The sequence below is a fragment of the Eumetopias jubatus genome, unplaced genomic scaffold (genome assembly GCF_037043125.1).
Source record: "Eumetopias jubatus isolate StellerSeaLion01/CBP00866 unplaced genomic scaffold, mEumJub1_p1.0 scaffold_5, whole genome shotgun sequence".
In the NCBI taxonomy this organism is placed as follows: domain Eukaryota; kingdom Metazoa; phylum Chordata; class Mammalia; order Carnivora; family Otariidae; genus Eumetopias; species Eumetopias jubatus.
Window position 1 is genome coordinate 4801531 of NW_028274811.1, and position 72089 is coordinate 4873619.

The 72089-nt window shown below is 46.6% G+C and overlaps 1 pseudogene; it reads right to left on the reverse strand.

Moving 5' to 3' along the window:
- Positions 1-42549: 42549 nt before the first annotated feature.
- On the reverse strand, positions 42550-53180 carry LOC148164246 (epididymal-specific lipocalin-6-like; annotated as a pseudogene).
- Positions 53181-72089: the final 18909 nt, after the last annotated feature.

Sequence of the window (72089 nt, forward strand, 5' to 3'; positions counted from 1 at the left end):
TACAAATGTTCTCACAAATAAAACTGTAGGCCAAGAAGACTTCACTGTCAATTCTATCAAATATTTAAGGACGAAGCAATACCAGTTCTACACAGACTCTTTTAGAAAATTAGAAATGAAGGAACACTTCCTAATTCATGGTGCCTAGCATTACCCTGATTCCAGAACCAGACAGATATTACATGAAAAGAAAATTACAGACTAATATCCCTCATGAACATATATGCATAAATTCTAAACAAAATTTAGCAAATCAAATACAGCAATATATAAAAAGGATAATACAGTATGACTTTTGAAAAATCAATGAATGTAATTACTATATTCAAACCCTAAAAAGGAAAAGTCACCACAATACATGCAGAAAAAGCAGAAAAAAAATTCAACATTCATTCTTTTTTTTTTTTTTAAAGATTTTATTTATTTATTTGACAGAGACATAGCAAGAGCAGGAACACAAGCAGGGCGAGTGGGAGAGGGAGAAGCAGGTCTCCTGCAGAGCAGGGAGCCCGATGCAGGACTCTATCCCAAGATCCCGGGATCATGACCTAAGCCGAAGGCAGACGCTTAACGACTGAGCCACCCAGGCACCCTCAACATCCATTCTTGATAAAATCAGCAAACTAGGCATGAAAAGGAATTTCTTCATCCTAATAAAGAGCATCTGTAAAAACCCTACAGATAACATCATGCTTAATAAAGACTGAATGCTCTTTTCCCTGCGAATAGAAATAAGGCAAGGATGTCCCCTCTCACCACTTCTATTCAACATTGTTCTGGTGATTTTTAGAAAATAAAGGACATTGAGGTTGGAAAGGAAAAAGTGAAACTGTTTCTATTAACAGATGATAGGGTTGTCTATATAGAAATTGTGATGGAATCTGTTATTAAAAAGTTATTAGAACCAATAAATGAATTTGCAGGGTTGCAGGATACACGGTAAATATACAAAACTCAATTGCATTTCTGTATTCTCGCAATGAATAATTGGATATTGATTAAAAAAAACAAGCCCACTTGTGTACAGTAGCATCAGAAACCTGATATACTTAGGGATGTGTGGGACCTGTATACCATAAACTATAAAACACTGCTGACAAAAATTAAAGAATGCCACAATAAATGGAGAGATATTCCATGTTCATGGATTAGAAGACAATGTTAAGATGTCAGTTTTCCCCAGATGGGTCTCCCAATTAAATGCAACCTCATTCAAAATCCCAGCAGGCTTTTTTTTTTTTTTTTGTAGAAATTTAAAAGCTGATCTGAAATTCAGATAGGACTTCAAAGGACTTAGAATAGTCAAAACAACTTTGAGAGAGAACAAAATTGGAGGACTTACTACCCAACTCGAAGACTATATTAAGGCCATAGTAATCATTGATGGTGTGGTATTGGCATAAAGATAAATAGATCGACTCGATGGAATAGAGGATCCAGGAATATATCTACACATATATTGTCAATTTACTTTCAAAGAAGGTGCAAAGGCAATTTGGTGGAAAAAGGGTATTCTTTTCTACAAATGGTGTTGGAGCAATTGGATAATCATAGGGAAAAAAATGAACTTCAGTCCATACCTGGCACCATATACAAAAGTGACTCAGAGGGATCATAGATCTAAATGTAAATCTTAAAACTGTAACCCTTGTAGAAGGAACCATAGGAGAAAGTCTCAGTGTTACTGGGCTAGACCATATAATTTCTTGGGTAAGATGGTCTGTAAAAGAAAAAATTGGTAAATTGGACTTTGTCAAAATGAAGAAATTTTGTTCTTTGAAAGATACTTGTTAAAAAAATGAAAAGACAATCTACAGATGGGGAGAAAATATCTGCAAATTATATACCTGATAAAGGACTTGTATTCAGCATATATAAAGAACTTGACAGACTCAACAATAAGTAAACAATCTAATGAAACAATGGGCAACAGACTTGAAGAGACTCTTCACCAAAGAAGATATACATGGGTGGCAGATAAGTTAATGAAGATGTTCATGTTATTCTTTATTGATTAGGGAAATGTAAATTAAAACAGTAAGGAGATACCACTTTATACTTGTTAGAATGGCTAAAACTGAAAAGATTCCTCATACCATATTTTGGTGAAAACAAAGGTTTTGTGTTTTGTTTGTTCCTGTGTCTCCTGTGCTTGGAACGGTGCCTTCTAAATAAGGGTGTTGAAAGAACGTTGGTTTCCCATTTTCCAAAGCACTGAATGATAAGTGCATGTGATAGATTGAATTTATGCTTAGCATAATTTTATCTTTAACTTTTGATTTTATAAGTATTATAGGCATTATTTTGGCACGCCTGGGTGGCTCAGTTGGTTAAGCGACTGCCTTCAGCTCAGGTCATGGTCCTGGAGTCCTGGGATTGAGTCCCACGTTGGGCTCCCTGCTCAGTGGGAAGTGTACTTCTCCCTCTGATCCTCCCCCCTCTCATGTTCTCTCTCTCTCTCTCTCTCTCTCTCATTCTCTCTCAAATAAATAAAAATCTAAAAAAAAAGTAGGCATTATTTTGAAAATTGTTTTAAATTTGAGTGTCATACCTATAAAAGGTATAAGATGTTTGGCCAAACATAATCCCAAAGACAGACTTAGTCTTCTTTTTCTAAATCTATTTTTATTGTCATCTTAGTACCTTTTTATTGTGGTTTGACAAGAGTACAGAATGTGTCAAAAAGGGAAAAGGTAATATGAATTTGCCTGCCTCTCTTACATTTTCCTTCCCACTTAGAATTGCTTACTTAAACTTCTATGATATAGTGGTTTTTAAAAATCCCAGGAGTTAGTTCTGCCACTGGCTCTGCAACCTTGGCTAAGTTATATAACCAGCCTGTTCCTCTGTCTTGTTGGGGGATTCCTATGAAGAGTATGTGAGTTTGTATAATATTGGTAAATCACTCAGGATAGTGCTTGGCACAGAAGGGCTCAATAGATGCTAATTATTACCCTTAGTGTTTTTACTAGGCTTAAGTTAAATGATACTATGCATGTACAATGTCTAGTAGAGTATCTGGCATTTATTAAGTGCTCAGTAAATGCTAGTGGATCTAATTTAAATATTCAGTTGCCAGCATGTCTAAAGAGACTGTGTCTTTGGATCTCTGCATTTGTCATATCTTTAGTGAATTTGTTTTAGGACATGAGGAAAAATATTTCTAGTTTCTATATTGGCTTTTCCTAATAGGTTACAAGTTACAAAGTTACAGAAATTTGGATGTGTAATTGTTTTCTCATTTCTAAGTTTAGGTGATTCGTTAGTCCACTGTCCTCAAGTTTATGTTTATTTTTATTAGTAAAAAGTATAGATCTTCGACTAATACCATAATTTAGCATAGTAATTTTTTTTACAAGGCCTGTCTCTAATCTTTATTGTTTTTTTTGCTATCTCCTTATAGGCTTGTGGAATCTTGCTTCTCTCTTTTCCAACCTTTGTTTATTTGTGTTGATGCCCTTTGCCTTTTTCTTTCTGGAATCAGAAGGTTTTGCTGGCCTGAAAAAGGTAAGGGAATCATATTTTGGAATTAAACTTGTCAAATTAAGAAGTATACGTCATTCATGTTGAACTAGTAAAAGCAGGCTTGAGCCACCATTTGAAATACAAAAGTTTAATTAGTAATAATAACATCTTATTAATATTAATCATGTTGACAATACTATTAATAATAGTGCATATTGAATGATTTTGTGTGCCCACAGGGAGGAAGTCATCTTTTGGCCTTTGAATGTTTACTTGGTGGAATGTTTGTAGAGAATAAAGCTGATAAAATAGCCATTCTTCCTTTCCTAGGCTCTCTCGCATTTAGTTTAAAGCATGACATGAAATTCTCAAAATAGTAAAACATATCTTGATGTAAAAGTTATTTTATATCTAGTATTTTCAGAAGAATAGCATTTTATAAAATCAAACATGCCCTGGAGATAGTCAAATTCTCAAGATACTGTGAGTTACTGATCTTAGTGAATGTGGGAGGTTAGAAGTAAGCAAAACAGGAGACTTTGCAAGGGCATCTTAAACAATCAGTCCAGACTGTATCCAGTGGTAATAACTTCATCTGTCTTTGAATATAACATTTTAAAGTGAAATGAGCAATGTTTCTGTTTATAGCTTGTGGAGGTCTTTGCTATAAACATTTGGAATATAATACAAAGATTTAAGTAGTTAATACTTTTTGGCAAAAATGAGTTCTAGGTTACAGTTTATTTATAGACACATTACACCTTTTTAGTTGTTAGTTCTATTCATATTGTGATACATGAAGTGAAAGTATGCCTATGTATCTTATTGTTGAATAATACTATAATGGCAGTTCCATAAATTTGGCAAGGGAAGCCATAAACTGTGAATTTATATGACTTTTTATTTCATATAACTTTTTGTAGGTACTTAGGAATGAAATTGTTTAGTTTCACATTTTGATAAGTCTTCTGATTTTAAACCTTAAGTGCAGCACTTTTTAGGTCTGTGTGTTGAAGGATGCTGGGAAAGAGTCACAGAGGTGATAAAGTATTGTTTTAGTGGATGCACCTTTTTGCTTTCTAGATATTATTCCATACTTGAATAGTTTGAAGCTGAAAAACTCAGCGTTGATTTCATATATAGTAAATGTACTGAGATCAGAATGGATGGTTGTATTTGGTAGTCAACCCTGACATTGAGAAAACTGGCTTTGGTGTATTGGAATTGTTTTTTATCATGATGTATTTGAATTATTTAAGTCATCTGTATAATGTGAAAGAATTGTGTAGTTTCAGTTTAAAAAGCTCTTTGAGTGTTTATGACTTCTTGAAGAAATTATAGGAGTTTTGCTGAATGGGATTTAATACAAACCTTCCTTTTGTAAGGAGAAAACTGAGGTCCAAATATATTAAATATTATTAAATTGTCTAAGGGCCATATATGTACAATTCCAGAACTGGTACTAAAACCTAGGGTCACTTTTAACCACCCCAAAGTGGTTGTGATCTTCACACGTCAACACTGTGGAGTGTACTGAGGCCGCACAAGGGGATGAGGTGGCCGAGGACAAGTGAGGCTGGAGCAGAGAAGAGGGCTACACGGCCTGCTGCGGGGGGAGGAAGCGGAGGGGACTGCTGAGCAGGTCCTGCCAGAAGGCAGGGGAGCAAGAGAAGTGTGGTTTTCTGGGAGCCAGAAGACAGAGTTTCTAGAAGAATGGAATGTAAAATACTGTGTTAAAGAGGGCTGGAAAGAACATCAAGAAGAAGTGAGAGCATAGGAGACACTTGAGAAAGCGATTTCTGTATAATTTTAGAGCCAAAGCTTTTGATGGATATTCATTCATTCAACAGAGTTTTACTAAGCACCTACTAGAAAGTAATTATTATGCTACTGTAGGACCTTGCTGGGGACAGAAATGAAGTCAGGGCTTCTGCCTCCCAGGGGTAGGCGGAAGGAGAAAGAAGAGGTGCAGTCTGCCAGGACGCAGTGTGATGGACTTTCACACCGCTGCGGTGGGGGGCACTGCGGAGTGAAGAGCTTGATTTGCCTAGGCAATTGGGGAAGGCACGGGTTCTGACTGGATTGCGGGAATGGCTGACCCTTAGCTACAGAACGGAGAATTGGTGAGAGATCAGGGTGCGTGGAATCTTGCTGAGGTCACATCCTGGAGGCCTTGAATCCTCTGCCAGTTAGTTTGGATTTTGTGCTCCATTATCTATGGATAATGGAGTTGGCAACAGAATTTTGAAAAAGATTTTTGCATCTACTGTTTTATTTGAGTATGGAGATAAATGCACATGTCAGAGTTTAAACATATGTCACTAAGGGAAGGAGTACATGTGGAGACACCACCATACTGAATCGGTCACGCACCTTGTCCTGCTAAACAGCATTGCAGCATAGGTCCCCAACATTGTTGTGTTGATGTTTGCGTTAAATATGCAGATTGTTCTTTTGTCCTATCTCTGCCTTGTGTGTAATCTTGCCAAGTACAAAAACAATTGGTAAAGCTCAGTGTTAAGTGTAATTTCATATTTGGTAGTATACGCTTCTCTACCTAATTTATACTCTTTATAAAATTCTAGTTTTTAGTTAAATAGGTTATTTTAAAAAACAGTGTGTAATGTGGACAGACCTCTTGTCTCCAAATTGTCTTCCTCCCTTGTTGTGAACTAACCAACTAGAAGAGGGACTTGGCTACATTTATTGGAGTAGAATTACCATCTCTAGAATAAAAAAAAAACTGACAAAAACCCCAGTGACACGTCACTGTTCTCTTGTTCCCCCTTGTAGACTAAGGTCCAAGGGGAGAAGCAGCTTGAGGAAGGACACAAGAAGGTACTTGAAGATATTTCATACCTACCACTGTAGAGCATTCTTTCCTCTAAGTTTTTTACATCTAGTCTCTCTATACGCACTTAAAAGACTATTCTTTTCTAAGCACATCTTTGTTAGTCTCCTCAGAATCCCTCAACATCACCAGCCCCATTTCGTGATCTCAGAGGGGACTGATGTGCTGGATGACTGTAGGGTACAGTCGACATGACCAGTCCAGGTGATTCCCCAGCTCAGCGAAGGATCTAAAGGAGGGCAAGGAGACAGAGCTCAGGATGGTTGGTTACCATTTGTCCAACTTGCATCTCTGGACAATGATTGGGCGTTGTAGGAACCAAATGAAAGAACTTGGTCTTTAAAACTCTTAGAGGAGGGAAGGGAAAATGGGGCTGTAGCCTGGAGGCAGAAGAGGCAGAATGATTCTGCTCTTTTTGCACTGAGGGGCCTGTGGCAGAGAGATGGAGGGTGAGGGTGCTCAGGTGAGGAAATCTGCCCTTTGAGTCTCACAGCCTGGGCCAGTTTTTCATCTGGACCTCACGTTCTCTTTCTGTAAAATGAGTATAGTAATGATTGTTACCTTACTGTATTATTTAAGGATTAAACGAGAGGAGATTATTCATGTAGAACACACAGCCCAGGGTATGGTAGCTATTAGTGCTGTCATTCTAGAGCTTAATGCATTTCACCAGTAAGTGTTCTATGGGGCCATCAGAAAGCAACGGAGTACAGTACAGTCAGTTCTTAATTATTCACATATTATCTTGGGCAATTTTAAGGTTACAAATTATTTTTCCCATTTTGAAATGACATGGACTGAAGCAAAATCAAACCTGCTTGAAGATAAGGTGCATTCTAGACCCTATTAGAATTGTTTGGAAAGCTTTAAAATTGAGGTAATTGTGACATATTATTTTAAATATTCATATTTTTCAGTTTTAAAATCAATTACGTGAAAGTTGCAGGGGTTATTAGCATTGCATGGTTAAGTCTTAAATGTGTAAACTATGTTTGAGCCTTTCATTGTTAGGCCTTTCTCTAATACACGATCCTAGGAGTTGACTTGTGCAGGTTTTACATCGTGTTTGTTAAGATCTGTAGTTCTTTACACAGTGTTGTAGACTGTATCCCAGACTTGTACTGCTGCCTCACTGAAGCGAATGTATCACAGACATTGACTTTTAACACAGCTGGCTAGCAAGGATATTCCTTTGTGTATATCCTTTAAAGCTTTTTGCTCATTGGCATTAGACACATCTAGTCTGAAGGGATATTGAAGAGGGCTTAGAAAACACTTCTAATTGGTAGATTCCGCACAATGATTTGAGTAATGACAAACTTGAAATATGGTTAAGTTAAATTTCTTTTTTATTCCTTTGGCCACCCTCCTGGTGCTGTTTTCCTATGTCTAAGTCTGGTGGAGTCCCTAAATGGCATATGGCTCCACCATACTCCCATTGATTCCCCTGGGCAATCGATTTTAAAACAGCCCCTTGCATATTGTGCCGAGACGCGGAAATTGGCCACTAGCCACGGGCGGATGCAGAGCTTGAATTGAAAATCAAATTAAGCAGAATTCTCTACTTAGTTTTTAATTAAACCACTATGTTAATTCAAACAGGACATTTTAGGCCTGGGGGGTTGACCATGCCCTTTTAAGGGCCTTAAATGAGCCTTTCTTCTCTCTCCTTACCATGGAGCATGTTTCTATTTTATTAGGACCATCTCCTCACTATTCCCATTCTTTATATTCTCAAGGGTAGGAGAATGTAAATGGTTTGGATAAAGCAAACCATTTTTTTAGTAAGAAGGTAACTTTTATCTTAGAACTCTAACTTATTATTAGCACCTAAATGTTTATCAAATTTATATTATTAGTCACCTTTATGTATTGTGTCAAGCATTATATTTGTTCATGTGTGTTTGAACCTGATCCCATGCTTGCATCTTAATGTTTGTTTCAGTTCTGATAAAAACGGTTGCATCTGCTGAGTGTTGTGTGTTGTGGTGGAGATCCTTTCTCTGCAGTTTTTGTCTTGGTCACTCAGTCATATACCAGAGTACAAGGGTATTGGGGCCGACAGCACTGCTGTTCCTGTCACACCTCAGATCAGCTGTGTGGTTTTCTCTTCCCATTCTGCCTCGGGGAGGCCTCTGGATTATGTGGGATGATGTCAGAAGATGTTTGCTGATTGCATCGTGAACTCTGAGGGTCTAACCTCCGGCCAGGGTTGAAATAAGGGTTAGGAATATATTTATTTCATATTATATTTTAACATCTTACTTTGAGTTCAGATGTTACGAAGTAAAAATTCAACAATTTAATGAAAGTGAAAAAAATATAATCAGTGACAGATTAATTCGCAAACCAAAGATGTTTCTGGGAGTAACTTTATATTGTGCCTCACCTTAGTGCCTATCTTTGATTTGAAGCCTTGGCATAAAATTTAACATAAGCGACAGCAACATCCTGACCAATTATCCAGCTATATCCAGACATCCCCAAATGTCCAGAACATAGCACACGGTCTGTAGGATTAAGAGGTTAACTCCTATAACTTCAAACGAAGTGCTTGATAATAAAAGCAAAAAGTACAGAATTTGAGGTAACTTCCTTTCTTAATTAATTAGACTGACCAGGTGGAAGCGAAGAGCCCGGTGCCGGTGCCGGGAAGGCCTATAAAGCTGAGCACTGTGACAGCACAATGGAGGAGGAACAGAGATTGTTTGAATATGTTTCTATCCTGTGTCACAGTGTGAAATTGTCCTGGTTTATGTCCCTTTTGGCAAACTTACATAAGAGTGACCTTGTACTGTATTTTATGACCAGATGACTTTTCCCCCCAGTGGCTAATTTGTATCAGGCCTCCATCTGAAAGAGACACAGAAATGAGTAGGAAGTCCAGCTTGGTCTCAGGGAGCTTTCATGGCATTCTTTCATTATTTTTGCTCGTTTTTGCCACTGATGATCCATAAATTGTTGGACATGAGTGAATAAGGAAGTGCTGCTTAGTGTTAGCGGCACATGCGCGTATTTGGCCTGGTTTTTGTGGGTGAGAGGAAATCGCATACAAAAAGGAAAACTCCTGCTGGGGAACTTGCAAGGAAATTTACCTTGGGTGCGTTTTGATCTTGGTGTTTATTACAGAAAATGGAGTCATATCTCACTAACTATTGTTATGTGTTAATTTGATTTTCCCAACACCTTCAAGAAAAAAAAAATCATTCAGTAATTTATTAATAGAATTCCTCTGCCCTCCCCCACTTGGGAGCACTCCCTGTTTTCCATAGAAACAACATGGATAAAGATGATTATTTTTAAAACGTTTGATTCTGGTAGTGTTGTTATGCTCAGGGTTCTTTTTGGAATTGTTAATCTACTGTAAAAGGCGTGGTTATAATGATTTATTGAAGCTTGGCATATGGGATCTCAGAGAAAGATGTATAAAAGTACTACTTTGAGGAAAAGAATACATTTGTTTCATTTAAAATTATTTGAGTTTATAAAGATTTTGAACTAAAAATCATTTACTTCATGAAATGATCTTAATTTTGTCACTGTTCTTAGTATAATGGCATATTGGAGGGAACTAAATTATAATTTCAGTAACAGTAACTGTTACTGTTAAATAGCAGCTGTGTTTCTAAAAGTTATCACTGGTATACCCATATACTTTGAGATGGTAAGAGTGTTGAATTCGACCAATATATAGCACTTTCATCTTTCTGTCCTATCCGAAAATTAGAGATTTCTACTCTAAGGCTAAATTTTCTCTTTATTTGTATAATAGTATAGTGGACAAATTGTGAGCTTTGGCATTTAGACTGACTTAAATCCTGACTCTTCTCCTTACTGACGTGGGACTTCAGGCATGTTTCTTAGTGTCTGCATCTGTAAAATGGGCTGGCAGTACTTATCTCGGTGTGGAGTTGCTGAGGGTCTTGTTTGTCTCACCTACCATATGAGATGCAGTAGGAGCAGCCACTCTTAGTAAGTGCTTAAATGTATTGGCTATGTGGAAGTTGATATGAAACATCAGGAAGATTTGTGTAGGATTATTTTTTACATATGATAGCAAAGCTACATATAAGATATTATTGTGGTGTCAACATAGCTTTATTTATTTACTTTTTGAAATAGGAACTGCCTTATCTTGTAACAGTATAAGTTGTAAAAAAATAGGTATTATGTTTAATAGGTAACTAGACTTCAAACTTTATTTTATATGATGATTAAATTATTAACTAAAAGTCTCACAATTTGGGGCTCTTTGTTAAATGAAGAGTTTTAGTATGGAGGAAATAAAAAATAGGTTCAGATTTTAAAGTAATTATACTCGTAATTAAATTGGCCCTGCTACTTCCAACATTCATGAAACAATTTTATGGAAATAATCATTGTCGATTAGAGTCTCTTTTCCAAAACTTTTCTTGGGAGGGGACTTGAAAACTATCTACCCTTGGCTGGAATAAACTTTATTTGAAAGTAAAATAATGTCTAATTTCATGCTGACTAGAGAGCTGCTTACCTGGTTATGGCACGTTACGGCACATGCCCACAGGTCCACAGGACGGCTGGAGTTTGGGCTGTTAAAATCTGTTTGGCATTTAAACATATTTATTTGTCTATAAAATAATTTATTCAGCATGGTACAGTGTTAATCTTCTGATCTCTATGAAATGTTTGCCAGTGTATAGTTGAAACTTGGTATATTACTTTACCAACCCATTTATTTGGCCCATTTGTATGGGAAATAAATGTTGCATAAGCAGATAAATCAAAGGCGATTGGATTGTTTGATAGTTTTTTTTTTTTAAAGATTTTATTTATTTGACAGAGAGAGAGAGACAGCGAGAGCAGGAACACAAGCAGGGGGAGTGGGAGAGGGAGAGGAAGAAGCAGGCTTCCCAGTGAGCAGGGAGCCCGATGCGGGGCTCGATCCCAGGACCCTGGGATCGTGATCTGAGCCGAAGGCAGACGCTTAACGACTGAGCCACCTAGGCGCCCCTGATAGTTTTGACATTAGGGAATATTTTAGGTTGTGATATACCTACTTTTTTTAAAAACTGAAGTTATTAGCAGTTTCATTACTTACAAATTTACTGGTTTGCACATCTGGTAAGCAAAGGAAGTTCTTATCTAAAAAAGACAAGTTCTTACTGTTCTAGAATGATTGAATTTTAAAGCACTGAATTGTCAGAAGTATATATATGAATGTATGTTCTTTTAGTTATTAAAAATAAGATTAGCAGGCAAAAACTGAAAAAATAAGGCTATATCAACAGAAGAAAAAGTTAGAATTAAGTACTGAAATGACCAGTTCTTAGAAAACATTTCCTGTTATCTTTTTTTAGAACACAAAGAAATTTGAAGTTGTTCAGAATGCTAGATTTAAATACTTGTATACTTTCATATTTTAGTTGGGATTACTTGATATTTAATGTTTCTCTTTACACATTAATTAATGAGTATTTATTTTTATTATAAGCGTGGGATTTTTTTTTTTAACAGGCGTGGGAAGGGCTTAAAATTTTTTAAAGCTTTTTTGAGTTATCATAAAGATTTGTCTGATCTCATGATGACTTTTGTTTCCTTCTTAAATGCCCAGAATTAAATTATACTTCTGATTTATTTTTTTTAGAAGAGATGTAATAAAGTACCTTACCTTGTAATAAGAACTTAGTGCATTAGATAGCTTAAAAGTACTGGATTCACTGCTATGAATAACTTCTGAATAAGTGTTCTGAATGTTCCTCTTTTCTTTTTGCCGTTACCTTAGTTCAGGCTTCATCATTTTTTGCTTGGATTTATTTAAACCACTGTCCTACTGTTTTTTCTGCTTCCAGTTTCCTTCCTATACAATGTAATCTCCACACTGCCTTCCAGCATTGTTTTCTTAATGATATTGTGTAACTAACCTCCATAAAATCTTTTGATAGTTTTTAACTGCCAACAAAATGAAGTCTAAAATCTGTAACGTTATATCTACAACTCTGGAAATTTGGCTTCCATCTGCCATTTCGGCCACATTTTTCAGGAGGCTCCCCTGTTCCCCAAGCTGTATCCCCCTGAGCTCCTCACCTTGCCCAGGACTTTCCAGGTGCCTTCATGGCCTCCCGTCTTCATGTGCTGTTCTGCCAGGAAGCCCTCTACTCACTTCCCAGTGGAATCTGTCTTTTAGTGCTACCTCCTGGTGCTCCTTAAGTCTTTCCCGTGGGCCTCCTTTTTGGTGACCTGCTTCCTCCCCCTGCAGTTAGGGATTGTAATTCTATTGTGATTGTTTGTAGGTGTGTCTTTTTCTCTTATTTACCATGGTATTCCCAAATATATATACTTAGCCTACTGCAGACAAAGCTTTTGTACAGGAAAAATAAAGCATAAAAGCTGAGTAGGTCTTAGGTTCCATTGGTTTGTCAGAGGAAGGATCTAAAAATGCATCAATGCTCCCCTTTCTGGAGGGGGCTGGTTATGGGTTCCTCCTGCATGGTTATCTTTCAGGGTGTGTTATTTTTAGAATCATTTTAGAACCTCAACACAAATGAAGACATGAGAGTTTGCATTGTTTTAGTACAGCTTAGGCTTTTAGTCCAGAACCTCCAGGTTAAATTATAATGAGGCTCTTCACTAATGAAGTGAGTCTTTACAGGATCTTTACCATCCTTGGCTTGGTTTACAAAACCGTATCTCCCCCACCCCATCCTGGTTCTTTAGCTGGCTGTTAGGAATGAGCCCCACAGTCACCACCGTGTTTGCCTGTTGGGTGAGACTGGTAGTTCTAGCTCTCTTGTTGTGCTAGAGCTCAGCCTGACTGTAGCCTGCCTGGCAGGATGTTGACCACCTGCCAGGGTGTGAGGTCTTCCTTCTCCTGGCCATGCCTTTCAAGGGCCACGTGTTCAGCAGTGGAGCTTTCCTCTGTCCACAGTGCTCCATTCCCAGTTTCCTTCTCTGCCTGGCCTGTCAGTGGAGGACTAGCATGCCTCCTGGGTTGGAGTGCCTGAGAGGCAGGAAGACAGGTGCTAGTGTTTACTTGTGATAGAAATTGATGAAAAGTTAAACTTTGAAAATAGTGTTAATATTGTTAACCTAATGTCTTCTATGCCAAATCTGATTCTCACATAGAATAGGCACTAGCCTCTTTTTTCCCTGCAGCCAGGTATTATTGAAGGTTCATGCCTGCTTTGTATTTTATTGTTTTTAAACTGCTTTCATATATTTCATTTGATTTGTTAAATATCTGAGAAGTAACCAAGGCAAGTTATATTGCACATTTCTTATAGATAATGTCTTGAAGCCCAGGTTTCTTGGGAAACTTCCAGGACATGGTCCATGGCAAAGCTCGTAATAGACTCCGAAGAGTGTGTTTTCCCTGTGTTAGTATTTACTAATCAAATAATTCTCAAACCTTCTAAAGATTAGAGAAGGGTTACTGCAGTGCAATTCTAAAAAGAGATCTCATACTATTTCTATTTTTAAAAAATCAATAAATGTATATTTTTTCCTTAAAAGAAAATATCTTGAGAGCTTGTGAATGTGTATTTGGTGAGATTGCCAGGTTTTAGTGGAGATTCAGGGAGCATGCTCATGGTTGCAGTACTCCACTGATTGATCACTCAGGTGAACCCCACAAGCCACAGTAGCGGTTTTGAGCATTGTGTGTTTTCTTTTTTAAAAATTCTTAGTCATTTAGTGCTACAATGAATGATTGTTTAAATACCATGAATCTAAGGGGCACTGAGGTTTAAGTGCAATGTGGATAGAGAACATGCAACTAATAATGAGACAAATCATGATTCTGCAGACCCACCCAGTAAATCCTCACCGGGTTGTGGTGAAGGTATTTGCCTCATTCAAAATTCTGTACTGCACATTAAGATGGCCCTGGAGCTTCAAAATTAATGCTAACCAGAGAAAATTGAATAATAATTTTATCTAATTTGGCTTTTTATGTATTAAAAATAGACAACTTGGGCCTGGAGTGTTATTTATTGAGGAACATTTGCAAATAACTGCTTGAAATCTTCTCTTACTTCAATATGTAGAAATAAAATATGAAGGTTATAAGAAATAGTTTTTTAAAAGTTTGAGACGTTAGAGTTTAGAAAAATACTGTAAGATGTAATACATAGAGAAAATTTAGTCTATATATTTTATACATAAGGCTTTGTTTAGGTCTGCTTATATGATGTTTGATGCCAACTCATGAATTCTTTTTTAAAGATTTTACTTATTTGTTTGACAGAGAGACACAGTGAGAGAGGGAACACAAACAGGGGGAGTGGGAGAGGGAGAAGCAGGCTTTCCGCTGAGCAGGGAGCCCGATGCGGGGCTCGATCCCAGAACCCTGCGATCATGACCTGAGCCGAAGGCAGATGCTTAACGACTGAGCCACCCAGGCGCCCCCAACTCATGAGTTTTCTTACATAGTTAGTTTAAAGGAAGTTAAATAGCATCTATCATTGTTAAATAGAACCAAGTCAAAAATTTAATTGTATAACCAAATCCCTGTATGATTAAATGCATAGATAAGTTCCAGGAAAGCAAGAAGATCTCCAAAGACAAAACTGAAAAGGCACCAAAAACATGAATAGTGAGTAGGTGATGCCCTGGCTGCGTTGGTCAGGACAGCGAGGTGGTTATATGGTGACAGAGGATCATAGGCGCATAGAGGCAAGGAGATGGAACTGAGGCCCCTCTGAAAACCTTCAGCAAAAGGGCCTCCTTGTTTAACACAGACACACAGACACATACACACACACTCACACCCTTTGCCCACTGATAGGGGAAGACTGTACTGTCAGCCTTAGTTCTGGGTAGAGAGTTACTGCACAGGCCTTTACCTCCTAGGAGTTGGGGTTCAGTATTTAACAACTGCTGGGAAATCCCAAGACAAGAAATTAGCATAAAACTTGTTTCAAAGCATTATGCATCATTTTGTCATTTTAACCTAGTGTGTAATACTTTTAAGTAAATTTTAGTTAAAAATGGTTTATATAAATATGTAATTAAAGTTGGTTTTAGAAAGTTCATTTACTATAATTCAAGATTCATAATCCATATATGTTTTTGACCTGGTCCTATTTAACTATGACATGTGTTGTTTAATTGCCTTTAAATTAATTGTGTGAGAAAACTCAGGCCTGACAATAAATGTTACATAAGCAGGCCTAAATAAAACCTGGTTTCATTTTATCCTAGCTTTTGTACACTTTAAACTTTTACTCTTTCTTAGTAATTTGATATTGGTTTAGTTTGTTAAGTGTTATCATCCCTGAAAGTCAAGAATGAATAATGTAGTCTCTTTTATTTTAGCTACCCTTTTCTGTGAGTTTTTACAAAGATCTAGTATTTTAATCTATGTAGTTAATTTTGTGAGGTGATTAAAAAGAATGAATCTAAATTATTTTTCTCTGTATTATTCAATTCTAAGGCAATTTATATAAGAATATTACTCTTATCTATTATTTTAAATATTTTATTGTGTTCTGATCTTTTCTATATTTATCTATAATTTTTGGATTTTTTGACTAGAAGCTTATAGCTCTTAGAATCACTGCTCTTTTCTTATTTCCCCCTTTTTTTTAAGACTATAATTTCTCTATAGATTTGATCCCATCTACTTTCTATCATTTAGGGATTTCTTAACATTATTAGTCTACTGATGGCAGTCTTGTCTTCTAGCATAGTTCATTCAGTTAATTCCTGTTGGCCATTTATTGTATGCTTGGTATTATTACAGCTGCTAGGGATGGTGCGGATTAATTGATTGATTATTATATATTTTTCCTGTCTTCTATGATAATCCATCATCTTGAACCAATCTCCCTGATTCCTCTTTTCTCTCTACCTGTTAACTTTACTGGCCCTTTATCTGGAATACAGTGTTAATTTGCTAATTGTTAATTTGGGGACATTCTTGGGTCTTTTTCCAGATTGGGAGATTTTGTGGTCTCTGTTTGAATTGTCTCTGATTTTGTCAGCAAATATGGGGGTCCAGTCTTTTCTTTTGGCCTTTCCTCTTTAGCTTTGTAAACTGTTTTGGCCTCTCATGGCCTTACTGTTCAAAGAAGATCTTTTTCAATCTAATGTTCAGAAATCCTCAAGATTCCAAGATGGTTTCTACAAATGTACAAATCCTTCCTGAATGCATCTGTATTGTAGGATCCTTAATGTTTACTTTTCCTATGTCATATTGGGCTTGCATGAAGCATACTTATGAGGCTGATGATTTTGTTTGATTGTCCTATGTATCTTGACTTCTGTTGCTTTTTCATTAATATTTTAATTTTAGACAATTTCATAGAAAGCCAATTAATCTGTCATTATACTTTATATCATTCAGATTACCTGTCAATATTTGTGTTTGGAGTATTGTGTAATTATAATTAGTGTGTACATATAGTTTATATCCTTTTTATTTTAATAATTTATTTTGCATACATAAATTTTCTGGTGCCAGGAAGAGTTGTCCAAGACTTGGAAATGGGCAGAGGAGATCCTGGGTGTTCTGTCAGTGGAGTCCTAGGCATTGTGTAGTAGACCGTGGTGGTCATCCGATTTTGTAGGGGTGTGTATCTTTGGCTGACTTTCTATTGACTTGACTATTTTACATCTCTTTAGGATTAGAGTTAACTTGTAGGAAAGTAAGAGCAATGAAAATGATTCTGTCTGATAGAATTGATTCCTTTTCTATACAAAAGATAACCCCAAACATTTTATTATGTTGTCCCATAGGATACTATCCAGTTTTGCATCTATTAGCAAATTGATTTTAGCATTTCCAGTTACCTAAGTATATCTGTGTTTTTCACATTTTTTTAAAAGATTTTATTTTATTATTTATTTGAGAGAGAGAGAATGAGAGATAGAGAGCACGAGAGGGAAGAGGGTCAGAGGGAGAAGCAGACTCCCCGCAGAGCAGGGAGCCTGATGTGGGACTCGATCCCGGGACTCCAGGATCATGACCTGAGCTGAAGGCAGTTGCTTAACCAACTGAGCCACCCAGGCGCCCTGTTTTTCACATTTTTGTTTGACCTGGTCTTAACAAAAATTAAAACCATCTGGCTCTGCTGGTAAAGGATGTGAGGAACAGAAAGGATCAGGGTACTCAGAGGGGAGCTGCAGTTAGCAAGCAGCAGTAATACTGTAGACGACATAGAAAATGGGGGTTCTCTTGGTAGAGCGTCTGGTAAATACTTAAAAGTGTCCACCAGGATACAAGCTACCAAGACACGTCACTCAGAATCAGATCCTGCCTATCTAGATCTATTTTCTAGATTCACTTACTAGTTCTACCGTCACCAGAGTCAGGAGGTGATAAAGAGAACTGGGAGGGACAAAAACTCTTAAATATAAGGATGAGTAGGGACTCAGAAGAGGACCTGACATTGGGAAAAGCCAACACTGTGAGAGGTACCGAACTCAATGTATTGCTCAGAATAAATAGACAAAGAGAAGATTTCAGGGAGATTTAAAAATATTTGATCTAGCATTTTAGACATTTTTTGGCGGAGGGAATTAAGGATATCTTATTCTCAATATTGCCAGAAATGAAAGTTCTATAGTCATTAGATTTAAAAAAAATCAAGTCCAGACAGTTTGCAAGATATTTTTACCAGACTTCAAAGAATAGGTGACTTCACTTTCTTTCTTTTTTTTTTTTAAGATTTTTAAATTTATTTTTTGACAGAGAGAGAGACAGCGAGAGAGGGAACACAAGCAGGGGGAGTGGGAGAGGGAGAAGCAGGCTTCCCGCTGAGCAGGGAGCCCGATGTGGTGCTCGATCCCAGGACCCTGGGATCATGACCTGAGCTGAAGGCAGATGCTTAACGACTGAGCCACCCAGGCGCCCCTAGATGACTTCAGTTTCATACAAATTTGTTCAGAGATTTGAAGATGGAACGAACACTCAGAGTTTTATGGGACTAATATAATCTCGATACTGAAAGTAGACAAGGACAGTATAAGAAAGGATCATTATAGGCCATTCTTATTTGCGAATACTTGTGAATCAGAAAATATTAAGCTGAATTCAGCCATGTATGCAAAAAATCATCATCAAGGAAAATTTTATTTCAGGTATGTAAGATTGGTTTCACATTAGAAAATCAATGGCTGTAATTCATATTAGGAAAGTAAATGAGGAAAAAAAAAGTCAAGCGAGCACCTCCAAAGAGACACAAAACACATTTAGCAAAATCAGTAACCATTCATGATTAAAAAGCAAACTAAGAACTTGAGTGAACTTTCTTAACTTGATAATGGATATCTACTCTAAGTCTGTAACTGACATTGTACTTAATGGTAAAAATGTAAATAGTATTTACTTTAAAATTGGGATGCCGTCTTAAATCCTTTATTTCTAATAATAACACTGTAATGGAGTTACTAGTAGTACAATTTAGACAAGAAAAGGAAAACTTGAAAGGAACAGATAAAATAGTCATTATTTTATTTGTTAGATGATATTGTCTATTGAAAAATCCCATAGAATCTAAAGATAAATTATTCAAATAAAAAAAAATTTAGCAAGGAACCTGGATATAAGATTAACATAGAAAGGGCGCCTGGGTGGCTCAGTTGGTTGAGCGACTGCCTTCGGCTCAGGTCATGATCCTGGAGTCCCGGGATCAAGTCCCGCATCGGGCTCCCTGCTCAGCAGTGAGTCTGCTTCTCCCTCGGACCCTCCCCCCTCTCATGGTCTCTCTCTCTCTATCTCATTCTCTCTCTCAAATAAATAAATAAAATCTTTAAAAAAAAAGATTAACATAGAAAAAATTAATATAGATTAAAATAGAAAATTAATATAGAAAAATCAAATAACAACAAAGAAAATCTAATTAAAAATATTTTTATAGTAGCAAGATAGCCTTAAGGTATTTTGAAATAAATTAGACAAATGATATGCAGAATCTTTATGGAAATAATATATGGAAACAAAAAATCTCATTGAAGGATGTTACAGGAGACTTAAACAAATGGATAGGTTATTCTGTGTTTATGACTTTCTTTATATGGTAAAAATAACAGTTCTCAAATTATTTTTTAGAGTTTATGCAATTCTAAAAAGAGTTCCAGCAAATTATCTTAAAGAATGTAATAAGCAGATAGTAAAATTCTTATGGAGGAACAGAGAGCCAAGAATAGCCAAAGCAGTTTTGAAGAACATGGTGATGGTACCTGTTCTATCAAATAAAAAAGGAACAGAGGACTGGAATAGACATGTCTCCAAAGAAAACATACGTGTGACCAATAAGCACATGAAAGACCTCAGCAGCACTAGTCTTTGGGGAAACGTAAATCAAAACCGCAGTGAGGTACTTCTTCACACCCACTAGGATGGCTGCTAACAACTGCCAAAACCCCCAAAACAATAACAAGTCATGGTGAGGATGTAGAAAGAACGGGACTCTTGTACACTGTTGGTGGGCATGTAAGATTGTGTGGATGCTGCGGAAAACAGCATGGTGGTTGCTCAAAAAATTAACATAGAACTACTATATATGATCCAGCATTTCCACTTCTGGGTATACACACAAAAGAATTGAAAGCAAGAACTCCACAGATATTCCTTTATTTATTTATAAAAGTTTTTATTCAAATTCCAGTTAACATACAGAGTAATGTTAGTTTCAGGTGTACAACACAGTGAAACACTTGCATATACTTCCTGGTGCTCATCGCAAGTGCACTCCTTCATCCCCATCACCTATTTCCCCCGTCCTCTCGCCCACCTGCCCTCTGGTAACCAGTGAGCCTAGGGTCCTCCTTCTCCACTGCCATCTTCCTCTCTTTCCTTCACAGACCTTTATATGCTTATTTTCCTGGCAGCATTATTTATAATGGCCAAAAGGTGAAAACAACCTAAGTATCCACCAATGGATTAATAGATAAACAAAATGTAGTTTGCATCTACAATGGAATATTATTTCACCTTAAAAAGTAAAGAAATCTTCTGACACATGCTGCAACATGGGTGAGCCTTGAGAGCATTATGCTGAGTGAGGTAAGGCTGACACAACAAGGTAAATACTGTGATGCCACTTATATGAGGTCCCTAGAATGGTCAAATTCATTGAGACAGAAATAGGATGGTAAGTGCTAGGGGCTGGGGGTAGGAGCAGGAAGGAATGAGGAGTCGTTATAATGGGTGCAGAGTTTCAGTTGGAGAATGTGAAAAAGTTCTGGGGATGGATGGTGATGGTGATGGCAGAACAATGTGAATGAATGTATTTAATGCTCTAGAACTGTACATTTAAAAATGTTCAAAATGGTAAACTTTATGTTCTGTGTATGTTACCACAATCCAAAATAAAAGTAAATAAATGACAAAGATGGCAGTTCAAATTAGTGGTTCCATTTGGCCACTTTGGTATGGAAGTTTGGTGCAGTTGGGAGGGCCACATGGGTGCCGCAGTGGTTGTGATGATGTTCCTTTAAGTTGGGTGGTAAATCCACAAGTATTTAATAGACATACAGAGCTAAACAGTATCCTGTCATTATTTAAAAATAGGAAGGAACAAAAGGCTGTTTATTTCTTGGTGATGGGCTCACATTACCCAAATTGAAGCTGATAGGTAAAACTAAAATGCCAATTTATTGGTTTTCAGTGGAAAACTGTAAAATACACATGCGTGCACACCTATCCACCCAAAGCAGCTTTTATTGAGAGCTGGAGGGAATGTGGAAATCAGGGAGAGATGGGCCCAACTCAGATAATGGCGTGAGGGCAGATAGCCCTAAGGTTTATGTAGTATTTTGGAATTCCTAGTGCTTTTTGTGTGAATGTACCGTTTGCCATATAAGCGATGTGACGCTACATCTAAATCATGTGGCAGTATTTTCTATTATATTCTACACTTTAGTATTTTGTACATTTTGCTCTAGTAATGTGATAAAAACCCTAATCTCTGTTTTGTTGTGTCTTTATTGGAGTTTATGCTTGGGTGTTTTATGAAACCAATAGTAAGGTATTGACTTCTTTTGTATTAAGTGTCTTACGGGACTACTGAGGATTTGACCTCAGCATGAGTTTGCTATTATGGGATTGAAAATTAATGTTCTAGTAAAAGAAGCTTTTATGTATTTTGCTTTATTTCTTTTACTAAATTAGAGGTTTGTCTTAAATATGTTTTAAGCATTCTCCCCCACCTCCCTATTTCCATGTCAGTTTGTCTTTGGTGTCTTATTTCTGTTGTGTGAGGAGGTGGAAAGCACAGGCTTTGAAAGCTGACAGACCTGTGTTTACTGTGAGTGCAGGCAAACCTTGAACAGGGTGACTGTAGGCAGATTATTTAACTTTTTGGGGTGTGAGCTTTCTCATTTATAATACAACTTACCTTCTAATTTATCATGAAGGTTCAGTGAGCACATATAAAACAACTGGTAGGAGCTTGGCAAATGTCATTTCCCATCTCTTTTCTGTGAAATTGATAACTAAAGATTATTGGAAAAGAAGTAGAAGGAAAGGTCTTTACTGGCTGTCCATTAAGTTATTTTGATATGATGTAGTATACCGAGAAATACTTTTTTTCCAAATTTAGAATTACGTTTTAAAATTTTAATATAAATTCTTTGCAATCTTTTTATGGTTCAGTTCTTTTATTTACTTGTTTCATTTACTTGCCGTATTAATTTATTTACTTGCAATCTTGAGGATTTTTGTTTGTCTAACATCATGGGAAGTTTCTTATAAATTTGAATACAGTGAACATCTTAGTTAAATAAACTGGCAATCATAGTGTTTTTATTTTATCTTATCCTAAAATATATTCTCTCTGTCAAATTTTAATAGCTTGAACATCTTATAGTTTTAATCTTTCCATCTTAAATAGATTAAATGCAGAAAATATTAATATTAAAAATATTTCACTGTAGCTTAACAAAGCTTTCTGTAAAGCTGTTTTCTTTGCCCTGGGACCAAAACTTTTTTTTGTCCAAATTCTTAATGATTACCTTGGGAGCAAAGGGGGGAAATGTGTGACACTCTACTGATGCTTGTTTGTAGCTATTTTCATGGTTTAAAATAATTAATACCTGCCTTTATTTTCTGTTCCTTATTAGTGTTTCTGTCAATCTTCCCCAGATGACAGCATATATGTTTGGTGCAGTCTTTTTTTTTTTTAATTAATTTATTATTTTTTAAAGATTTTATTTATGTATTTGACAGAGAGAGAAACAGCGAGAGAGGGAACACAAGCAGGAGGAGTGGGAGAGGGAGAAGCAGGCTTCTTGACAAGCAGGGATCCCGATGTGGGGCTCGATCCCAGGACCCTGGGATCATGACCTGAGCCGAAGGCAGACACCTAAGGACTGAGCCTGTTTGGTGCAGTCTTGATGGCATGCTGAGCAAACCGTATCTTAGTGTTACTAAGAGACTCTTTTTGTTAAATGAACAGTGGCTTGATACATATTTTAAATGTTCTATAATTGTAGAAATTTTTACCAGGCTTTCCTGATGGGTGGAGCCATAGTATATAATATGGTGTTTACATACGTTCTGAGAGGTCAAGATGTCCAGGCAAAATCTTGTTTAAATGTTCATCACCACAGAAACATGTCAGCTTATTGTTAGAGCTTTTGTGTATACGTTGTAATTGTCACTTCATTGATCTTCAGCACAAAGCAATTAAATGTGTAATTGACCAGCACGAAAAGTTCAAAAAGCAATAACTATTTTAATGTTTTAGACTTTTACCCATTCAGTGCTTATTTAAATGTAAAAAGAAATCTCTGTTTACATGTATTTCGTCTTTATTAGCCTACTTAATTTAACCTGTTACTATGTTGTGATGGTTGTAATTTTTCAAAATGATATTGATATGAAACTAGTGTAATTATGTAGCTTGCTTTTCTTAAAAACAATGTAGTGTTTCAGAAAGTGTTAGCAGAAAGAAGTACTTAGTTTCGATGCTGTTTTTAACTAGTACATTGAGTGCTTATTGAACTATGATTTTAATAAAAGGGGTGGAGTTTCATTAAAGTAACTTAGGTTCATGGTTTTTGGGAGGGATTATCCCAGTATTTATACTGGGGATAAAAGTATTATGGAGTTCTTGAAATCTTAGTAATATATGATAGAGGATAAGCATTCAAAAGTACTTGAAAGAAGTACAACTGTTTAAGTTCAAGTTCTTATAGTTTGTGATCTTATTATATTCAGGAGACTTTCCTTACTTTTTAAGATAAACATGGAAACCTTTTCCCCTCTGACAATGTTTTGCCACTTTGTTATTTGCAGGGTATTTCAGTAAGTTATTCTGACATCTGGCACATCTTTCAGCTCAGCATATGCAAGAATAGAGTTGATAGGAACCTTCCCCTTGGGGATCCTAGCTCCTCATTCTGACTCTTAATGGAAAAATGAGCAGTAGGCATATTTTTTGCTTATATGCTGTCCTGCTGGTGATTAGTGGTAGCGATAAAAGCTCTCTCAATGCTTTCATTACTTTTGCAGGCAGAATCACGTACAAAAGTTTAAAAATCTCACATATTACATGCCACAAAGCCTGTACTTTTTAGGCTTTGTCATACGTTTATGGTCTCAAGAAAGGTAGTAACCATAGTTTATGTATTTTTGGCACTTGTAGGAGCCAGTCAATTCTGAATTAACAGATGAAGTCTCTGGTTATTTACAGCCCCATTACCCCTCTTCTCTCTGTCCTAAAGTTGTTGAGGATAAAAAAAAGCTGCCACGTTGCATTTAATGAAAAAATTTATATTTTTCTATTGGTGTTGCTAAAGCTCATAAATGTGACACTTCACTGATTTCAAGTTGGGCTGATTGTTGTCTCGTTTAATTAAAAAAAAAAAGAATACAATTAAAAGAAAAACATAACTGTCCTGGCCTCCTAGTGGACTGAGTCAGAATAACGGTTATTTCTTCCTACAGCAGTTATCAGTATTTCATAACAGGCATAATCCTATCCAACAGTTTTGATGACCTGCTCTGTGGCAGCCTTTTCTGTACATGTAATATTGCTAATTCACTCTTTTGTGCTTAGATTGATAACTGAAAATGAGCAGATTTCTTTTTGTGTTATTTACTATTTTTTTTTAAAGATTTTTTTTTATTTATTTGACAGAGAGAGACACAGCGAGAGAGGGAACACAAGCAGGGGGAGTGGGAGAGGGAGAAGCAGGCTTCCCACGGAGCAGGGGGCCCGATGCGGGACTCGATCCCAGCATCCCGGGATCATGACCTGAGCCGAAGGCAGACGCTTGACGACTGAGCCACCCAGGCGCCCTATTTAGTACTTTTCAAAAGAAATATTGATAGTAAATTTTGAACCACTTATATGATTTGACTACAGAGGTCTTTTTTTGCTAAATGATTTTTATATGACTGCTTAAGCATGTGAGTATACATTTTAGACATTTCTTCTTGATATTATTCATATATCTGTAATAGAAAAAAGCATCTTCTTGGAATTACACAGCTTGTTTCTTTTTAGAAAAACTGTTCACATATAATTTATTTTTTTTTTAACACAAAGAGATTTATTGAAGGACTTGGTTTGTCAGTGTATGGGAATAAGTGTGTGGGTCTTGAACCTTAGTATCAGTGTTAGATGGGTCATATGTAGGCTGCATTTTAAAAACTTTTTCTTAATGATAGAATGTAATTTTTCTTAATATAAACAGAAGGGGGCAGTTTTTGAATTAAAAGTAGATTACCTCTTTTTGACATAAATGCTAATGAAAATACTAAGTAGAGCAATAGCATGTTAAATGAGGTTACTTTAACCAAGCTGTTTTTCAAATAATTTTATATCAAGGTTAAATTTAGAAAAATAACCAGAAGGTAGGGGCGCCTGGGTGGCTCAGATGGTTAAGCAACTGCCTTCGGCTCAGGTCATGATCCTGGAGTCCCGGGATCGAGTCCCACATCGGGCTCCCTGCTCAGCAGGGAGTCTGCTTCTCCCTCTGACCCTCTTCCCTCTTGTGCTGTCTCTTTCTCTCTCTCTCAAATAAATAAATAAAATCTTAAAAAAAAACAGAATAACAAATGGATTAAAAAAAAATAACCAGAAAGTACTTGAGAGTACAGAGAGTACTTATATCAGATTTTATTAGCAACAGGCTGTTAATAATCTTCTCTGATCAATATGGTAACCATTAGCCATGTGTGGCTATATAAATTTAAAAGAACTAAAATTACATAAAATTAAAAATCAGCTCTTCGTTCATAGTAACGACATTCTAAGTGCTTGATAAACACGTATGGCTAGTTGCTATCTTCTTATTGGATAACACAGAACATTTCCATCATCACAGAAGGGTCTTTTGGACAGCACTTTTGTATGCTATTAAATCATAAATAATTTGTTTTATCTATATTTGTTTTGTCTTTAATTATTTTGTCTACCATCTAAACAGCAGAAGACAGAGTAAGACCCAGCTTTAAGGATCTATGTGTATAGCACCTCATTTTCTTAGAAGTGATGCTAATGAGATTTGATGTTTATGTGTTGTTGCATTAATGCACCTGTTTCCCTGTTGCTGGCCTGTACTTCTGTTAGCAAGTTCTGACTAAGAGTGACACGATCAGAGTTGTGTTTTGCAAAGATTGCATTCCCACTGCAATGTAGGCAACAGGTCAGGCAGAAAGAGTTAAGAGTTGCATTTTGGACTACTAGCTAGCAAAGTAGGGAGTTGTCCAGGTGAGTTGGATGTAGTGGCAGAAAGAGAAGTGGATGGATTTAGTTGTAATGACACAGTAGAATCAGAAGGACTTGGTGTTTGAATAGATCAGAGTCCAAGGTGTGTGTGTGTGTGAGAGAGAGAGAGAGAGAGCGAGAGAGCGAGAGAGAGGGTGCAGCAGCAAGGGGGATGATAAGGATGTTTGCAGCATCTGGAAAAAACAGTGGGTAATGGTGCCATTAATTGGGGTATGTAACACTGAAGGAGCTTGTTTAGGGGATAAAGTGATGAGTTTGACTTTAGAATTGTTTATGTACTTGTGAGATACTTGAGGGGAGGTGGCCGTTTAGATGTATGGATCTTGGTCTCAGTGGTGAGATTTGGACTAAAGATGGAAACTTTAGAGCCGTTGGTTACGTGAGGAGCCGAGATCACCCAGGGGAAGAACAGAGCAGTCTATCTGGTGTCTTCATCACATGAACTGGCTTCGTCAGAATTGACTGAAGTGTCTTTGGGCTGGTTCTCAGGGATTGGCAAGCCCCTTGGTAATGCTGACATATGCTGAAGTTTGAGAAGCACTAATCCGGCATGTTGAAAGGATGAACATCTAAGCCTGAGCCATGGAAAAAAGGGATCTGAGGCATTTTCCTTTATATAAAGAATGAAAGAAAGAATGGAGACAGAGAAACCAGAGATAGGGGAAGGAAGCTGAGGGATGTGCAGTCTCCCCAGTTATGTCCTACTAAGGAAGAGGTAAGGGCAGCTGCAATTTGCTAGAAAGCAGGGGATGAGATTTAGGGTCAAGGAGAATGGAAAACATTTAAAAAATCATTGAGGGAATCGTTAGCCAGAGATCAGCATAAGTATTGCCAGGTAACAGCAAAGACCCACTTTGGAATGTAGTAGCACATGTTTCTCAAGATTTTGTAAATTTCTTTCACAGGACTGAGAATTCAAAGGAATGAGCCGCCAGTGGAATTAAGGTAGTCTGGTGGAAATCAAAGGGACCAGGAATATTAGAATATTATTGGTACTGGATTTTCATTAAAATACACAGTTCAACATAGGGTTTAAGCAAGTGAAAACAAGACTGATTGGAGGAGTTGGGTGGATTGAGGGAGTGGAGGTTATAATGATGAAGACACAGTGTAGGTTAGAGGACTGGAGGTATCAGAGAAATATGGAGCAGTCTCACAGTCTGAGATCTCAGGATGGGTCTGAGAGACGAGGGAGTCAGGCTAGTGGATGTGCTGTCTTACAGGTCTGTGAATGATAGGTGACAGATGGAAAGAAGTTGATAAGCTGGCATTAGGAGAAATAAATTTAATCCAGAAACACAAATGATAGGTGAACTACAAAGCCTTGGATAATTTAAAAACAAAGGCAGTAATTTGAGCCGTTACAGTTAACCCTTAATATTGTGCTTACTAAACACCTAGCCTAATGCTAAGCATGTTACTTATTTTAACTTATTTGATCCTTATAATGACCCCATAAGGTAGGGATAAACCTATTTTATGAAGAAATAAACTGATGCACAGAGAGGTTTAGAAATTTGCACAGTGTTACACAGTTGGTCAGTGATGGGACCAGGCTTTGAACCCAAGCCGTCTGTTGCTGGAGTTGGGGTCCTGAACTAGCTCGCTATACTGTCTCATAAACTGAAGTTGGATATTTTAAAAATTATTTTTCTGAGTGTCAATCTCTTGGAAGTTAGTTCTTTTAAGAAAAAAATTCAAAATTAAAAACAACAGGGCGCCTGGGTGGCTCAGTTGGTTAAGCGACTGCCTTCGGCTCGGGTCGTGATCCTGGAGTCCCGGGATCGAGTCCCGCATCGGGCTCCCTGCTCGGCGGGGAGTCTGCTTCTCCCTCTGACCCTCTTCCCTCTTGTGCTCTCTATCTCTCATTCTCTCTCTCTCAAATAAATAAATAAAATCTTTAAAAAAAAATTAAAAACAACATTAATTTGTTCTCATATTACTTAAAGCCCTGCACATTCACTCTATGAAATTTGGAAAATACAGAAAAGGACAAAGTATACAAGAAAAATAGTTCCTTGTAATCATAGTCTTTTTAGTTGGCCTTGTAGGGCTTGGTGTTACACGAACATGATAACACCCCTACTCTCTGGGAGAAGGGGCTATGACCAAGCTCCACCTGTAGCTCAGCCTCTGACAGGCATTAGCACGTCAGGTCCTTGGGGGACTCATACTTCTCCCACTTGCCTACTGCTTGGGTAAGAGCATTCCCTGCTAGATCTTGGGAGTTTTCTCATTGCCCCTAACCCAACCTTGTGGGCCCTTATTTGTTCTTCTCTAGAAAGCCATGTTAGCTGCCTACCCTTGTCACCCAAAGCTGCAAGAATTGTGGAGGGTCTGAGATTTTACTGTACTTGCAAGTTGACAGTCTGCTAGATTCCTGCATGGTAGTTGTAGACATGAGACTCCTGGATCAGAGACAAAGGACTTCATTACTCAGAACAGGCAAGCCATGAGTTTCCTGTTCTCCAGGACAACACCCCCACCCCCCAGCTTCATGGGGGCAGTGTGGCTCAGGTGGAGGCTGTTCCTACAGTGGGCTCAAGTCATAGCTGAGGAATCTCAGGGGAACCCACAAATGGGCTTCAAGCAAACTTGTCTGTGCTTTGCTCTGTATGAAACAGACCTGCTTCAGAGAGACAGCGTCTCTATTTTCCAAGGCTGTTTGCTATCCAGACATCCTTAATAAGATAGTCCAGGGGCTCCTGGGTGGCTCAGTTGGTTAAGCATCCAATTTGATTTCGGCTCAGGTCATGATCTCAGGGTCATGGGATTGAGCCACTTGTTGGGCTCCACTTTCAGTGGTTTGTCAGCTTGGGATTCTCTTTCCCTCACCCTCTCCCCCTCCCCCCTGCATGCATGCATGCTCTCTCTCCAAAATAAATAAATCTTAAAAAAAAAAAGTCCAGAACAAGGTCTATCCCTGCCTCTGAGATGCACAGAAATGAGAGAGGCCCATGGAGCATTAGCTCCCGAAGCAGAATAACATATTTGAAGAAATATACATTTAATTGCCAACAGATATTTCTTACCAAAATAACAGAGGAAGTGTGTAAATCTTATGGTAGATTGATTCCCCAACACTTAATATCATCGTAATGGTTATATACTTATTATGTTATTACAATTGTTTAATAATTATATTATTAAAACACTTTTTGGGGACAGTGGGTCTCAGATGGTTCCAAGGATCACTACTGTTTTGTATCAAACATGGTTGCAGTGTTTAGCTCATATGTCATAACACTTAAGACACATGTGTTAGGTGTTTTGGGAGCCCTTAGTATTCCTAAGTTCTGGTTGGAGGCAGGCAGGATTTGGGCTCCAGTCAGAGATAGGAGGAGACAAGCTGAAAGGGTGTTACACATTCTCATCAAAGCACCTGTTCTTTTTATCTGTTACAAGCTTTCCACGTAATATTTGATGTGTAATAAGAAGATTCTTGCTTACAAAAAAAGACTATTGCTCAGAAAGAGAGAAGGAAGGAAAAAGAAATTACCATTAAAAGGTGGCTGTCTGGGCCACCTGGCTGGCTCACTTGGTAGAGCCTGTGACTCTTCATCTCAGGGTTGTGAGTTCAAGCCCCACACTGGGCGTGGAGCCTACTTAAAAAAGAAAAAAGGGGGGTGGTGGTCATGTTTTGGTATCCTAAGTGGTTTGAAAGTTGTGAAGTGCGGGTTTGGAGAGTTCTTTAGGAAAGCTGGAGTGTGTTTTTTAGTAGTATGTTTGGGGACTGTTCATATTTCATCTTACTTGAGTCATAACTACTGTTAGATCTGATGCGTTAAATAAAATACAAGCGTCATTTACTCTGGTCCACCGACCTCCCTACTGGAAACACTTAAGGTGTGCTGACTCCACACCTGGGGACATCTTTTAACCGGCCGAGGGCAGTCCTGTGTAAGACTGGGGTATAAGAGCAGGCCCCTCCAACTCTTTTATCGAGAGACATGGATTTACTTCTAATTTTGTTTGTTGTATTCCATGTACATTATAGTATAAAACAACAATGTGAATCTTTGAATTTAGGTATGGATTCAATCATTTGGTGACTTTTCAGGAACATAAGAAAGTTGTTTTTATTCGTTTGTTTGTTTGGCTTGTCCAATAGGTTTCAAGTTTAGAAGCCCGGCCTCTGGTTTGGCCCTGAGGTCAGAATTTGTTTTATATTTAAAACAAAATTGTGCAGAAAGATGGTTTATTATATTCCAGGCACATGAAGTAATGGCGGTTTTATCTAATGTGAAGAAAGAAGTGTAGTACATAATCGATAACCTTGCACTGCGCCTGGCCTTGGTTTCTGCTGCGGGCTTTGCTCAGGGAGTCCCTGGGCTGCTGGCGGGAGCAGGGGGGACACGGGCTTCGGGAGCCGGAGGTGGTCGCTGGCAGAAGTCCGGGAGGGGGCACTGGCCGCTGCAGGGCGGGGGGAGAGGGGAGGGGGGCGCTGGCGGGAGTGGGGGAGGGGGCGCTGGCCGCTGCAGGGCATGGGGGAAGGGGGTGGGGACACTTGCGGCTGCACTCGCGGCTGCGGGAGCGGTGCAGGTGGCTGGCGCCCGGGGACTGGGGGCTGTGTGTGCTCGCGGGGTCTGTCGCTCCCATGGCTGCTTGGCCCCGGACCGTGGTCGTCCTCGAGGCCCTTGCTTAGAGCCACAGACAAAAATTCATCAATCTGTGTTTTAAAACCCGTTTTTGTTTTTTCTTTAAGATTTTATTTATCTGGGAGAGAGAGAGGCGGTGACAAAGATAGCAAGAGAGAGTACAAGCGGGAGGGAGAGGGAGAAGCAGGTCCCCACTGAGCAGGGAGCCCCGCGTGGGGCTGGATCCATGACCTGAGCGGCAGGCAGGCACTTGACGGGCTGAGCCTCCCAGGCGCCCCTTAAAACACTGCTCTGAAAAATGTTTTCGTGACGAATTTTTTTGGTTTTTTAAAGCTTGATGGTATTCTACATAATTTGGTAAAACAAAGGTAGTCTAAACATGACACTGTAAATCTAGTGTTTGCTGTCTTCCTTATAAATAGAAATTTCTTCCCTTTCCAAAGAGTTTTTGTGCTTTCTTACAGATAGAAGCCTAATTAATCATGAGATGAAATGAAATACAGTTAGATCTCCATTATCTTTTTCAGGGAATCCGAGCCCGAATTTTAGAAACTCTGGTCATGCTTGTCCTGCTTGCGCTCCTCATCCTGGGGATGGTGTGGGTGGCCTCTGCGCTCGTTGACAAGGACGCCGCGAGCATGGAGTCTTTGTAAGGTCAGTCGGCTTCTCTCCGGGACCTTGAACCGGCCTATGACTACACGTTCGCTGTCGTGAAAATTGTAGTGATTCTTTGTGTGGTCAGCCCTTGTTGTTAATTTACAGAGTTAACAAGTCTTTAGACAGGTTTAAGAAAATAAATGAGTGTTCCTGTGTTTGCTGTATTCAGAACGAGCAAGCAGCTTTTAAGATTTTTCTTTGTTTCTTAGTTGGTTTCTGTTCTTAAAATTCCATGGAGACTTTTTTTCTCCCTCCAAACAGGTTTTGCAAAAGGGGTGTTTCCTTTTCTGTTTTAGATCTTTTTATTGTACAATTTAGAAATTATATGGTTTAGTAGACTCAAATAGACAATTATGATGTTTATCAAACATTATAGTCAACCTATATCTTAATGTACAATATTTTGGATTTACTAAAATATATTTGTGTTTCTTTACAGATCTCTGGGAGTTCTACCTACCCTATTTATATTCCTGTATATCTCGGACGGGATGTTTGTTACTTCTCTGTAAGTATTTTTCTGGCTTAATGTTGATGGGAAAATGGAGTTCTTTGTTCTAGAAAATTATACTAAGGTTTCCTGATGAAATTACTTAACAGCTTGGAGATGTTTTTAAAATTGGCCCTTAACTTTTTTTATGTTAAGATAAATTTTGATAAACTGAAGCCATGAAATAATACTCATGTGTTGTTCTTTAAGGAAAGCCTCTCTTGTGGAGAGACACACACACAGGCCCACACTCACTGAAGCATTAGATTCTACTTTTGAGTGGTAACATAGACCCTGTGTGGTGAATTTGTGGTTTAATTTAGTTAAAATGTACTCAGTTTTACCTGAGGCATTACAGCATATCTCAGGGATATTATAAGCAGATAAATGTAGTTAAAAGGAGTTAAGATAATAGTTGTTTGGTTCTCAACTCCATCACTACTTGAAATTTTAACTGTTCTTTAGTTTTTTTTTTTTAATTTTTTAAGTGAAAATACTATTATTCAACTGCTAGAGTCTTGCACGTGCTAAGCCTTCTTCAGTCTTTGGGTATCTTTCATCTTTCACCTGTCATCCTCTCTAGCTTCTTTATTGATGAAGGCTCCTCTGATAAAACACTGAGAGAATCTAAATTTGAGGCAAGACTTTTCTTACAACGATCGTCTTGGAGTCTGTTCTGTATTTTGCACTAGCCATTTATCAGCCTCCTCTCTGTGACCTCTCCTGCAGTGTGTACCCCTGTTGGCCTTTCCCGCATGTTCACAGTGATGGGTCAGTTGCTGGTGAAGCCAACAGTAAGTGTGTCATCTTGTTTGTTAAATGTGTTTACATTTGAACATCTTTTAGGTTGTGAATTAGCAATCAGAAACATTAGTGTATTTCTGTGGGCTTGTGACCTCCTTGTTATTGTTGCTTTTATTTTAATCTTTTTCATCTTTGGAAACAAATTTGTTTTTGCTTTTAAAATACTAACTATAGACACTCAGGTAGAAATTCTTCTGGCAAATTTTAAGACAAAATTTACAAATACTTACAGGTATTTTAGGTGTCTGTTGTATCAGTAGTAACTCTGTTATGTTTCAAAATTTACCACATATATTCCTTGATTTACAGAGCAGTTATGTCTCTGAGAAGTTGTCTGCATGTTACATTTTGATTATACTTTTCACTTGAATCTCAGAGTTGCCATATATTCATTTTTGATTTTCAGTTGGTAGTAATTCTTAGCTGCATTTAAGGAACTTGCCATTTACATTCTTTTCATGGGTCCTCACTGCCTACAGACTCAGGTCTGAATGACTCACAGCCTCTTCCCTCATCCGCTGACCTCCAGCCTGTGCTCCTGCCCCCGCGGCTCGGACTGCACGGTCGCTGCTAATGGGCTGTGCTCACAACGGGCCGCGTGCTTTCACTTAGCAGGCGTGTCCGGGGCTTTCTCCTGTCAGTGCCCCCTGCCTGCTGCAGCCGCCTGACCGCCTCCTCAAGGCCTGGCTCTGATGTTGCTGCACCCACTGCCTACTCTTGAACCTTGCCTCACCTCTTCTTTAAGTTGAGATAATCAAGCTCCTTTCTCTGCACTTTTCATATTCCCCTTTGTTAGTACCTATTAAATTATTTTGGTTATATGTTTGTCTTTCCTATTGAGGTGATTAATCAGAAAAAATTTGAGGAAATATTGTAGTAGACATTCCTTTAGTAATGCTTGCTTAATTTTGAAAGATTTAAAAAAATAAGTGACAAATAATTTTTTCCTGTCTTTTAAAAAAATAAAATTGGATTATTTAACTTGCTACATAAATGTATACACACTCAAAACATGCTATCAAATCTTGAAATTCACTTCCCTCTTGAAGAGGTTTCATGACACTGCATTCTTAATTTTTTCCTGATTCTCTGGCAGAGCTTTTCTTTTTGTTTTTTGGTCTCCTTTTCCGTTTTTATTTCCTAGCCCCCTAAGATAGGCAGATGTTCCAAGTTCTGTCCTTGGTCTAAAGTTGCTCTGCTCTGTTCTCCTTACCACCTCTGCCACTTTCATGACACTTCTAAATGTGTAGCTCTAGGGAGCAAAAGGCACCGAAAACAAACTACACCACATTGTAAATGCTATACCCGAATACTCAACGGAGCTGAAAGCTCAGCTTATAGAAAACCAAACTACTTACTTAGTGCCCTTCCCAAAGCTGATTTTTGTCCTAAACTTGTCTCTTTATTAACATTATTCTCGAAACTTTAATTATCTTCACCTCTTTTCTTGTTCCTAACATCCAATATTAATGATACTCAATTCAGTGTAGGCTCTATGTTTGTGATAAGTACTATATTTTACACACATTTCATTTAATTGTGTTAACAAACCCATAAGTTAGGTGGTGGTCTTATTTTATGGCTGAATTAACTGTAGTTCAGGGAGATTAAGTCACTTGTACGAGATTACAGATCAGTCATGATGGGGTGGGATTTGAACCCAGAGACTGGTTACAGACCCTGGGCTCTGGACCACTGTTTTGTTCTGCCATAAGCTCCAGAATACTCGAACCGCTTTATTGCTGAGTGTACTTCATACCTCTTCATCTCTGTGTTTTGCTTACAGTGTTTTCTGATCCAAATGCCTTTCCCCTTTTTAGTAAGCTAAGCTATCAGCTAAGAGGCTACTATTATGAAAAACACTCGCCAAAACTTTTTTCTTCCCACCTAGAATTTGGGGGTCTTTCTTCCTCTGAACTTTTGTAACATTTTATTTTTGCTTCAGTTATGACAGTTATTTTCACCCTATAATTATTTTTTTGAGTTCATTCTGTTTTTCCTGGACACTAGAACGTAAGCTGTTTGAGGTCAGGGACTGTGTTTGACTCATATTTAGGTCCCCATCAGCTCAGAGTGTTTAAGAGTATAGGCTTTAAAAGGCAGATAACTTTTCTTTGCCAAACCCTTGTTTCTTGGCATATTATAAGATGGGGGTGATAACAGTCTGTTTTACATTGGATTGTTGTAGAATCAAGGGGATGAGGCACACAAGCATTTAACACAAATATCGGTGTGCCGTTCATTGTCACTCACTCACATGAAGACAGACCCATGGTGGTAAGTCACTCATGGATAGTTTGCATCGTAAGAGGAAATCTTTTTGTATGGGCTAGACCTTAAGAAAAGTAAAAACTGGATTGTGATCCAAATGGTAGAAATGGTGAGAATATTGATGGGAAAGAAGCTTGATATCATGACCCACAAAGATAGGGCCCCTGCCTACTGTAGGCTCAGAGCCTGTCTTGGATTAATTTAGCCCAGTCCGCTGCCTGTACCGGTGCTGTCCATCTGCCCAGTCTTTCCCATTTAGGACTCAAGGGTCATCTCCTGGGGGAGGCCCTCAGTGGTGGCCTGCTGAAGTGGGTCACCCCACCCTTTTCTCCTAGGTCGGTCAGCTTTTGTACTCATTTATTTGTGTGTTGGTATTTATTCTTATTTTACTGTTTTATTTTGCTGTGAGTGTTCAACCTGTTGATAATAAGGGATTATCAATATTTGTTGAAATACTGGGAATTATTGGATTGCTCTAAATAAATTTTATAGAAATTAGGCAGATTTGATACCTGATAGGAGTTACATGCTTTGAGACTGCTTTTTATGAATGTACCTCATCAGGGAGCTGAAAGGATATACATATATAGGGTTTCTACCCTTTTGCTTTGTCCATCAACTTCTCACAATTTATTGTTTTGTTGGGAATAAGTAGTTTGGGTTTGAATGACATTAAATATATCAGCTCTGGGCTTCTTTCAGATTTTCCCCAGAGCTAGGAAGATATTTAGGATCATTTCAAGAAGGATACCTATGTTAACAAAGCTAGAATTAAACATATTTTAGCCTTTATCAGTTGTGAAGATAGTGCAGATCATATCCTATGTAATTGGTGATTGATTAGTGGTTCTTGTTTTTTACTAGTGTTGTACGGTATGGTAGTGGGTGGGGTATATACAAGCATAATATTTCTCTCGGGTTCTGTCTACAGAATGATTTTGATAATACCAGTATTATCGGGTCGGAGCTGGACGGGCTCTAGTATGTGGGAGCACTGGCTCAGGCTCTCGAGCTGCTTCCACGGCTGGCTCGAGTCAGCACTGGGGCAGGTTCTAGTGCGTCAGATGGTTCTAGATCTTAGCTGCCACCAGGGCGGGCCCAGCCCCATGCCTCCTGCAAGGTCTGGTGCTAGAGATGCTCTAGCTCTGTATCGCCCCCTTGCGGACTGTAGGTGAGATGCTGACCTACGGGTTGGGCTGGGAGCTCCGAGGGCAGGGAGGGTGTCTGGGGGTCCCCTCTGAATTCCAGCAAACAGACACAGGTGGGGATGCTGCACGAGTGGATGAAAGAGTGAACACAAGTCTGTAGCCCAGATCTCTCTTCTGTAAGCAACATCCCCCGCATCAAGGGGCTGCTGGGGGATCCCTGTGATTCACTACAATGTGAACTGATACCACTACCAGGCACTGTTCTGGGGTTGGGGACCCAGCGGTGAGGAAGCACGGTCCCTGCTCACGTGGGGCTGGCCGGAGTAGAGGTCAAACGAGGACTTCACGTCCCTGGCGAGAGTCTCTGATCAGGTGGGATCAGGTGCCGGGAGCAGCGGTTCAGGCCCTTCCCCCTTTCGGGCAGCTCAGGACCGACCTGTATGGGGCACGAGGTGAAGGTCATGCAGGATCCTTGGCCTGAATCCCCCCGTAGCCATTACCCCCAGGTAGCCGGTCCCGTCACCGCCCCGAGTTTTGTCATCCATGAAATGGGCAGGGGAGGAAAGCCGTTCGTGGGTTCAAGAGCCTTATCCAAGTGCGGAACCGGATCTAGATCATCTCTGGAGGGGGATTCAGCTCTAGCACCTGCCCCAGAGCTCGAGGCAGGTCCAACAGCGATGCGAGCCGCAGCTCCCGAGACTGGGGCAGCTGCAGCTTCAGCTCTCGCGCCAGCTCTGGGATCAGAGCCCGGTGTGCAGCCTGAGCAGCTCCGACACCAGCTACGGAACTGGCCAGCCAAGGGCCAGCACCTTCATCATCACACCCTCGCCATCGTGCACGAGGTCAGGAGAGGGGCTGGGGAACGAGAGGGTCCCTCCTGGGCAGGTCACCCCGTGTGATTTGGTCACTCCATTCAGAGCTCCCCCTCCCCACCCCTCCCACAGGTCACAGCCCCGGGCGTCCCCACCCCTGCTTCCCAAACAAGGCTCAAGGTGGACAAGCAGACCATGGATGTTGGAATTCGAGACTTGTACCTTAAACACTGTATACGTGTTGACCCACAAACTCCCCTTTATGGATTCTGTTGCAAATAGGGGATTATGGACACGGGTCTTCCCTCCACAAGCTGGGATTGAGCTGCCCACAGTAGGTGATGGGTGCACCTGCAGGCTGGGATGGGTGCTGCGCACTGTCCTCCCAGACAGGGGTGCCGTCACCCTTTCCTCCAGGGGACCTCCGCTTCCTCACGTTCTCCCCAGGGCTGCTGGTCCCCAGACCAGACACCTGCCGGTCTGAGGGTGACCAGCGCTGCCTCCATAGAGTTTTTTTTTTTTTGCCAGAGTCCTTCCCTGGTAGCTCCGCTTCTCTGACTCCCCCCGTGCCTGTCCCCACTTGGACTTGCATGCGTGTGGTCTCTCCCTGTGGAACCCAGTGACTTGGAGTGTGGTTTGGACCAGAGTCCGCTGAAACCTTTCTCTGGCCTGGGGTTGTGAGCAATGCATTGCCCTTTGGGGTGTGTCTTCCAGCTTTCTGCATTTCCCTGGTTTCTGTGTGGGCCACAGGAGGAACCAGCCCTGTCCTGTCTGGGGTCAGGCTGAGGTGTCCCAGCAGGAACAGGGGTCTCGGCCCCAAGATTGTGCCCATAATTCCTAAAGTGGCCTCTCTGATTACGTCTGATCTGTAACCCCCAGGCATTTCAATATCGAATAAGGGAAATTCTGTGTCCAATAAATACAGAAGGAAACGAGTTCCCTTTGAAAATAGGGGGGCAGACGCAAAAGCCCCTATTGCGTGATTCCACGTACAGGAAACACCCAGGAAAGGAACAGAGAGAGAAAGCAGCTTAGGGGTCGCCAGGGGCTGGGCTCGGGGAGAAATGGGCAGGGAGGCCTTCTGGTTCAGGGTGTCCTTTGCGGAAGCAGATATTGTGCAGCAATGTTCTGGGGTGCGGTGGCACAGCATTGGGAATATAATTAATGCTGCAGACTTGTCCAACAGAAAACAATTAATTTTATTTAAAATAAATAATAAACAGCGTAGAGGATAAGGAAAGATAATATAACAGTTAATATGTACCAGAGAGAAAGAACACAGGGGGAGGGGATGAAACAATCTGGCGGGGCATCAGGGTCGGGTGATGGAAATAAGGGGAATTGTACAAGGGGCTCTCCCCACGAGGATGTGGGCTCTGGCTGTGGTTCTGGGAGGCCTGCAGGAACAGGAGGAGGGGCAGGGCCAGATGCAAGAGCAGGGCCAGATGCAAGAGCAGGGACAGGGGCCGGATCCACGGTAGGAGCTGGGTCATGGGCAAGTACAGGAGCACAGGCAGGGCCAAGGGAAGGGCCCGCGGTGCTGGAAAGCAGGGGAAGGGGCATCAGCTCTGGCAGGGGCAGGGGCAGGAACGGGGACCCAGGCAGGGGAAAGGGCATTGGCTCTGGCAGGGGCAGGGGCAGGAACGGGGACCCAGGCAGGGGAAAGGGCATTGGCTCTGGCAGGGGCAGGGGCAGGAACGGGGACACAGGCAGGGGAAGGGGCATTGGCTCTGCCAGGGGCACGGACAGGGACACAGGTAGAGGAACGGACAGGTGCAGGGGCAGGAGGTGGGTCATGGGCAGGAATGGGTGCACATGCAGGGGCAGGGAAACGGGTAGGGAAAGGGGAAGGAGCTGGGTCAGAGGCAAGCACCGGAGCAGAGGGAGGGGCAGGGGAATGGACAGTTGCAGGGGCAGAAGCCGGGACAGGGGCAAGAACAGGAATACAGGCAGGGGCAGGGGAAGGGGTAGGATCCAGGGCAGGAGCTGGGTCAGGGGCAAGAACAGTTGCACACGTCGGGGAAGGGGCAGGTGCAGGGGCAGAAGCTGGGACAGGGGCAAGAACAGGAATAGAGCCAAGGGCAGGGGAAGGGGCAGGATCCAGCGCAGGAGCTGGGTCAGGGGCAAGAACAGGTGCACACGTCGGGGAAGGGGCAGGGGCAGGGGCAGAACCCGGGTCAGGGGCAAGAATCGGAGCACAGACCGGGGCAAGGGAAGGGGCAGGCTCCAGGCCAGGGGCTGGGTCAGGATCCGGAGCAGGGGCAAGAACAGGTGCACAGGCAGGTGCTGGGGAAGTGGCAGCTGCAGGGGCACGAGTAGGGGCAAGGGAAGGGCCATCGGCTCTAGCAGGGGCACGGGCAGGGACAGGGACATGAGTGGGGGCAAGATTTGGGTCAGAGGCGAAAACAGGGACACAGGCATGGTCAGGGGAAGGGGCAGGACTTGGGTCAGGGGCCAGAACAGGAGCACAAGCAGGGGAAGGGGAAGGGGCAGGTGCAAGGGGAGGGACGGGGTCTGCAGCAGTGGCACATACAGGAACCCAGGTAGTATCTGGGTCAGGGGCAGGGACAGGGGCACTGGCAGGGGTAGGGACGGGTCAGGATCCAGGGCAGGAGCGGGGTCTGGGCAAGGAGCAGGGCCACAGTTCGGGGCAGGCACAGGGGCCCTGGCTCCGGCAGGAACAGTGGCAAGAACAGGGGCAGGCTCTCTGGGCACAGGTTCTCGAGCAGGCCCTTCCTGGTCGGCGTCAGGCTCTCCGTGGGCAGGTGCCGGGTCAACTGCCGGCTCCTGGGCTCCTGCTGAAGTCTCTGCAGGCACCACCCCTCCCTGTAGAGCTGCTGAGGGAGTTGGAGCCGGCTCTAGCTCCTTAGGTCGTGGAACATCTGTGAGAGGAGAAAAGCTCACCCCCGTGCCTGCTCTCCGTGGGTATTTGCAAGACAGAGCCCAGCCCAGAGCCTCCCAGAGAAGCCGCAGCCAGGAAGGAGCCCTCCCCGGGACGTCTCCCCGACTGCAGTCCACCCGCTGGGTGCTCTGCACACAGTCTTTGCTCCTGGCCCCACACCAGGCTCTCGGGGCTCCTCCCTGTGGGGCCTGCCCCGACCCGTCCCCACACACCCACAGGCACCCCGCCCCAGGCTTCTCAGCCTCGAGCTCGGTCTCCGTGGGCTCCATTCCTGGAGCACAATCCAGTCAATGACCACCAGGGACAGTGGTCTGGGTGGTGTCGGAGGCCTTCCCCCGCAATCCCCAGCACCTGCTCCTGGGGACCCCTGTGGTGTCACGCCCCAGGTCCCAGAAATATCATGGCTGTCCGCCAGCCTCCTCCCGATTTCATCCGTGGTCTGCAAAGACAGGGACGGGTAGCCGGCCCAGAGGCATCACAGCCCTGCCCAGCCAGCCTCCCTGTCCCCCTGCCCTGTCCCCCTCCTGCTCCCAGATCAGACACATCTCTGCGTGCCCAGCCCTGCACGCGGTACAGTGACCCCCGCTCCAGGGCAATTGGGATAAACCCAGGGCAGAAGCTCGCATCCGCGCACACCCCGTCCCACCCAGCCACCCTTGACCTTGAACAAGACCTGCCCACTGGGTATCTGACCCCTCATCAGCCTGCTCTTGAATGGGGTTGGCCCACCCTACATGACCCCTCTTCACACACACACACACACACACACACACACACACACACACACACACACACACGGGTGGGGACCTGGGGCTGCACAGGTGGCCGGCTCTGGGACTCCTGGTGTCACCTTGTGGTCTTTCCGACCAAACGGCCAGAGGCGGTGGGGAGCCCTGAAAGGACATCTTGAGACAGCATTTGCTGGGCGCGCTTTCTTCCGTCGGCAACCTCCGGATCTGGGAACGCAGCACGCGAACATCTTAGTTTCACTATCTGCAATGTAATGAGCTGGGCCGGGGGCTGTCTCTGGAATGTGGGTTCCTGGTTACCTGGGTTCCAAATTCTGATGGGCTCTGTTGTCAGGGAAGTGAGGTCACCATGGCCGGGGTCCCCTCACCCAACTTCCTCCTCAGACAAGAGCCCCAGCCGCGAGGGCCCCTCCCCCAGCTGTTCAATGCTGACCCCCCCCATGCCCCATCTATACAGTGACACCCTCACACCCCACCCCACCCACAGCCCACGCAAGGCCTGGGTGCAGCCCTTGTGTGAGGACACAGAGCTGGGTTCAGCCTGGGCTCCTGTGCGTGCCCAGGGCTGTGACCCTCGACAGACCCTGTGCAGGCCCTTCTGCACTTGGGGTTTGGCCCCTTGACATGCTTCACTTAGCCGCTGAGGCAGAAATGCAGTCCTGTGCTGAGCCCTTCCTCCCAGCCTGCTGTGGCCTCGCCTGCTGTGGCCTCGGCGTGGCCGTGAGACGAGCAGGACGTGGCCGCCCTCGGTGAGAGGGGGACAATGGCAGCAGAGCCGGCGCGAACCAGTCACGGACAGTCACCCCCCAAGGCGGGCGCAAGCTGCGGAGACCCCCGCCGCCCAGCAGGGCCGGCCTGCGCCACCTGACCCCATGCTGCCCAGACGGGAAAGCTAAGTCCATTCATGTCGGTTGATAGCACAGAGATCCTGTGGGTGGTCCTTACGTGGCAGTAGCTGACTGATGCCATTCTACTGTGTTCTCCTCGGGTGGCCCTAACCGCACCAGTGAATTGCATCGCCAACTACATACTGGTGACTCCACGTGTCCGGCTCCCACATCTCTCTGTCCTTTGAACTCCAGCCCCCCACGTGGCATCTCCGTTTGGGGGTCCTGGGCTCCAAGCTCAGCCCCCGAGCCTGCCCGGGGCTCCCTGTCCTCGGACTGAACCTCCCTCCACGGCCTGTGCTCTCCCCCCCCTCACCCTTCCCTCCGCTTCCACCACTCTGGGGTTTTTCACAAGTGGTCTCCTCTTCTGTGGAAGCCCACCCAACTTCCCTAACTACCTCTGTGCCTCAGCTCTCTTCCGAATGTCCCTTCCTCCGAGAAGCCCTCCCTGACCCCTCCTGCTCCACCCGGCGTGAGTCAGACCTGCCGTTGTTTTGCACTCTCTCCAGACACTTTTCCCCGAGTCTGCGGTCGTGTGAAGGGCGGCTGCGCTGGTGCGAGCCTGTCCTGGCATCAGATCTCTGAAACTGAATTTGCCAGTTTGCCTCTCCCCGGCAGCTAGCACGTGCCTGGCATGTCACGGGTGCTTGGAAATGTTGGGCGAATAAGTGGAAGACTTCCTGAGGAAGTGTAGGACGTCAGGGCCCACGGGGACTGGTGGCAGACGCGCTGTGGGACGCATACAGAAGGACGACATTGGTCCAAGAGCCGTGGTCTACTTCCCAGCAGAGAAGTGTGGCAGACTCTTTCCCCCACGTAATCTGGAGGGCGTGGGCAGAATGGGTCCGGTCGGGCATCCTCCTGCCTGGCCAACACCTGCCCTCCTACCGCCTTCCTATCCCCGTCTCTCCAAGATCATAAAGGATCCCGCTTGGGCTACGGCCATGGCCCTGGACTTCACCCCATCAGTGGCCTGGGGTATTCCAACGCGTCCCAATAGGCCATTGGCTGTGCAGACCAGCAGTCTTGAGCGATGTTCCCGGGGTCAAGGGGGACCGCGGGTGGAGCCGCGAGGAGACAGGTGGGTGGACGCGGGCTCTCAGGGCAGGATGGTGTGGGCACACGAGGCTGCAGGAGGGAGAGAAGCACTGAGCTCTACGGGATGGATGGGGGCCGGGCGTGCTGTTGGCCTGCACGGGAGGGCCCGTGGCCGTCTGTTACCATCTTTGGGAGAACAGTCACACCGTTGGCGAGCTATCAAATGTCACGTATGTCTACGAATTTTTTCATGCTCGGGAAGCTGGACCTGCTCTGTCTGCCTGCAGTTGAAAGCAGAGTCACAAGGTCAGAGTCCCCAGCTCTGGCCCTCTGGGGCCGTCCCCGAGCCCGTGGCCACCGCAGCGCCCTCCGAGCTGGCAGGACAGAGAAGCCAGTGTGCTGCCAAGGGAGGGGGCAGCAGGCGGGTGATGGGGAGTGTGCCTCTGTCCCCTCTGTGCTCCGAGGTAGGGGGGTGTCCCCAGTGCAGTCCCAAGGCGGGCACCACACAGGGCCCCTTGGGGAGGCCCCTCTGCTCACAGGACCCATGGGCCGGAGCCTGATGCCCCTCCCGCTGCGCTCCTGGCCACGCCCTCCTCCACGGAGACTCCACGGGACCCCTCCGACCTCTCCGATGGCTGTCCTGCAGGCCTCGGTGCCCCGAAGTGGGTTTGTGCCCCCTTCCCCGCACCCCTCCCTGGACAGCAGCTCCCCGCCCACCCTCCCTTCACCACCTCCCCCTGCTCCCCCGATCCTGCCCTCAGCCCAGGGGGTCCCCTGCCTCCATGCAGAGGGTCAGTCCCACTCCGGGCCTGTTGCCCTCTGGGCTCCGCCCATGCACTGGCCGCCCCCACTCAGCCCCGTGGCAGCCACACCAGAGACCCGCCCACCTGGTCCCCCCGTCCGGGCGCAGCGCTCCGCCCGCCCACCTAGCCACCCGTTTGCTGTGTGTGTCCCGGCCCTGACCTCCTACTTCCCACTTCCTGCCAGCCCGCAGCGCAAGGGCCGTGACAGGAACGGATGTGTGTTCGTGTCCCCCCAAATTCATCCATCAGAGCCACAGAGGGTGGTGTGACGTCCTGGGGCCTTGGGAGGTGTGTGGGGTTAGCTGGGTGCTCATGATGGGGTCAGTGCCCGTATAAGAAGAGGAAGACACCGGAGCCCTCTCCCCGACACTTGGCATAGTGAAGAGGCGGCCATCTGCAAACCAGGAATGGGGACCTCCCCGGAATTCGCCAGGTCGGCGCGCTGAGCCGTGAGAATCAATGTCCATCGCGGGCGCCCGTGCGGTGCGGTCTGTGGCGCTCTGTCAGGGAGCCCGAGCTGAGGCAGGTGCTTCCATACCTTGCCCTCTGAGCTTGTCGCCCCTCCGTCCCCCACCTGACCCGCACTCCGCACGCCCCCTCCCCAGAGTTTTCCACTGGACTCACTGAGGAGCAGCAGGGTCTTAGAGGTCCGGCCGGCCCGGCCCAGGCGCACGTAGACCACGCCGTAGCTGTAGTCAGTGGACAGCACGTGGAAGCCCTCGACCCCCTTCACTGGACCGGAAGAGAAGCGTGGGGCCGCCCGATCAGGCCTGCACAGCAGGGGCAACTGGGAAGGGTCAGGAGTCCCTCCCACACACCCAACCACCTTCCAGGCCTAGGCTGCGGGCACTTGCATGCTTGTGGGCTCTGGGACCGTGGCCTGCCTGCCCGCCCCGTGGGCCGCTGTCTCTCCCATCCACCCAGCCCTGGGACAGAGGAGCGGCCTCTCCCGGGCCTGTGGCCATGAAGCCGGGGACACGCCCACCCCCAGGTCTTTCTCTCCAGGCCCGGGCCTTCCTACGCACAAGTATTCCTGAACATCGCCTTTTTCCTATCTTTTCGCAGAATTAATGTGTGTGACTGACACCCCTGTGACCTGGGGGCGGGGGGTGGCAGCAAGGCGGGAGCCCTTTGTTGGCTCTGGTTTCCTGGAATTTTCCAGTTTGGTGCAGGGTCAGTCCCACAGCTTTTTTTTTTTTTTTTTTTTTTAAGATTTTATTTATTTATTTGAGAGAGCGAGAGAGAGAAACAGTATGAGAGGGGAGAAGGTCAGAGGGAGAAGCAGGCTCCCCGCTGAGCCGGGAGCCTGATGTGGGACTCGATCCCGGGACTCCGGGATCATGACCTGAGCCGAAGGCAGTTGCTTAACCAACTGAGCCACCCAGGCGCCCTCAGTCCCACAGCTTAAGGGAAACCCTCGGAACACCCACTCTCTGCCGAGTGCTCCCGTGTACGTGGTGGCCTCTCCCAAAATCAGGCCTTAATTTTTAGGGGCAGGAAGGGTTTCGGGGCTGCAGAGATGATCTGTCAGATGTGCAGGTGATCATGGGTCTGGCTCCCCCCGCCCCCGGCTCCCTTTCCCCTCTTGACAGGGAGATGTCTGGGCTGTTTGTGGTCAGGGCTCCGTGAAGAATGTGCTGGGCCCCTCCCCGGTCCACTCACTGGCTGACTGCAAGTACCACCTTCAGCTGGCCCGCTTTGTGGACCTCCAACATCGATGCCCCCAGCTTCCTCCTGTCTCTGCCTGGCAAGAATCTCTGGCCCTCACAGGCGACAGCCAGAATGTACCAGAACCCTGAAAACTGTGGAGAGCGTGCTGGCGTAGCAGCCCGTGCCAGGCTCCCAGCCGGGCCCTCAGGAACCCACCGGACACTGGCATTGGCCTGAGGCCCAGGCCGGGTCCAGCACCAACAGGTCGGCGCAGCCCCTGCACAGGGACCCGGCTGCCCCTCTGGGCCTTGGCGGGCAGGTGCCGGGTGTGCTGGGTCCCCGAGGGCTGGCCTGTGGTTACCATCTGCTGGAATTCCCTTCCCGTGAAAGGCCTCCCCCTTCCTTCCAGCTCGGCCCTCGGCCCCATCCCTCTGACTTCCTGCCACAAACCCACATTCCCGGGGAGTCAGTTCCCACGGCCACCTCCACTAGGACCTTCCACCTGCCAGACATCTGGTTGTTCTGGAACACGCTCTGCTCGTTCGGCCTCTGCCCACCTAGCATCCCCGGGGCCCTGAGGCAGCACCTGCCTGGGGCCCTCGGCCCTCCCCCCTCTTGCGTGGCCACCAGCTCCTCAGAGAGAGGCCAGGGCCTGAAACCCCTTCCGCCCTTGCGGCACTGCCCCCTGTTCCAGGATGGCCCTTTGGAGATTTTCAGGGAGTGATCTTCCAGCCACCACACACACTGCATGCCTGGCCCCGGTCGGCCTGGCTGTCAGCCTTGGGGAACGCAGGTGTGTGGCTCACCTTGTTCCAGTTGAGGTTGTGGGACTCCCTGGGTAGCTGTTCCTGCGGCCGGGACCCCGTAGCAGGCATAAGCGCCAAGACCAGCACACACGTCAGCCTCCCTGGTCCCATTGTCACCCTCCTTCCTCGGCCACCGGGGCACTGAGTTTAAGTCTCCCCACCCACCTGACCCTGCCGTGGGTGTCCAGCCACCCCAGAGCCTTGAGCCAGCCTGGGGTGGGTCAATGTGGGGGGAGAGGGGCTTTGGGACACAGGCGGGCGGCCTAGGGGCTCGGCCTGGTGGGTGCTGCCTGAATTTGAAGGCCATCGTGTTCCCCTGTGAGACCCCTGGGCCTCCCATCCTAGCCCCCGCGGAAGAGAGGCAAGCAGCCGGGAGGCGTCCCTGGGAGTCACTTCATAGAGATATTTGCACGTGAGAAGCAGGACCACGGTGACGATGGGGCACAGATGGCACCAGCGTGACAGCAGGGCTTTCCGTCCCGAGCAGGTGCTGACGGACAGGGCTGCTGGATGTGTGTGAGCGTGCCCACCCCTAGCCTGCACGCACCGCCCCCCTCCGTGAGTGATGGGCACCCCCCCCACGACGTCAGGCACGGCCCCACCAGACCACAGGAGGAGCCACAGGCTCGGTCCCTCGGGAATCCTGCCCCCTGCCCTGGCCCCAAAGCTCCAGGCCTGGGAAAGCCACACTCTTGTGCCCTGGACACTGTGGCACCCCAGCCGCGCAGCCTGGTGGGCACCCACGCCCACTGCGTCAGCCCGCACCTGTCCAGACCTGCTCTAACTCAGACAGTCCTCCCTGCAGCCCAGGGACTGTGGTGACCTCTGCTTGCGGAGCAGCTGCCCCCAGCCCAGCCCCCACTCAGGAGCCAAGACCCACGTCCACGTGCCCCCCACCCAGAGCTGGTTCTGGGCTGTATGGCCCAGCCCTCGGTGAGCCCCACGCCCACCTCCTCCCCTGCACCGAGCGGAGCCCCGAGAGGGCAGCGCCCCGTCTGACATTGCCGTCCGCCTTCGGCACACAGGTGAGAAGCATCTGTAAGGCCTTGTGGGATCGTTTTATTTGGAACTGCCGTGAGTCCTGAGAGCAGCCCGCCCCACACCAAGCTCCCAGGCGGCTGAGCAAGGAGGCCAGCGCCTGGCCAGCCTCACAGGACTTGGCGGGCACAGTCCCACCGGGAGGTCGATGCATTCACTGAAACCCAAGCAGAGTGTTGCAGGACCCCAGATTCACCTCGAGGGGTGTCAGCCCCGTCCCGGGCCCCGGGCCTTCTCGGGGCAGAGCTCTGGGGTGTAGGATCTGGGGTGATGCTCAGGAGGACAGCTGACCTGGAAAGTCTTGTGCGCACAGGTGACTGGGGGGGGAAGAGGACTACTGAGGGTGGGCACCCAGGACACACCGCGGCCACCCTGCTCTGCCCACGGCCTCGCCCAAGACGGGGCCGGCCCTGCAGGCCTGGCTTTGGGCAGGAGCAGGGGACTCCGTGTAGAGCTCCCCACCCCCACCCTGCCTGACTCCCTGAGGCTCGGAGGGACCCCGAGACCCACAGAAGTCAGCCAGGGGCCCATGGGCATCGGGTGACACTCACAGTCCGGCCTCAACGTGGCCTGCTGCTGAGACAGGAAGCCCAGGACTGGCTCCACCTAGCAAAGAGGCGCAGGGCCTCCTGGCTGGCCAGCTCTGTCCGGCCTGTGGGGCGGGAGGGGAGCCCTCACCACGTGTGCCCCGTGCCCCAGCCACCCCTCCTGCAGGGGGCCGAAGGGCAGGGATGCTGCTCTGGGACCCTGGAGGCCCGGGGCTCAGCACAGTCAGCGGGAGGTTGCCCAGCCTGGCCGCCCGTGGCAGGGAGTGGGGCCGGCCCGTGGTGTCCACCACTTACTGTACAGCTCCACGGTGTTGAACGCCTCGTCCTTGAACTCTAGCTGGGTGAACACAATGGCGTAGTCCCTGAAGTTGGTGCCCAGCCCCCGGTAGTCCAACACTCCTAGGCCTGGGAAATACGTGCACCCCCCCAGGGCGGAGCATCAGACCTCACGAGAGGCCCCCCCGGAAAGCATTGTCCCATTGACCCCAGAGCCAGCACACAGAGGGCCTCAGGAACAGATGCCCGGCGAGTGCCTGTCCCAACTCATGCCGGGGGGAACACTCCACTGATCATGTCCCCTCGGGGGCACCACCCCCGACGGAGGCCCAGGGTCACCGCGGGGCACGCCAGGGTGAGCCCTCTGTCTTCCAAACTCTGACAAAATGCATCCTTTCACTTTCTAGTGGAAGTCTCGGGGATGGGCCCGCTCCCCATCCCACGGCATTGGCCAGGCGGCAGGGGACGCCATCCCAGGCTGTCGGTGGTGGATCCCACTAGGGAGGGCCCGGAAAGCCAGCCCATCCCGCACCGCCCCGTGCCCCACACCCTGCATGAGACCGTGGAGGCCGTCGCCTTACAGGAGTTCTCAAACACCCTTCCAGAGCTCTGTCTCAGCAGCTCCACCACGTTCACGTCACGCCTCTCCAAGCTGGAAGAGCGATCGTCTGTCCTCGGCTCAGGGTCTGGACTCAGGCCCAGAAGAGACAAGGGTCCTACCAACTGCACCTGGCCAGCCACCAGCATGCCGCGCAGGGGATCCTGGCTGCCGCTGATGGTGCCCGTTGCCCAGAAGCCTTGTTCTGCACCGAATCCAACCTGGCCGGGGAATGAGCAGACACGAGAGCCCTGCAAAGTGCAAATCGACTTCCTTCCACCTCCCAAGAGGCCTCGCGCGCTAGAAGCCACGTGACGGGCACAAAAGGAGCCTCGGACAAACACAGGGTCGTCTGTAATTTTGGGTAAAGGCACCCAGTATCCAAAGGGGCCTACGTCCCCGAAGCGGTCAGTCCATAAAGTGAACCAACCACAGAAATGCAGCGGTCTTTGCTCACTAAGATGAGCTCATGGCTGGGAAATTCCAGAAGGAAGAACAACAGGCAAGAGCCATCCAGTAAACTGAGGCAGTGGGGCACAAAGCTGCAACAGGTGAAACAACGGGGTTTGGAAAATCAGAAGACTGATCAAAGGAATGAATGGGAAGTCCAGAAACAGGGGCGCCTGGGTGGCTCCGTCCATCAAGCGTCCAACTCTTGGTTTTGGCTCAGGTTGTGATCTCGTGATCGTGAGACTGAGTTGGGCTCCGCGCTCAGCACACACTCTGCTTGAGATTCTCGACCCCTCCCTCCGCCCCTCCCGCTCGTGCTCTCTCACTCTCTCAAGAATAAATAAATAAATCCTAAAAAAAAAAAAAAAGTCCAATAATAAAGCAAAATGGGAGCATGGGAATTTAGCACGTGACAAAGTCAGCCGGAGTCCGTGGAGGACAGAGAGGCAATTCGATTAATGACGTTAGAAATTGGGTAGTGATCTAGAAAAAACCAACTGGTTCCTCCTATTTTCCCAGGGTCAAATCCCAAATGCAGCGAAGATGCCAGAAGCACCAGGGAGTTGCAAGCCGTTTCCTAACTGACGGTGTCACAAAAGCCAGGAGCCCCGCAAAGAGAAAGCTAGTGTGCATCCTCAGAGAAATGGAAAGAAATCCTTCATGTATGAAAAAAAAAAAGTCCTCCTCAATGTTATAAGAAAAATGACAAACTGGGAAGTATATTTGCAACTGGTTTCTGTCACAGACAAGCGCCTCATATTCCTAATCCTTAAGGGTTCTTACAAAGGAGGAAAAACACACCTTAGAGGAAAACATACCAGAGATGTGACCAGGCAGTGCGTTGGGCAGGGAGCACGTACGCTGCGACGCTCCCGTCCTTAGAAGGGCCACGTAGAAGCTGAAGGGGGCCATCTGTTGCCTATCAGATGTCGTGGAAGCAAGAGCACGGGAATGCCGGGGCGCTGGTTCAGGGAACCTGCCACGTGGGGACCTCTTAGAGGCGAGAGCACCAGGACCCACGCCACAAAAGGTGTTTCCAGTTGCCGAAGATTGGAGAGCACTGTCTGTCGAGCAGCAGAGCCTGGCAGAAGGCCTATGGAGTCTCACACAGCGATCCAAAAGAGCAGAGCGCCCTGGTAAATGCGAAAGGGCATCACTGTACGGCCCAGCGATCCCCTGCAGGGCGCACACGCAGGAGAACAGAAGGGAGACTTGCACACCCATGTTTATGACAGTGCCATTGACGAACCAGACGGTGGAAGAAACCATGTGGCCTGTCCAACCATGGAACATAATTCAGCCTTAAAAAGGGAGGAAATCCCGACACCGGCTACAACGCGGATGAACGTGGAGGACACGGTGCCGAGTGAGATCAGCCCGGTCCCCGGCGCAGACAGACCAATCCCCAAGGATCCACTCCCCGGAGGCCCCAGAGGAGTCAGACCCACAGAAATAGGGGCAGGGGAGGGGAGGGGTCCGTGTTCAACGGAAACGGATGGAGGGGGTCGGCTGCACAACAGTGTGAATGTGCTTGACGCCCTTGTGCTGTGCGCTTAGAAGTAGCGAGGACAGTAAATCTCTGCGCTGTGTTTATCTTCCTACAACTTTGAAAAATGTCATAAAGACAAAAGAGAACAAACTTTGAAATGTTTTAAAAGAGAGCAGAGCCTCTGTGGACTGATCGGAACAACCCCCCAGCGTGCGTGGGCAAATGACACATGGGTGCTGGTGTGTGCCTGCCCCCACGTCCCTAACACGGGCTACCCTCAGGGAGGAGACGGGCTGGCTGAGGCAGGTGGGGAAGGACCCCCACGGTACACCCTGAGGAACCCTGATTTTTGAGCCATGCAAGTATGTTTGCTGTCCAAAGGCCAACGAATGAAATTTCATTACACAACAAAACGTGAGAGGCCCACTTGCCTCTCCTCCAAGCCCTGATCCGAATGTGTATCTGCAGGGGGCCCTCAGCACAATCCACCTCTCCAAATCAGCGTCTGGCCCAGGTCCCTGGACAGAGATGCGCCTTGACACTGGCACCAGGAGAGGCTGCTGACCAATCATTCCGTTGAGCAGATGCCAAAAATCGGCTCTGAGCCTTGTGGCATCCCCATGGCTCCTATGGCATCTTTGGCTTTGCATAGGGCCCAAGGCCCTCCAGAGGCCCAGCTTCTGTATTTGGATGTCTGATTCCACCAGCTTCACTGGGACGACCCAGCCACGTGGCTTTGGGGCCAACACCATGGCCCGTGGGACCAAGCTCACCCAACACCGTGGAGCTGCCATCTTACCCCAGACCTCCCCTGCCCTTGCTTGTCCCAAGGCCAGGCCTGGCCCAGGTACACCCGGGCCCCACATCTCCTGCAGGCAGATGCAGGAATGCGAGGGAGGGTACCTGGAGTCCCCCAAGAACCCGCGGCTCTTCAGCACAAGGCATGACCCACTTCAAGCAGTAGCTTGAGAAGGATTTGCCCAGGAGGCCTCTCCCACCCCGGCATGAGTCCCACCCAGACACAGGGCACACACCGCACTCACCTGTGCCTGGAGGACAACATTTTCAGGTTGTTTTCTGGAGTAAGGGTCACCATGACGCCCTCGACGTTCTTCGTGGCCTTCTCCAACGCAAAGCCCTTCTCGCCTGAGGCCACGGCAAAAACATCCCAGGACCCCAGAAGCTGGTGGAGGAGGAGCAGGTGAGGGGGGCCAGTCCCTCAAGCCCTTGGAGGCATCCTCTCTCTATCTGGGAACCCAGGGCCCCTTCCTCAGGCTAGCCCATCCCCCCATAGCCAGTGCTGGTCTGGGTTGGCTCTGGGAGGGTAACCCAGAGGTTGTGTGGCCCCACGGGAGGGGCCTGGGCCCCTAGGACCCACAGGAGTGTTGTTACCGGCTTAGGGTCCAGCCTCCTGAGCCACACTGCCTGGGTCTTAGGCACTGAGACCAGAGCCAGCAGGACAGCTCACAGGACAGCCTCATCCTTGCAGGTATCTGCACACCAGCACACATGCCTCGGGGCCAGGGGTGTGCAGTGCCTCCAGCCCCTGAATACCCATTTATATGTCTCTGCATGGGTCTCTGTGGGCGGCCACTAATCGCCACGACACCATCCTGGCCTCCCTTTTTGCAAGGTGGGGAAATTACCCAAGGGCGGGTGGCATTATTATTCAGTGGTGGCCTCTGTGCCCTGCCCAGATGTGCTAGAGAAGGGGGAGTGGGCCCCTGGCGAATGTGTGCCAAGCACACACAAAGCGTTCTTTGTCAACGCTGCCATGCCAATCCCTGGTTCTGTATGCTTCCTTCCACTGGAAGCTTCCAGAATGAGCATCCCATTCCCAGTCACACCACCTGCACTCCTCCCTGGGGATTCAACACTCTTGAGCCTTGCTCAGTCTGGGTAGGCCAGTAACCCTGGTCCTTAACCCTGGCTGGCAGTAGGCCAAGGCCAAGTCCCAGCGGAGGCACAGACAGTTCTTCCAGAAGCTGAAGGTTCGATCTTTTGTTTCAATCTTAAAAAAAAAAAAAAAAAAAACAGAAACCAAAATTTTTTGAAAAAGCTCCCACCCCTTCATGGCTTACCCATTATCCTGCTCTGTGGGTCTTGGCCTCCTGCCCCCACCCCCAGTCAGCACCCAGCCCGGAATGTCCCGTTCCTTCTGTCGCTCCACTCCACCCATCTGAACGTGTCCACCCTCTCGCCCACCTTGGCCTTGCTGTCTCCCACCTCTGCACTCCATGACCCTGGCCAGACACCCCAGGAGCTGCACAGCCCCCAACGTCCCATCGGAGATCTGTATGGGCCTGGCTTCTCAGCCCTGGATCATCTGAGCCCCTAGCTGGGAGCAGAGGACAGAGGGCTTGGTAGGATCTGTCTGAGCCCCTGAAATCCAAGGGGAGGCGGCTAGGAAGGTCCTTCCTTGGGAGGTTGGAGGGAGTGGTGGAATGTTCAGACTACATTTCCAGACCCCTTTGCTGGCTGGCTTCCAGGGGTTCTATCAACACAAAGACAAGGAAGATTTGGCGGGTGGAGGAAAGATGAAGCCATTTGTCTTGCCAGGCCTTTTTAAGGAGGGACCTCTGCTAGGCCACCACTCCAGCCCCTGCTTGGGAGATGAGTTTACTGGTGAACAAAAGGAAACCAGCCCTTGTACAAATGTGCAGCTCAACTTTGCACCACCCCAGGACCTGGGGAGTCTCAGGCCTCGAACACGGATTAGGGTGTCCCGTGACTACCAGCTTCCCCAATGCCTGGCAGAAGAAGATGGGATACAAGGACAAAAATATCACCCTACTCTTCAAATTAATCCTGTTCATCATGTTTTTTCAAGTACAGTTTCCTGACGCAACATTTGAGGAGACAAAGATGAAAGAAGAGAATCACAGCAGAAGAGAGATAAGGGAAGCAGACCCACCAATGCTCCCTGCGTTGGAATTACAAGACAGGCTCTCCTAGTCCACTTGGGCCAATATCACAAAAAAACACACACACTGGGTGGCTTATAAACAACAGGCATTTATTTCTCAGTTCTGGTAGCGAAAAGTTCTAGTCAGGGTGCTAGCAGGGTCAAGGAGGGCCTCTTGTGGGTCACAGACCTCTCACAGTGTCCTCATGGTGGAAGGGGTAGGGAAGTTCTGCTGTGGGGTCTCTTTCATAAGGGCATGGATTCCATTCAAGAGGCTCCACCGTCATGACCTAGTCCCCTTCCAAGGGCTCACTTCCCAGTGCGATCGTACTGGGGGCTAGGACGTCAACATGAGTACTGGGGGTAGACACACACATCAGGACCACACAGATTGTGAAAACAGCTATGATCACCTTGCTTAACAAGATGGGAGCCACATTTGAAATTTTATGGTATTTTTGCAATTCTCATAATACAGCTGGAAACCATAAAAAGTGGTATAGATAAAAGACATCTGTGTAACCCAAAATAATCTTACAGATTGCAGATTTGGAGAAAAATATATACAGTAGGCTCTCATGAGCCAGAATGCACAGGTTGTTCTACAAAGGAGACATCTTAAATCCTGGGAAAAAATTGATTTTTGGCAATAAATCCGGACAACTAGATATCCATTTAGAAGAAGATTAAGATGAAGCATATTCACCTCATGCATGGGAATAAACATGAAATGGATCAGAAATCTCAATGCTAAACATGGAAATGGAATCATATGAGTAACAAAAGAAATCACTGGTGGGTTTCTGTATGATGTGGATGTAGGGAAATGTTTTCTAATTGTATCAGATTTCACTCCTGAAGGCAGAACCATCAGGAGGCATATAGATTCACAAATAAGGGGTTTGTGGCAGGAGGTTGACCTCACATCACTGTAGGAGCTCATTTCACAGGCCCCGTAAGGCTTTTGTCTTCTGGGGATTCTGGGCAATGTCATGCAGCCCAGGCAGATCAAGCCACTACAAACCCATAGGCCACACTAACTATGCATAAAATCCAGATGTAATAAAAGAAAGTACTAATAAATAACTTGACTATATTTTTAAATTTTTTATAGCAAAAATAAAGCCATAAACAAAGTCAAAAGATGAGTGACAAGTCTGGAGAAAATATTTCCAACACAGATCACATGCAAGGGCTAATAGCCATACTCTACCAAAACTTTTAGAAATTAAAGAAAAACAGGGCTGAAAACGTATCACAAAAAAAGGACAAATGACATAACCAGATAATTCACACGAAAAAGTTAAAATGACCCCTAAACATGAAAAGATGTTTCTTATGAATTGCATTCCACTAACCCCCCGCCCCCACCAATTTCTATGCTGAGGTCCTGACCCCAGAACCTTAGAATATGACTCTGTTCAGACATGGAGGCTTTTAAAGAGTTAGTTAAGTCCAAATGAGATTGTTCAGTTTAAACGTACCTGGGGTCCTTATCAGAAGAGATTAAGGTATACACACACACACACACACACACACACACACACACTCAACTGGGGCGACCATGTGGGGACATGGGGAAAAGATGGCTATCTACACACCAAGGAGAGAGGCCTTGGGAGGAACTGGCCCTGCCACACCTGGATCTGACTCCAGCCTCCAGAGCTGGGAGAGAATACACCTCTGATGTTTAAGTCTGTGGTGCTTTGTAATGGCAGCCCTGGTGAATGGATACAATGTTCATTTTCATTCACAGTAAGAAAATGCAAATTAAAACAATGCGGAGATGTCATTTATCACCTATCATCCTGCCAAAAATTGCAGAGCTTAGCCACACCACCCACAATTTGGCTACACGAGCATGCCCATGCACTGCCTGTCAGACTGCAAATGGTACCATCATTACAAAGGGGAATGTGGCAACATCTAACAAAACTTAACTACCTGCCTGTTTGTCTTTTGTTCTAGAAATCCCACTCACAGGAATCTATCCTAAGGAAGTACCTGAGACAATACAAACTATATATACACACAGTGGTTACTCAGTAAAGCATTGTTTGTGATAGAAAACTGTTGGAAGTTGGCTAGGTGCCCACATCCAGGAGACTGTTTGAATCAAAGATGGTGTACCCACAAACAGTCCTATGCAGCTATAAAAGAATAACCCGAAGGTCTCTGTGAACCAACATGGGGTGAGTGCTATGACATGAAGGTGTATTGTAAAGTGGAAAAAGCCAAGTGCCAAAGGGCATGTGAAGCACACAGCCTTCAGGTGAGACAGAAAGGATGATAAGGAAATGTACGTTGTCTGCCTATTTCTGCAAGAAGAAACACAGGAAGGATAAATCGGAGTCTAAAGAGCTTCGTCACCCACAGGGGTAGGCTGGGGAGGAAGTTAGACCCCCTCCCCACAGCATACCTTCTTTTATGTTGTTGTTTTTTTCCAGATTCATTTATTTATTTTAGAAGAGGAGAGAGAGAGAGCAGGGGGAGGGGGAGAGGGACTGGGAGAGAGAATCTTCCAGCTGACTCCCTGATGAGCTTGGAGGAGCCCGGCATGGGGCTCCATCCCACGACCGTGAGATCCTGACCTGAGCCGAAGGCAGACGCTTTAACCGACTGAGCCACCCAGGTGTCCCCACCCTTCACCCTTTTCTGTTACAGGCTTTATGATATTTACATTTAACAGTTAATATGTAGATTCAGTAAAAGTTAAGCTTCTGTCACTTTAAGCTGTACCAGTCAAAGGTACTTCCTCAGGCTCCTTGCATGAGCTCAGGCTTGGGTCAGATTGACCTGGGTTCAAACCCACAGCAGGGCCATGTCACAGCCCTGTGACAGGAACCTCCTATGGGAACTCTTGGAAACATGCCTGGGGCCATGGTGTGGGGAGGAGTAACTTGCCAGGCTGAAGGCCAGGGGTCCCCACGATGCCCAAAGGGCTGCCATAGGCATCCACATTCTAGAGACAGACCCCTACTCCCTTCAATTGGCTAGAGATGCTCCAATGATCAAACTGTTCTCCCGCTGTATCCCTACATGCTGAGGATGTGGTAGAAAAGCCAACAGTGAGAGCCATTTCCTACACTGCAGACCGGAGTCAGGTCTCACCCCTGACATCTCTGGCCATTTGCCTGGAGGTACCCAAATGTAACAAGGGAGGCCCAGAGCCAGCCAGGCCAGTCAGACACTGCTGTGATCCGACTGTGCAGCCCAGCTCTCCGTGTGTGTGTGTGTGTGTGTGTGTGTGTGTGTGTGTGTGTGTGTGTGTACAGGGGTCTCATGCAGGGTGATGATGGGTCCGATGCCCGGTGGGTGGATCATGCTCACACCCCAGGTCAAGGCTGGCTGGGTGCGATGGGGTGTGGGGGGCTGGGAGCTTCTGCTCAGGGTTTATCCCGAGAGCTCCACAGGTATGGGTCACTGTCTGGGGTGTTGGGCTATGCATGCACAGGTGTGTGTCTGATCTGGGAGCAACAGGGGGACTGGACAGTGTGACAGTGAGGACGGCCGGGCAGGGCTGTGATGCCTCCGGGCCGGCTACCCCTCACTGTCTTTGCAGTAGTCAACGGATGTAATGGACTAGAGGATGGCAGACACCCACTCCATCTCTATGACCTGGGGCGTGACCCCATAGGGCTGTCCAAGAGCAGGAGCTGAGTATTGCCGGGGAAGGCCTCTGACATCACCCAGACCACTGTCTGCGGTAGTCGTTCAGTGGATTGTGCTCCAGGAGCCGGAGCCCATGGAGGCCAACCCCGAGGCTGAGAAGCCTGGGGCAGGGTGCCTGTGGGTGTGTGGGGAAGGGTCGGGGCTGGCCCCACAGCGAGGAGCCCACAGAACCTGGTGTGGGGCCTGGAGCAAAGACTGGGCTCCGAGCGCCCAGCGGGTGGACTGCAGTCGGGGAGACGTCCCGGGGAGGGTTCCTTCCTACCTGGGGCATCTCTGGGAGACTCTGGGCTGTGCACGCACAGGTGTGTGTCTGATCTGGGAGCAGCAGGGGGTTGGGCAGGGGGACAGTGAGGACGTCGGGCAGGGCTGTGAGGCCTCCGAGCTGAGTGACAGTTCCTGTGTTTGCAGAGCCCCGTGGAAGCTGGCCTGGCTTCTGTCCCTGCACCTGGCTCCTGACACATGCTAGAGATGCAGATGGAGTCGCTCTAGCTCCTCAGATGGTGGAGCAGCTGAGAAAGGAGAAGAAGAGCTCAGCCCGTGCCTGCTCTCCGTGGGCCTTTGCAAGACAGAGCCCAGCCCAGGGCCTCCCAGAGAAGCCGCAGCCAGGAAGGAGCCCTCCCCGGGACGTCTCCCCGACTTCCGTCCACCCGCTTGGTGCCCAGTCTTTGCTCCTGCCCCCACACCAGCCTCTGGGGCTCCTCCCTGTGGGGCCAGCCCTGACCCTTCCCCTCACACCCACAGGCACCCACCTCCGGTCTTCTCATCCTCAGGGTCAGCCTGCGTCGGCTCTGCGTGCTCCAACTGGGCCATCAGAAGGTGGGCATGGCGCTCCAGGTCAGAACCGGGCATGTTGAGCTGCACATGGGCCACCAGCTGCTTGAGGCAGGGAACGTCCGGGCTGACAGAAGTCCTCTGAGTACTGGTCCAGCCAGGTGCCCAGAATGGAGGAGATGGCCCTGGAGGTAGGCGGGCAGGAAGCAAAGTCAGTGGCCTGGCCTGCCCTTCCACACAGCCCCCTGGGGCAGCCCTGGGGAATCTCCATCCAGAGGCCAGTCCCACCCAGCCCACCCGCACCGGCCATCCAGGCAGGGGCAGGTGTGGCCAGCAGGTGCGGGGGCCAGCAGTCTCCACGGGAGGGAGCTCTCCATCACTGGTGTGAGCACCCCTGCCTTCCTCAGGGGAGCCTGCCCCAATCCACTGTCTGTCTGGGGTCCCTCCTGCTGCACTGGAAACTCCAGGAGGGCGGGGGGATGCAGTGTCTGCTCTGTCCCGGCCCTGGGGCACAGAGAGGAGCTGCAGAAGTCTATGAGGGAGGAGGGAACGGGCAGTGTCCCTCGGCCCAGCCCGCCTGTGCTCTCACGGCCCCTTGGCCCCCAGCCCCTGCTCCGACGGCTGCCTGACCCCCTTGCAGGCCCGTGGGGTCTCCTACACCAACACTATTCTCGGGGATGTCTGCCCGGCCTGTCCAGGCCCCACATGCAGCTGGCCTGGGGGACCCAGTGTGAGCTGGTGGCACCCGGATTGGGTCAGAGCCGGCGTGGCCCCCAGCCTCCCCTCCGCTCCCTAGGCCCCGGGCCCACAGCCTCAGCTGTCTCACTCCTGTCCTGCAGGAGAGGCCCCCACACCGCTGCCCTCCAGCAGCCATGACAGACGCGGCGGAGCCAGGGCTCTGCCCAGCACCCCCAGCCCCGCCAAAGCCCCAAATGTCCCCCACCTTGGAGACAGGGGCTCTTTTTCATCCTAGGGCCCGTCATCCTTCGGACAATGAGAGCAGAGGGATCCCCATCTAGAGGAGGCCGGCAGGGCGTCCCACGCAACGTCCTGTGCCCATCTCTGCTTTGTCGTCTAGGGTTACCGGTGGACCTCCACCTAGAACAGAGGCCCACGGGGCAGGGTGATTTGTCTGCCCTGTTCCCTGAATTATGCAAAATGTCTAGAAGGGGCTTCCTGTCCATGTGTGTCTGTGTGTGTCTGTGTTAGTGTGTGTGGTGGAGTGTGTGTGTGATTTGTGTGCGTGATATGTGTGTGTCTGGTGTGTGTGAAGGGAGCAGCCCAGACTCCTTGGGTTGACATTATGGCCAGGTAAGGGGCACAGCCGTCGTGGCAGCCCGGGGGGTCGGTGACCTGGATGGCTTTGGGACAGGAGTCCCTCCTGGCCCTCCCCGAGCCCGGGCCTGGAGAGCCGTCGTCCCCACGCTCCCCCTGAGCCTGCACCAGCCCTTACTGGCTGCCTGCTGCACGGGCCCCACGCTGGGCAGCCGTAGAGGGAGGTTCCTGTTGACCAGCTTCTCCCCAATTTCTTCCATGGGGCTCTGCAAAGACAGTGAGCAGCGCCCGGCCTGGAGGCATCACAGCCCGGCCCCGCCGTCCTCACCGTCGCCCTGCGCAGTCCCCCTGCTGCTCCCAGATCAGACGCAGCCCCGTGCGGGCACAGCCCTGCACCTGGGATGCAGTGACTTTCCTGAGACCACATCCTCGGGACATCGGGGTACAGCAGGATCGGAGCATCTCCAGCCAAGTGAACTGTTTGGAAGGGGGCTGTCTCTAGAATGCGGGTGCCAGTGACAGCCCTTGGGCATCTTGGGGACGCCCTGGCCATCAGCCTGGCATGTCTCCCCCATCCCCCATGCTATGGCCCCGGGCATGTTCCCAGGAGACAATGTCCACACCCCAGGACCCCGCTGCCTCCAACCTCTTCCTTCCAACCCCCTTGTCACCTCCAGGGTTCATGCCCCCTTTGACCCCCCTGGGGAGTTAGTTTGTGTGTTTGTGGATGGGTGTGTGTGTGTGTGAATGTGCACGTAGAGCCTTGTGTGTGTGTGTGCCCATGCGAGGATGACCAGAGGAAAGGGCCCCACACGGGAGTGTGGGCCATGGTCCCCCAGGATCTTGGGGGCCCTCATTCCCAAAGGAAACCCCATGGGAGGTGAAGCTTGGCCTCGGAAGCTGGAACCCTCCCCGTTCCTCTAGCCTCTGTTCACCTGGTGCGTCCCAGGCCAGTCCCTCCGTCTCCTGCCCTCAGTTTGCGGACTGTCCCATGAGGGGTTGGAGGAGGAACTCCATTAGCGTGGTTCTGGGTGGCCGATCGGCTCCCACCTTTTGGGTGGACATGGCGCAGGTGCACTCTGGGTGGGCGGGGTCGGGTGGGCGGGGTCCTCCCACCAACGGTCGGTCGGAGGCAGGTGGATCCTGCGCAGGCGCGCCTGCGCAGGCGCGCACACGGCCCAGCAGACGGCGCATGCGCGGGACCCCACCTCTCAGCCGGCATGAGCAACACCGAGGGGCTTGCTGTGGGGTCGGTCCAACGGGTCCCGATCTCCACTGTCTGGTCAGTGACCCTTACGTCCTCTTAGGCCGGGGGCCAGCCCCACTCCCGCCAGGCAGGGCCGCTGGACCGAGTGGACATGGAGACCTGGGGACTAGAGAGAAATGAAGTATACCCCCCACCTTGCCGTCCTGGCCGCCACGTTCCACTCCAGTGTTCGTCCAGGTGCATGGCTGGGTCAGGGGAGGGGGAATGGGGACACGTCTGGGCAGGGAGGAGGTCAGGTCGCGTTTTTCTCCTCTACATCCCCTCCCCTGTCTTCCTTGCAGCACCCCGTCTCCCCAAGGTCCGGCCCTCAAACACTTTCATCTCCCTGCTTTAATCCCCAACACATCCTCCTGAGGTGGGAGTCACTGACACCATCTTCAAAGTAGAAAACGGAGGTCCCAAGAGTTCCCATAGGAGCTTGCCAGTCACAGGGCTGTGACATGGCCCTGCTGTTAGTTTGATCCAGATCAATCCGACCCAAAACCTGAGCTTCCAGAGGAGCCTGAGGAAGTAGCCTTTGAGCCCAGGCTTGGAGGTGAGGTCATCCCGGATGGGGGTCATACGAAGGGACGGCTCGGGGCTCTGAGGGCAGATTCTTGATGGGCTCCCTGGGGAGGGAAGGCTCTACAGAGGCTGGAGTGGGGTGAGGGGGGCACACTGGGGAGCATGTCTAGACCAGCTCATGCAGGGCTCTCTGGATGCTGGGCAAGGAGTCAGGGGACACTGTGGGTTAGGGGGTTCAGGGGACACAATCCGGGCATTCTTATCAGAGCCACATCATCCTCGATTTAGAAGGAGCCTGGTGAGCATGTTATTGCCATGGTCCGGTTTCCTTCTTCTGCAGGTGGCTGTTCAATTTTCCCAACACCATTAGTTGAAGAGACTGTCTTTTTTCCATTGGACATTCTTTCCTGCTTTGTCAAAGATTAGTTGACCATAGAGTTGAGGGTCCATTTCTGGGCCCTCTATTTTGTTCCATTGATCTATGTGTCTGTTTTTGTGCCAGTACCATACTGCCTTGATGATGACAGCTTTGTAAATAGAGCTGGAAGTCCGGAATTCTGATGCTGCCAGCTTTGCTTTGCTTTCTCAACATTTCTCTGGCTATTCGGGGTCTTTTCTGGTTCCATACAAATTTTAGGATTGTTTGTTCCATTTCTTTGAAAAAAGTGGATGGTATTTTGATGGGGGTTGCATTGAATGTGTAGATTGCTCTAGATGGCATTGACATTTTCACAATATTTGTTCTTCTGATCCACGAGTGTGGAACTTTTTCCATTTCTTTGTGTCTTCCTGCATATCGTTCATGAGTATTTTATAGTTTTCTGAGTAGAGATCCTTTGCCTCTTTGGTTAGATTTATTCCTAGGTATCTTACAGTTTTGGGTGCAATTGTAAATGGGATCGACTCCTTAATTTCTCTTCCTTCTGTCTTGTTGTTGGTGTATAGTAATGCCACTGATTTCTGTGCATTGGTTTTATATCCTGCCACTTTACTGAAATCCTGTATGAGTTCTAGCAGTTTTGGGGTGGAGTCTTTTGGGTTTTCCACATACAGTATCATATCATCTGCAAAGAGTGAGAGTTTGACTTCTTCTTTGCCGATTTGGATGCCTTTGATTTCTTTTTGTTGTCTGATTGCTGTGGCTAGGACTTCTAGTACTATATTGAATAGCAGTGGTGAGAGTGGACATCCCTGCCATGTTCCTGACCTTAGGGGAAAGCTCTCAGTTTTTCCCCATTGGGAATATTCGCTGTGGGTTTTTCATAGATGGCTTTTATGATATTGAGGTGTGTACCCTCTATCCGTATACTCTGAATAGTTTTGATCAAGAAAGGATGCTGTACTTTGTCAAATGCTTTTTCTGCATCTATCGAGAGGATCCTATGATTCTTGTTCTTTCTTTTGTTAATGTATTGAATCACATTGATTGATTTGAGGATGTTGAACCAACCTTGCAGCCCAGGGATAAATCCCACTTGGTCGTGGTGAATAATCCTTTTAATGTTCTGGTGGATCCTATTGGCTAGTATTTTGGTGATAATTTTTGCATCCATGTTCATCGAGGATATTGGTCTGTAATTCTCCTTTTTGATGGGGTCTTTGTCTGGTTTGGGGATCAAGGTAATGGTGGCCTCATAAAACGAGTTTGGAAGTTTTCCTTCCATTTCTATTTTTTGGAACAGTTTCAGAAGAATAGGTATTAATTCTTCTTTAAAAGTTTGGTGTAATTCCCCCGGGAAGCCATCTGGCCCTGGGCTTTTGTTTGTTGGGAGACTTTTGATGACTGCTTCAATTTCCTTAGTGATTATAGGTCTGTTCAGGTTATCTATTTCTTCCTGGTTCAGTTTTGGTAGTTGATACATCTCTAGGAATGCATCCATTTCTTCCAGGTTATCTAATTTGCTGGCATAGAGTTGCTCATAATATGTTGTTATAATTGTTTGTATTTCTTTGGTGTTGGTTGGGATCTCTCCTCTTTCATTCCTGATTTTGTTGATTTGGGTCATTTCTCTTTTCTTTTTGATAAATCTGGCCAGGGGTTTAGCAATCTTGTTAATTGTTTCAAAGAACCAGCTCCTAGTTTCGTTGATCTGTTCTACTGTTCTTTTGGTTTCTAGTTCATTGATTTCTGCTCTGCTCTTGATTATTTCTCTTCTCCTGCTGGGTTTAGGCTTTCTTTGCTGTTCTTTCTCCAGCTCCTTTAAGTGTAGGGTTAGGTTGTGTATTTGAGACCTTTCTTGTTTCTTGAGAAAGGCTTGTATTGCTATATACTTTCCTCTCAGGACTGCCTTTGCTGTATCCCAAAGATTTTGGACAGTTGTGTTTTCATTTTCATTGGTTTCCATGAATTTTTTTAATTCCTCTTTAATTTCCTGATTGACCCATTCATTCTTTAGTAGGATGCTCTTTAGCCTCCATGTATTTGAGTTCTTTCTGACTTTCCCCTTGTGATTGAGTTCTAGTTTCAAAGCATTGTGGTCTGAAAATATGCAGGGAATGATCCCAATCTTTTGGTACCGGTTGAGACCTGATTTGTGACCTAGGATGTGATCCATTCTGGAGAATATTCCATGGGCACTAGAGAAGAATGTGTATTCCGTTGCTTTGGGATGGAATGTTCTGAATGTGTCTGTGAAGTCCATTTGGTCCAGTGTGTCATTTAAAGTCTTTATTTCCTTGTTGATCTTTTGCTTAGATGATCTGTCCATTTCAGTCAGGGGGGTGTTAAAGTCCCCCACTATTAATGTATTGTTGTTAATGTGTTTCTTTGCTTTTGTTATTAATTGCCTTATATAATTGGCTGCTCCCCTGTTAGGGGCATAGATATTTACAATTGTTAGATCTTCTTTTTGGATAGACCCTTTAAGTAGGATATAGTGTCCTTCCTCATCTCTTATTACAGTCTTTGGTTTAAAATCGAATTTGTCTGATATAAGGATTGCCACTCCAGCTTTCTTTTGGTGTCCATTAGCATGGTAAATGGTTTTCCACCCCCTCATTTTCAATCTGGAGGTTTCTTTGGGTCTAAAATGTGTCTCTTGCAGGCAGCGTATGGATGGGTCTTGTTTTTTAATCCAATCTGATAGCCTGTGTCTTTTGATTGGGGCATTTAGGCCATTTACATTCAGGGTAACTATTGAAAGATATGAATTTAGTGCCATTGTATTTCCGGTAAGGTGACTGTTAGTATATATTATCTGTGTTCATTTCTGGTCTATGCTGCTTTTAGGTTCTCTCTTTGCTTAGAGGACCCCTTTCAATATTTCTTGGAGGGCTGGTTTCGTGTCTGCAAATTCCTTTAGTGTTTGTTTGTCCTGGAGGCTTTTACTCTCCTTCTATTTTCAATGAGAGCCTAGCTGGATATTGTATTCTTGGCTGCATATTTTTCTCATTTAGTGGTCTGAATATATCATGCCAGTCCTCTCTGGCCTGCCAGGTCTCTGTGGATAGGTCTGTTGCCAAAGTTTTTTCTACCATCGTAGGTTACATATCTCTTCTCCCGAGCCGCTTTCAGGATTTTCTCTTTGTCGCTGAGACTCATACGTTTTACTATTAGATGTCGGGGTGTTGACCTGTTTTTATTGATTTTGAGAGGGGTCCTCTGTGCATCCTGGATTTTGATGCCTGTTTCCTTCCCCACATTAGGGAAGTTCTTTGTTATCATTTGCTCCAATATACCTTCTGCTCTTCTCTTGTTTCTTCTTCTTCTGGGATCCCAATTATTCTAATGTTGTTTCGTCTTATGGTATTGCTTATCTCTCAAATTCTGCCCTCGTGATCCAGTAGTTGTTTATCTCTCTTTTTCTCAGCTTCTTTCTTTTCCAACATTTGGTCTTTATATCACTGATTCTCTCCTCTGCCTCATTAATCCTAGCAGTTCGAGCCCCCATTTTTTTGATTGCACCTCATTAATAGCCTTTTTGATTTCGACTTGGTTAGATTTTAGTTCTTTTATTTCTCCAGAAAGCGTTTCTCTAATAACTTCCATGCTTTTTTCAAGTCCAGCTAGTATCTTTAAAGCCATGATTCTGAACTCTAGGTCCGACATCGTACTAATGTCTGTATTGATTAGGTCCCTGGCGGTCAGTACCATCTCTTGTTCTTTTTGCCGAGGTGATTTTTTTCGTTTTATCATTTTGTCCAGAGGAGACTAGAAGAATGAGAGAACAAAATGCTAACAGGGTAACAACGTCCCCAGAAAATATACTCTAAAGAAATCAGAAAAGACCTGAAACCAGGGGAAAAGAAAGGGATAGAAAGAAAAAAGAAAAAGAAAAAAAAAGAGAAAAAGGAAAAGATAAAAACAAACAAAAACAGAACAAAACAAAACAAAAAAACAGAATATGGTCAAATATGATCAGCTGGTGCATAGATCAGTGCCACACACTAGATTTTGGGTGTATTTTGGTCTGTTAGAAGAAAGTGCCTCCCAAAATTTTAAAGAAAGAAAAACTTATATATGTACAAAAATAAGGGTTGATACGATGAAGGGATGGAATATGACCTAAAGATGAAAATTACAAAATATGTTATAAAAGGAATTGATAAGATCAGTTGTTTGAAAAAAGAAAGAAGAAGGTTTTTAAAAAAGGGTGGGGGAGAGACTAGGAGACTAGAACAAAGCCATACACTAGAGATTTAGGGTATATTTTGATCTGTTAGAAGAAACTGTATCTCAAAATTTCAAAGAGAGAACAACTTATTTAGTATATATGCCAAAAATAAGGGTAACTACTATGAAGGGATAGAATATGACTCTAAAAATGAAAAATAAAAAAAATTTTTTTAAAAAGGGATTGATAAGATGTTGGTTGAAAAAGGGAAAAAGAAAAGTTCAAAAAAAAGTTAAAAAAATTAACTTTGAAAGACTAAAGAATCATGGGAAAAAAGCCATGAAATCTATGTGCAGTATTCCCCTAGCGCTGGCATTCTGCAGTTCTCATTGATCAGTAAACTTGATCTTGGCTGGTTGTTCTTACTGATCTTCTGGGGGAGGGGCCTGTTGCCATGGTTCCTAAATGTCGAATTGCCCCACCCTTGCCTGGTCCGGGCTAAGTAATCTGCTCGGGTTTGCTCTCAGGAGCTTTCGTTCCCTGCAAGCTTTTGGTACAGCTTTGGAGGACAAGAGTGAACATGGTGGCCTCCCAGTCTCCGCCCCGGAGGAGCCGAGAACTTGGGGCCCCACTTCTCAGTGCGCCCCCAGAGAAAAACAGTCAATCACTCCCATGTCTCCAGTCTCTGGCCACACTCTGTGCTCACCCGGCCTGTGACTGAGCATTTCTATGTCTGGCACCCGACCCCGTGTGGAGTCTCCAAACCCAGCAGATCCCTGCGGTGCGCTCCCGTGCCGCTCCTCCCAGGGGAGGAAAGGGAGTCTCCCCGGTTCTGCCGCTTGTTGGGTCCCTGCTGGAGGAGCAGTGGCCCGACTGTGTCGCCGATCATGGTTTATGGCAACCCTGAGCTGAGACCCTGCGCCTCGGCTCTGGCTCTGCAGCCGGCTTCCCCGCTCTGATACCCGGGAGCTCTGCCGCACTCAGGCACCCCCGGTCTTTCGTGACCCCAAGGGACCTGAGACCACAGTGTCCTGCGAAGTTTTCACCTCCCGCTTAGGCGCTGGAGCGACGTCCCTTAGCAGAGCCGACTACTAAAAGTTCCAATTTTGTGCTCCGCTGCCCTATCACTTGCCAGAAGTGCCCGATGGAGGCCCCCTCCCCTGCCATCTAGCCTCCCGAATAGCACCTCGGATTCACTTCTCTGCACTTCCTACCTTCCAGAATGTGCTCGCTTTTCTGTTCAGAGAGTTGTTGCGATTCTTTTCTTCAATCTCCTGTTGAATTCGTAGGTGTTCAGAATGGTTTGATCCCTATCCAGCTGAATTCCTGAGACCAGACGAAATCCAGGTCTCCTACTCCTCTGTCATCTTGCTCCACCCCCCAGAGATGGCTTCTTGTCAGAGTAGCTTGCTGTTCCAGTGAGGTCAGTACCCAGAGAGGTCTGAGTGAGGAGACCAAGGGGATGCCCCACATGCCCAGTTCAGCAGGATGCTCTTGTACATGGTGCCGATCTTCATGTCCAGGCTGATGGGGATGAGGCAGCAGCGCCCACCTGCTACATGGAGAGCGGCAGCGAGGAGCTGTGGTTGCAGACCCTGAGACACGGAGCTCGTGTGATTCCGAGGCTGCCACAGATCTGATGGAGGCAGAGGAGGGGGAGGTGCTGACAGAGGCTGAGATGATGCCTGAGGTCTCCAGCGATGACTGGGAGGTCAACTCCGGAACCTGAGGAACGGCAAGGCCAGCAGAAACACCAGACTGTGCAAGGTAACCCCAGTCAGCATCTAGCCCAGAAGGTTCTAGAGACTGAGTCTTCTTGGCCCCTTGTGGCTGTGGAGTGGGGACCCAGGCTCCAGGAAGGGACGTCAGGGAGAAAGGGTGGGGAAAGTCCAGGCCTTTTCCTGGCCATCAGGGACCCTGGGACAAAACCCACACTAATGTCCTCCACATCTACATCAGGCTGGAGGAGACTGCAAAGCAGGTAGGCGATGTCCCTGCTGCACAGGGAGGGGCTGCATCTGAGCTGGTCTCAGGACTTGGAGTGAGGGCTCCTTTTGGTCTTGGGTGTTGTGTTGGGGGTGTGGTGGCAGAATTGAAGGGCTGACTTTGCATTCATCAGACACCCTAGGTGAATGGGTGCTCTTGGGTGTCCATGGGCATAGGTGGCTGTGACCCACACATGGCAAGGAGTGAAGGAAATGCAAAGAAGACAGTGCCCTGGGCTATGCAGGCTTTCCTGCTCATGCGCAGTGCTCCTTGGCAAAATTCAGCTAGTCTTCTTGTTCCTACAGCACAGAAGGCGCCTAAGGTCATGAGTGGTTCATGGGAAGCCAGGTCAGTCTGTTGCCTGGCAGGAGGAGAGGTACAGCCTGAAATGACAGTCTGGGGGTGACCTGGAACACCAGGTGAGGTAGAAATTGCCCAGGTAGCCTGATCCACTCCAGTCTGTCCTGCTTCTCTACCCAACAACCCAGACCTGGACAGCTGGCTGGCATCTGGAGCAGTGAGAATGTTCCTCTGCTTCAGTCGAAGGAGAAGATCAAAGTTAGTAGAGCAAAAGAAACTATGAAGATTAGGGCAGAGATAATTGGAAGAGAAGAGCACGTGAGAAAATCAGTGAAAACAACATTTCTTTCTTTTACGGATTTACCAAAATTGACAAGGAGACAAAAATGGAACCATTTTATACCAACAAAGTGGCTCGCTGAGATGAAGCAGATAATTCTGAGAAGCACACAAATGACCAAAAGTGACTCCAGAAGAAATGGAATCCCTGAGCAGACCTGTAATAAGTAAATAGACTGAAGCAGTAATGAGAACTTCCCAACAATGAAAAGACCAGAACCCGATGTTTTCCCTGGTGATTTGTCCCACACGTTTAAAGAAGACCTGATATCAATCTTTCTGAAAGTCTGCCAAAAGTACAAGAGGAGGGAACACTTCCCACATCACCCTAGAATGCCAGCATTGTCCCGATTCCAAAGACTGACAAAGACCTTACAAGAAAAGAGGACGCCAGGCCAAAATCCATGATGAAGAGCGAGGCAAGAATCCTCAACAGAATTCTAGCAGACCGAATCTAGCAGCACACTGACAGGACTATACATCCTGACCAAGTGTGATTTACACCAGGAATGCAAAGGCTGTTCAACATAGCTAATCGGTGTCCTAGACCACATCCAGAAGAAACATGATCATGTCAATTGATGTAGGATAATCTTTAACAAAATCCAAACCCTTTCATGATAAGTGCTCACAATAAAATAGAAGTAGAAGATTAAATTGTGATAAAGGAGGGGTGCCTGGGTGACTCAGTGGGTCGAGCATCTGACTTTTGGTTTGGCCTCAGGTCATGATCTCACGGGTCTTGAGATCAAGCCCCGTGGCAGACTCCTCACTCAGCAGGGAATCTGCTGGAGATTCTCTGCTCTCACGTGCACTCTCTCTGTCTCCTTCTCTCACAGTCTCTCATATAAAGAGTCTTTAAAAATTATCATAAAGGATATTGATGAAAAAAGCTCATATGTACATTTTTAGTGGTGAAAGACTGAAGGTTTTCTCCTTAAGACCCCAAATAAGTCAACGATGCCCACGTCCACCACTTCATTTCAATATTGTCATGGAAGTTTGGTCATAGAAATTATGCAAGATGAATGATTAAAAGCTCTGAAATGGAAAGGAGGAAGAAAGGGTTTATTAATATATGACATAATCTTATATGCAAAAACTCCTAAGAGTAAAAAACCTCTATGTGAGATTATAACATTTTCCAGAAGGTATGAGCAGAGAAGACCAACACATATGGATCAATGGAATACCATTGCGAATCAAGGAATACATACATCTACGGTCAGTTGTTTTTGAACATGGATACCGAGATTGTTCAATGAGGCAAAAACAGTGTTTGCCACAACTGGTGTGAGGAAACCAGATATCCGCATACCAAAGAGTGAAGTCACAGCATTACCTCACACCATGTAAAAAAGTTAACTCCAGTGGATCAGAGATCTAAATTTAAGAGCCAAAACTCTTAACACGCCAGAAGTAAACTAAGAGCACTTAGGGGCAAATCGTCATTCCCTTGGATTTGGCAATGGTGTCTCTAATACGGCATCCAAACCAGAAACAACAACAGAAAAAACAGATACATTGGACTTCATTATTGCTAAAAACTTTTCTGAATGAAAGGATAATCTCAAGAGAATATAAAGAAACCCAAAGAATGGTAGGAAATATTTAAAAATCATAAATCTGACAAGGGTCTTGCACCTAGAATATGTAAAAACTCCTACAATTTAAGAACATAGAGTACCCCGTTAAAAAAATAGACATTTCTCCAAAGAAGAGAGATAAATGCCCCAGTGGGCACATGGGGTGATTTCATCATGAGATAGTAGGGAAATGCAAGCCAACACCACAGTGACATACCTTCCCCCACCCAGGAGGGGGGCTCTAGTGAGTAAGCAGAAATAACAAGTGTTGGAGAGGATTTGGAGAAATAGAACCCTCATCCACTGCTGGGGGAGATGTAATATGGCGGAGCCACTGTGCAAAGGGTGTGGCACGTCGTCCAAACGTTGAGCATACTGTTATCATGTGGCCCAATTCCACTCATCATCTAAACAAAGAATGGAATACAGGCACTCTAACAAGAGCCTGCACGTAAGTATTCGCAGCAGCACTCTTGACAATAACGGAAAGGTGAAGACAACCCACAGGTGCATCCACAGGTGAATGGATAAATACAGCGTGGTGTGTTCATACGATGGAATTCATTCAGCCATGACAGGAATGAAGTACTGATACACGCTATCACGTGGGCGAACTTCGAAAACATTATACTCAGTGGAAGAAACTAGCCCCCAAATACCACATATGGTATGATCCCACGTGTATGAGAGATTCATCACAGGTAAATGACAGGTGCCAGATTAGTGGTTGCCAGGGAGCAGGGGAGTGGGGAATGGCCGGGGACTGCCTGCTCAGTGGGGGTGGGGTTTCTCTCCAGGGCATTAAATATTCTGGGACTAGAGAGTGGTGATGGTGCCCAGCGCGGGAAATGTAGTTAATAACAGTGGTTTGCACACTGTGAAGTGTTTAAGATAACGCTTATTTTATCTGAAGTTAGAAATATACCTGGAAACATGAAGAGAAAAAGAAAAAGCCAAAAGAGAAGAAAGGAATGCCTTTGCTGGTGAGGACAGGCCGACTCTGGTGCTGGAACTGGCCCTGGTGGAGCTCATCAGCTGGTCCGGGAGCTGGGGCCGGAGCCGGCTCTAGCTCTGGAGCTGGTGCTGGGTTGGGGCTTGCTGCGTAGAGCCCATTGGCTCTAGCTCTGCAGGGGGAACCGGCGCTGGCCCCGTGTCCGAGGTGCTGCTGTAGCTGACTGTGGAGCTGGGCCAGCTCGGAGTCTTGCGTTGGCTCTAGCTCTGGAGTTGGTGATGGAGCAGATTATAGCTCTAGAGCTGGCAGCGTGCTGACCCCAGGATTGGTGACCCAGTAGTCTCTGTGTCTGGAGTTGTTGTTGGTGGTGGTGCTTGAGCTCCTGGTAGCTTGTGTGTAGGAATTAGAGCACCGGCTGGAGCTGGCATTGGCTCTGGAGCTGGCCAGGCTCCAGCTTGGAACTGGTGTGCCAAAGCGAGTTCTGGACCTGTCTCCGACCCGACCTCGTTCTAGCTCTAGATCTGGTGCTAGAGAAGTATCGCTGGAGCTTTCACGGGAGTTGGTGGTAAAACTGCCTCTATTTCTGGCCTTTGTGTTTGAGCAGAGACTAGTATTTTCTGCCTCCAGTTTTGGTGGTGCTGCTGCTGCTGGAATGTGTTCTACCTCTGGAGCTTGTCCCAGATGTCCCTGTCCTCTGGAGCCAGTGCAAGGCTCCTGCTGCCTCTGGCTGTAACATTAGAGCTCATGCTCGAGGCAGGGCTGCAGCTGGCTCCTCCTCTGAGCCCGGCAGTGCCCCTAACTCTGCAGGTACTTGTGGAGCTGGTTCTAGCTCTAGAGGAGTCCTGCTGCACTTGCGTCCTGTGGAGACCATGGGGCTATGGTATCCCTCTTTCCAGGGAGGGGCATGCTGCTAGGAAGTCCTGATGGGCTCATTCACAAGGAGCCTTTCAAAAGAGGTCTGTGCTCAGAGAGGAGGGCCCCACGGGGACTCCCCAGCTACAGGGTTCACCAGGATGCACTTGTCACATCCAGCGTGACGTGGACGATGCTGTGTTGCCCCTGTGCTGGGTGGAGAGCTGCAAGGAGAAGCTGTGGCTGCAGAACCCTGAGACAGAGGATTTGCAGGTGCGTGTGGCAGTCAGGGACATGGTGGCAGCTCAAGAGGAGGACGAGCTGTGTTGGCTAAATGGTGCCAAAGATCATCAGGGATGATGAAGAGGTGGAGGCTCAGAACTGTGAAGACGGTAGGATCCGTAGGTTCTCTGGATCCTGCAGGGCACTCCAGGCTGGGGTCCAGCTCAGGGACTTCTAGAAGCTCTTTTTAGGAGTTGGGATTCCCCGGCCCCTGTTGTGCATGTGGAGTGGGGATCACTGGCACTGGGAGGGGCTATCAGGGAGAAGGGATGGGGCAGTCACCTTCTTTTCCTGGCCATCAGGGAACTCTGGGTCACAGGTCGTGTTGCTCTCCTCCACTTTGGAGTTAGGGGAGCTGATGGAGCCAGCAAGGCCCAGCGCGGAAGGAGAAGAGGCAGAAGGGGGAGGGGAAGCTGGCGCCGATGACGGGCAGGCACTACCAGCAGCTGCTGGGGCGCCTGCAGGCGCGGCAGGCTTGGCGGGAGGAGCTGCGGGACTAGGACGAGGGGAAGGGGCGGGAGCTGGAGAGCAAGACGCAGTGGACCAACCTGCCCTACAAGGCCGAGGGCGTGCGCATGCGCGAGGACGAGCACCTGGGGCGGGAGGCCCTGAAGCGCAAAGAGAAGCGTTGCTCAGGGGGAGCGCAGGTGGGAGAAGGGCACGGCCCATGTGGTGCAGAAGATGCAGCAGAGGAGGCAGAACAAGTGGCGGCAGAACCTGCACAAGAAGAAGGCGGCCCAGGCCGAGCGGCGCCTGGACAAGGCCCGCAAGAAGGGCCAGATCCTGCCCCAGGACCTGGAGCGGGCCGGCCTGGCATCAGGGCCTGCAGCCCGGGCGCCCAGACCTCCTCCCTGAAC